The sequence below is a fragment of the Atractosteus spatula genome, chromosome 3 (assembly GCF_055471065.1).
Source record: "Atractosteus spatula isolate fAtrSpa1 chromosome 3, fAtrSpa1.hap1, whole genome shotgun sequence".
Taxonomy (NCBI): domain Eukaryota; kingdom Metazoa; phylum Chordata; class Actinopteri; order Semionotiformes; family Lepisosteidae; genus Atractosteus; species Atractosteus spatula.
In genome coordinates, this window is record NC_142708.1 from 15,382,812 (window position 1) to 15,454,900 (window position 72,089).

General features: G+C 36.5%; 1 protein-coding gene across 3 annotated transcripts; it reads left to right on the forward strand.

Annotated features, from left to right (window-relative positions):
- Nucleotides 1–3,471: 3,471 nt before the first annotated feature.
- Nucleotides 3,472–50,726, forward strand: LOC148837470 (transducin-like enhancer protein 1). Of its 3 annotated transcripts, none has more exons than XM_088910716.1 (20): nucleotides 3,472–4,282; nucleotides 4,807–4,907; nucleotides 6,188–6,251; nucleotides 6,444–6,488; nucleotides 18,026–18,088; nucleotides 21,462–21,566; nucleotides 29,531–29,738; nucleotides 31,014–31,030; nucleotides 36,509–36,625; nucleotides 37,060–37,113; nucleotides 38,161–38,313; nucleotides 39,220–39,361; nucleotides 42,693–42,883; nucleotides 43,967–44,043; nucleotides 44,644–44,893; nucleotides 45,882–46,129; nucleotides 47,232–47,379; nucleotides 48,703–48,853; nucleotides 48,989–49,065; nucleotides 50,023–50,726. In XM_088910716.1, exons 1-20 carry the CDS (start codon nucleotides 4,259–4,261, stop codon nucleotides 50,128–50,130), a joined length of 2,343 nt encoding a protein of 780 aa, XP_088766842.1. In that variant the 5' UTR covers nucleotides 3,472–4,258; the 3' UTR covers nucleotides 50,131–50,726. The 3 variants fall into 3 exon arrangements, with proteins under 3 accessions (XP_088766842.1, XP_088766843.1, XP_088766844.1); XM_088910717.1 differs by having other exon boundaries at nucleotides 29,534–29,738; XM_088910718.1 differs by having other exon boundaries at nucleotides 21,462–21,536.
- Nucleotides 50,727–72,089: the final 21,363 nt, after the last annotated feature.

The following is a 72,089-nucleotide window of genomic DNA, read 5'->3' on the forward strand; positions in this document are numbered from 1 at the left end:
AGCAACTGCCAGATAAGCAGCATTAATTTGACCATGGTTAATGATGACATACGCATCTACCAATGCCTGTCCTGTCCCACAGGTGTTGGATTGTGGCTGCAATGCAGTTGGTCAGTTCATGATATTGATCATTTTGCACATTTTATGATGAAAGAGTGCAGTATTGTCTTGACACTGATATTGCTGTGGTAGAACGCAAGTGTCATGAAATTGTGAACATGAAGTTGTATAGTCAGGTTACAATGGACATCGAGAAGCTGACTACTAAACTCTGCATTAATATCTTCCCACACCATTTGTGCATGCTCACAGACTACAGACTGGGGATCAAGTTGGAAGAAGGCTCTTGGATATTGGCAAAAGGTGATGCTTTCTCTATCCACCCTCACGCCCAAAATGGAAGTCAATGTCAATGTCCTCCTGTGCAGTTTCTGTTTGAAGTGTTGATGTCAGCATTATACTATTAAATTATTTATTCTGAAACAGTTTTGCTGCTGTGAAAAAAAATAAAGGTTGTGTTAAGAGGAAAACAGAGATCACTTGCATTTGAGATATTTTGAGTAAGGATGCAAAAAATGTTGTTTTCAGTAATGAAAGGTGTAGCGTTAGAAGCAAATCGACACACTTAAGCGGATTGGCCAGTGACGTCTGAAAAGGGTTAATCCTAAATCTGTGTCCGATTTGCAGAGGAAAAATCACAAATGGTGTGGGGAGCCATTAATGCAGAATTTAGGAGTCAGCTTCTTGATGTCCATTGTAAACTGGCTGCACAGCTTCTTATTCACAATTTCATGACACATGTGTTTTGCCACTGTAACAGCGATATCAGCGTACTCTTTCAATATGATAGTGTACAAAATTATCAATATCGTGAGCTGACCAACTGCATTGGAGCAACAATACAACACCTGTGGGACAAGATTGGTAAATGCATATGTCATTATTAACCATGGCCAAATTGATGTTGCTCATTTACCGGGCAATTCCCAGATTGAATATAAGAACATGGGTGTAGTCTGTATTCAATATACTGTGTATATCTATGTCAAACATTTTGCATATACGGTATTTGTTAGACATAATGGCACTGTCAATCATTGACCATTTAAATGGGGATACAGCATTTGAAGCCAATATGTAATGCATTCTGTAAGAATTATTTGAACTCTGTCAGAAGAGTGTTTTCAAATGATGAAATGATATCACAACAACCAAATCCTTCTAGTCAATTAAAAATATAAAGAAATGCATTCAAAACAAATATCAGGAGACTCTTCTTTATACAAAAGGCTGTGGGAAGATGGAACAAGCTATCCAGCCATGTTGTTGAGGCTAATATAAGACAGCTAGATGAGATTATCAGATAAATTAGTTACTAAATATCAAATAGGTAAGATCTTTGAATGGCCTCCTCTGACCCATCCTTATTCCTTATGCTCTTTTTGAATAGCAGCAGTCATTATTGTTTAGCTTCAAGATGAGTAAATGATCAGTCTAGCAATGATTAACGTTGCCATATGTTACTGAACACGTTTATATGATAACATTGTAATTCTGAGACTCTTTGTAATTCTTCAGGACCAACAGGACAATAGTATTTTTTTATCATTTCCACTGATAAAATTCTATTCCGCAGGACACAATTAGCAGGTTTCATTACTGATCACTCTGTGATTAGCCTTATTGATGAATCCAATATGTAAAGGAGTTTAAACAAATTACAACACAACATGGTTAAACGGCTCTTCATTATCTGTACTGAGTCATTGTTGTTCTTGCAAAGCTGTGCTGAATCTTCAAAACAAAGCTTAGGTTAAAATCCTCAGCCACAAAATACATAGGTGGCAATCAATAACTTCCAATGTTTCAGTCAACAAATTCATTACGTTAACAAGAGGAATTAATAACAAGTTTCTGGTTAGCAGTGCAGTTTCTGCAATGTTAAGAAGTTTATATGAGATATTCTTTAAATTACAAAACAGCTTGTGAGGGCATAATTCTTACTGCAGTGTTGTCAAGGTGAGTTAGAAATCTGTCCATATACTTTGAATTCTAATGTGAAAGCAATAACCTGCTGTCTTCCATCAGTGTGATCTACAGTCACAAAGAGCATTTGGCATGACCTCTGACCCCACTACATCATGTCAGTTTTACAGGTCAGCTGTTCCTCTACTCCATCTACCTACTATGTTGTCATTTTCTACTTATTTTATTTTTGTTTCACTGCAAAGTATGACTTTGTTCGAGTACTGATCTATATGTAAGAAGCAGCACTTAAAAATGTCTTTGAAGCTGTGTAATGAGGAAACAGAATTATTTTTGTACATTTCTTTTCATTAACTGCAGTTATGCTTATGGTGTGTTATTTAAAAAATTATACATTTTTCCAGTTGATTTTGTAGCAAATTTTATTAAACATATAGATGGTCAGACATGCAGTTTTGTGAAAAATCTTCCTCTAAATACAAAACTCTTTTAGTTGTAAAGCAACTTTTAGGTCAAGATAACCTAAAAAATAATGTCTTACGGGTGACAAAAAATCTGTTTTTGTATGCTTGTTTTGTATGCATGTGCAATAAAAAATAAAAACTTTTAAGGTTGTAGATCACCATGACCTGTTTTTTTTTTTTAAGATATAGTAAAATGTCTGGATGGTTGGACAGAACAGAGTTAAAAATCTGAAATAGAGATTACATAGAATACAAAAATTATAGGTCTGATATGTGTGATCAATTAATAGATTCTTCACTGTTAAGCAATAGGCAAAGTCAACAAAAATACAGTAACTTCATTTCTAACACGTGGGATTTTAGACTCAGAATTATCACATCCAATCAGCTTTTAAAGAATATATTTATTGAAGTGGGATGCTCATTTTCTGTAATGCTGTGTACCAGACGCTTAAACAGTAAACAATTAATGAATATTTGTAGGTGTGCAGATGATAGGTAGGCATCTTTAATAAAGCTTTATTTCTCAAGGTTGATTTTGTCTTTAGAAGTTACCTTTCCAGCTTCACATATATGCTAAGTTACCTTTCAAACCTGATGTTCTTAATTATTTTCTAGAACATTTTAGGTCTTTTTTTTTCCTTGAATGCAAAATCAACGAGGTGTAAACGAAATCGAAATCGCATTGTTTGTACAAGGAGAAAAAAAATCCGATTTTGTCTCTTTAAGGATTTCGCACTCGTCCCACGTTACTTTGACTGACATTTGAGGATTGTCACTCTCCCGCAGACCGACCACCTCATTCTTCATTCTTACATTTAGCACTCTCTCCTCTGCCATTGGTTGCCTTTACCGTATCTCAGCATAATCGACAAGCATGAACTCTTATGTATTGATTCTATTGGCGAGTTAGAGAGGAAACGTCATGATCCCACGTGTACATCTAACCTTGATTGGCTGCCGTGAGTTTTCAGAGGCAGGTCTAGATCTGGTTAGTTCAGGGAGTGTGAAACCGCGTGTTAATGTAAGCAGTGGGGAAGAGTGGGGTTGGGTGGTGTATTGTCATTCTTATTATTAAGATTTCCATTTTTATTGATACTTTTTATGTTTTAATATTCGGCTTTATTCTTGAGATATAGTTTAGGTGTTGTATTATCGAGTACTTTTTAGTTGTTTTTTTTAAATATCAAGTGCATTTCCATGTTTTGCGAAAAAAAACATTTTCATTTTATCCCGGAACAGCACACGCGGGGGATACTTCATCAGTCATTTGGAGGGAGGTGTTATTTTTTTTTTAAATAATCATTATTTTTGAGACTTTTGCGACAAACGTTTCGGTTTGGTCTTTTTGTGTGTGTGTCGCCTGTTCGCTTTGTTTTTGATCTTTCTGGATATCGCTTCGGGGAACCAGCGCTACGTTGTTTCACTGGGGGAAAAAAAAACAGTTCCAAGGTGGACTTTATTTCGCTGTTTGTGAGCAAATGATTTTCTCATTTTTGGGGGGATTTTCGCTTTCTCTATTGGACTAACTCGAAAATCAACGAAGGTCCACTGTGCAACACAAGTTAATTGCAGACCTGCGACGACTAGGAAGCGCTTGTTTTGTTCTGCGAAGGAGACGGTGGAGTGAAATAAAAGGACGGGGCACCGAGGTTTGGTTTGCTTTACGACCCCATTTCTTCGGGGATCCAGGATGAATTTATCCTAATTCAGAGTTTCCTGCTTGTGCTTCTCAATTTCTGCTGAAAGGGGTTAAAAGATAACCGAGAATTGAGGATTCCCGGAGGAGGCGCTTGGCTGAAGGAGCAATGTTTCCTCAAAGCAGACACCCTGTGAGTGTAACAGTACAAAGGAAATGGGGGAAAAAGGAAACTTCGCTGCTTTTGCTTTACTGGCTGAATTCGTCGAGTTTTAATTTGTTCATTTGTATGCAAAAAGCGAACGTTTTACAGTGCACTGAATGCTACGTTGTATAATACGGGTTAATGCTATCCAGTCGCTCATGCGCTAACTCTTCAGTCTTTTTGATGCCAGAGTTTATTCGTTTCGTGGTTTTTCCAGCTTTCCTTTTGTTTCTCATTTGATTAAGTCATACATGCACAGCGCAGTCTTTTTTTTTTAAATGGGTTGCATGTGATACGTTCTTGCCTTACTTAATTGGTAACAGAAATATCTTTGCAGCGTTTAATAGTTTTTTTTCCTACACGACAGCCTAGAACTTGTCTGCCCAGCTTGTGATTTGTTTGAGTTATTGTAGTGTTGTGTGCGTATAAAACTTCCTTTCAAAATTGTGAACTAAAATCCGCAACATGAATCACGGGTTTTTGCTGTCCTTATTTCATTTCTACTTTGACAGACGCCGCACCAGGCTCCTGGGCAGCCCTTTAAATTCACAATTCCCGAGTCTTTGGATCGAATAAAAGAAGAGTTTCAGTTTCTACAAGCCCAATATCACAGGTTAGTGCAATTTCCTATTTACATAACAGTAGCCAGCGCGAATATATCTCAATTCCCGACGAGTTATTTACATTTGACTGTTTTGTGTCCATTCTGCGGTAGGTAAAGTGTGGTAAGGTTGAAGAACCAGAGGGTGGCGTTTGTAGTCAGGTTAAATAACCACTTTCCTTCCGTCTGTGGACACGACTTGTCTAAATGTGCTTGTGATTTAGGGTGTGCATACACTCTACATACATTTACATTGCATTTCAAAAGTTCTAAGGCCGATGTTTTTCATTCTTTATTAACTCTGATCCCGGCTTGTTTTCTTGGTGTCCATGAACAGTTAACTATCGTGTGTTTTGAAATGGTATTGTGAGGAATTTGGCTTAGGAGTGTAATGGCAGCTCCATATACTTTATGGAGCGTATGTGTGCAGTCTGATACGTCAGCCTAACCACTTAAAAATGGAGTTTATCGAAACAATATGTAAGCAGTTAAGCATTTTATTTACTCAAAATTGCAGCAACACTTCAAATATAACCGCCCTTGTATTTTTATATGTAAAGTGATTTAGTTCTGTTATAGTGAACCAAAATGTTTTTTGATTTTTGAAATGGTTATCACTGTAACAGCCAGAATGGAGCATTACTTTGTTTGCCATCTTATTTTTTTAAACACTTACCTGTATGAGTGGTCATTGAGTCATATTACCTTTGGGTTAAAAGAACTCAGAGAAAACAATTTTCATTTATCCTGAACTCAATTTGTAAGACTGGGTGTCTTAGGTAAAGGTGGAATGCTGCCACAGTACTTCTGAGACAATCTTATTGTACACTACTTTAACATTTTGTTCTAGAAAGAAAATTAACTGAACAGAGGTCCTGATGTAAATGTGTCAGTGGTTGAATCTCAGGTCCACATGTATATAAATTACTTTAAAATGGTTTACCTATAGTGCATTAAAAGCACCTTGTTATTATGGGAGCCACAGTCACCAACAGTGCATGTTTGATGTGAAATTACTGGAAAGTTAACAAGGATGACTTGGGATCTGAATTGCTCTCTATAGTAAATGCAATATGCCACTTTTTTAAATTGAAGCTAATTGCATAATTGCTTGATAATTTGCACTTCAGTACAGAACTTTCTTAGGCCCATGTTGATACTAAATATGCAAAATTCAGCACTATTTCATTAAGGTAGGCTTGTTACAGTAATGTCAGTTCTTAATGCGATTTTTGTTAAGTGTATCCTGTTATACATTTTAATTGAACATATAATTTGACCTTTGTTTTTAGTCTCAAACTGGAATGTGAAAAACTTGCAAGTGAAAAAACAGAAATGCAGAGGCACTATGTAATGGTGAGTCACTATTACGCAGGCTTTTTGTGCAAATTGCCAATTTCTTCTTTTAAAATCAACACGTTTTAAAGTAATCTGTGATGTTACATGGTTGTTGACTTTTGTGCATGCGGAAATCTACAACATAAACAGATGTTTGAAAAAGTGTGTGAAGTGTGATCTGAAACTGACAAGATTAACATGTGTTCACAGTACTATGAAATGTCTTACGGGCTCAACATCGAAATGCATAAACAGGTAAGCTCTGTTTTTCTTCTTTCAGTTACAAAAGTTTTCCAAGTTTACATTAGTACAGGTGCTTGCCTTTTAAGTTTCATATCTTTGGACCAATTTAGTTTACATACTAGGGAGGATGGGGTTTGTAAAATGGGAAAGCAGCTGAAGAGATTGTCATCTAAATTATGAAAATGGCTAATGTTGAATGAGGATAAAAGGTCTTCAAAGAGTAAGTTTAAAACACCTTTTTTTCTTGAATCATTATTCTTTTTGGTTTGACTGTTTATAAATGTAGATTTTGACTCTTGATTTGCGATAGTGACTTCAAGAGTGTAAAAGCATGTAATTTATGTTGATGTTTCTCACTTGCAACAGGACTCTAGTAAGCAAGGATATAGCCTGGAAGTGTCTTTTGCATTACAGGACTGCAGATTGGTTTAGATTGATGTGTAACATAGTTAGCTCAGGATGAAGGTGAAAAGAATGTGGTATTAACATAGAGGAAAGGGGAATGGAAGCTAAATGATGGCTAAATCAGCCTGATATGGAATTGAGTAGGCATTGTCTGCCAAAGAATGAATTAAAGGCTGAGTATAAGTACTCTGCTTGTATGCTGACATTCACTTTTTCATCAGGATCTTGGCAACAATGAGTCTTTAAGTAATCGATTGCTTCTTTTAGAAGATTATCATTAGATGAGGTTGCGGTGTTTCAAACGTAGAATGAAATTCTTGCTTGATGCATTTGTGCTGTCTCGAAGCAAACCCTTGTTTCATTAAATTAAAGGGCATGGCTGATGGGCTAAAGGAGAAGAAATTGATCAAGGAAGTCTTCAGGTTTTAACTGTGCTCAAAGATTTTTACTAAGCAAATGTACTTTGAAATTCCCAGTACATTTCTTTCTTTTTCCATAGATATTCGTAGTCAATTCAAAGGTTGATAGCAGCACTGTCTTGACTGTTCATATTAAATGTCAGAAGACGAATAGATGCTGAAAAGGACTTAGTCCATGTCTGTCCTAATTGTTTCTAAAATCCAGTGGAGAGGAAAATTGTAAAAATTGGAAGCAATTGTATTTAAGATGACAGTTTTTTTACATTAAAAGGTTTTGATGAAATGTCCTTATTTTTTTGCATATTTTCAATGAATTGTGGATAAAAATTAAAAATGCTTTTATGGACATTTTTCACTGAACAAGGATAGAACTTTTTTAGAATAACCAAGAACTGAAATCTTTACAGGAATGCCGTTTTATCTTTGCTTGCAGTTTCCTTTTTTCTAAGTGTGCTGTATTACTTTTTTTTTATGTAGTTATTGACGTCAAGTGAGTATTTGGAACCTCAACAGTTCTAAGAATAAAATGATAAAGTATTGAATATTCATGTTCTGTGGACTTGGATAATATCGGAGATGTCTCGTGTGAATGTACAATTTAGTGGTTTTTCATAACTGATAAGTGATGTTTTAGCATAGAGGGGAAAAAATGCTTCAGGGTGGTGTATGTTTTGAAGTGCCTTGGCATCAGGGTTTAAGGTAATGTAAACCTTCTTGGATTGTATATATTCTGGGGGAGACAGTGTCCAAGTTATCTGTAGAGGTTGATTGCTTGATCAACAACTGAAAAACAGACTGGTATGTGCAATAATAACACATTCTCTGAGCTGCACAATCTGAATAAATGTGGTCCAGCCTTTCTGACAGTGCAGACAGTGTCGCAGATCCTGTGGAGGCGTGCAGCATGAAGTAATCATAATTCTTATTAAAACTGGTGACGTCTGGGCCCAAGGGTGTAACCAGGCTCAAATTGATGCCTTTTCTCTGACTGATCACCAGTGCGTCCTAAGTGCTCATTATGTTGTAGAGAAGGCCTCTGCAGCTCTCATTACATTTGACAGGAATTCTCTCCAGAGGGAAACTGGGCATTAGCTAGGCTCCTGGCAGGCTGAAATTATTCTTTTTATTGCTTATAAGCAAATGCTAGCATTCATTGTAAAGGAAATGTCATTTTGACAATGTCTTTGTTATTAGGAAATGCTCTGCTGTGAAAGTCTTTTTTCCCCCCCTGCCTTGTGCTCCAAGGCATGCTTGTCTCCAGGGCTAACTACAGACTCAGTCATTGTGAAGGCCTCCTGTGGGTCTTCTGTATTTTTTTAATTCAGCCATTGCTGCTCAGTCAAGGATGAGTATTTATATATATAAACTTTCCCAATCAGCTGTCCAGTTCAAAGATGTGTATGCCAGCTTAACATTCCTGCTTTAAAAATGTAGGAAATGTGCTTTAATATGGGATGTGTAGCATACATACTGAAGCACACACTTTCAAATTGGACTCTAATTATGGAAATATAAAACCATTATCTTGAAGTATTTTACTCCTCCACGTTCCCGGCATATCCTATAATATTTTAAGTAATATTACTTCTGTTTCTTTCTGACACTTTCCCCTTACAAAAATGTATCATTCAAATTTATCCACTAATTTCAATAGGAAGACAGCGCTGTATAAGACGTTATGGAATAAGTAATGTCGGCTCTTTTGTTTTTAGGGGAAATTCTTTAAATGTCATTACTATACAGTGTTGTGTACTTTTAGATTCATGCTTGCACAGCCAAAATACAAGTATTATTTTCTTCCTTTTCAAGATACATTGATGTTCTGGGGTAATCAACCAGATTTTCCAGTTTTTCTAGTTTTCTTTTATCTGCACGCTCAACTGGCTTGACCATAGGCCTATTCAGCATGTTAGAGACTCGAATTCAAGATTTCCCATGGGGTTTTACCAACACTTGGAATCGGACCACAATAGGGGTGGTTTATGGGTCACTTATAATTTCCCCTCATTCTCATTCCCCACAATGTACTAGTTCAGTTGTTGTGTTAATGAGTGAAACAATGGCTACATTTAAATAAGGAAATGCACAAGAGACATCCAGGATTCTCATATCACATAATTAAAACTGCACATTTATGTATTTGGCATTAGAAGGCTTAGATTAATTATATGTGATATCAGAATGAGCTGTTCTTGACAATTTCAGTATGGCACCTTTATGCGCATCTTTGAATGTTGCAGACCACATAAGCATTTAATATAGTTTAACAATCTCTAGATTACTTTTTTGAATGATCAGACTTGGAACAGTGTTTTTTAATCACACTAAAACCTGATTTGTAACAAGTTTTATTGCCATTTTGAAACTAAATACGGTAAGATAATAGTACCCTTATATGCTTCTTTAATCACTTTTGTAGGTTTTAGTGTTATATTTAACAATGTTAATGGTTATTGGATTTATGTTGCCATAACATTTAAAATTGTGCCGCCTTTGGCAAAACAAGTTTACAGACAGCAATCCAATTTCTTGCTCATTCTCTGTTGCCGGTTCTTGAACCTGTTGACTCAGGTGGCATGTCTGGATACTGTGATTGGAAAGATGGTTTAAAGCCCACAAATGCAGGTGGTGTATGTAGTAAGGGGTAATAATTCTAGGGCTTAGTATGATGGTTCTGTGTATGTAATTAATTGCTGACCTTACTGGACTCTCTTTTGTTTGTAGTACTTGTGCACAGCTTATAAGACCTTCAGACATTAATAGTCTTGCTGTTCTGAAGGGCTGCTGTCATCAGGCATTACAGCAATGCCCTTTTATTTTCATCAGCTGTGACTGCTGTCTGGTGCCTCCTGGCATAATTCAAGAGATAAAGCTTCCTGTGTCTAAAGCCTGGATTGTTTAGGTGTAGGATTAGCTTTTGTTCAGTGGCAAGCAGCCAAAGAAGATTCACTGCTGCTAAAGCCCATTGATAGACCCTCTAAACTACTACTCAGAATGTTTAAATTCTGCCCTTTTCCCTTTAGCAGCTGTGTGGGCTGTCATTCTTCTACTGAACTGTCTTCAGACTAATTTCTTTCCATGAAGACCTTGGGCAAGTAATGATGCATTTAGCCCAGAACTGTTGTCCAGTGTGATCTTAACTGATAGCAAAGATCTGTTTTTGAGATTTTTCACACCCAGTCAGTCTTTGACTATTATTTGCATACTAGTGCAATATAATATTTTTTTTCAGAGTTTTACACTTTATCTTACTGAATAGGACCCGTCTTATCTCTTTGGGTGGGAAGGGAAAAAACTTGTGAATCTTTGCATGATGATCTCAGTTATAATTTTGCACTCAAAATGGAGTGAGATGTATTTCAATTTTCTTGGTGTAGAATAACATTCAGCACCCCAGCCATCTGGAAAGCCATTTTTATTAGTAGTTATATAGTTGCACTGTTTTATGGTACTTAAGAATCTGAATTGGGATTCGTTGTAGAACTCGATATAGTCAATCCATCCCTAAAATTGACATGGACAGAATGTTAGTCACATGGTTAAGCATATTTTAATAATTCTAAGACATGGACATATTTTGTTTGGCAATCCAATTTTTAATATAATTGTTGCTAAGTTTTGAAATTGTATTATTTTTATGCTGTACAGTTAGGTACCAGGATTTAAAGATGGGTAGAAAAAGGACCCTAATGTGTTGTGGAATTCTTTCCTCTGCGATTTTTCAGCACATCTCCAAAAGCTAATACATCTAGGTATACAGCAGACAGATTGTTGAAATCCAAACAAGATCTGGAGTAGTACTATGAAATCATTTTTTCCTCATAAGAAAACTAAATTTATACTTTCTTTGGAAGTGTAACAGGTGGCCAGCTGATAAAAATAGAGGGCTTAATTTGCATGTATTAATTTTCCATATGTGTTGTATGTACTTGGTTAAGCCTGTGTCACTTTGTCAGCTCTTGATAATTAATTGGCATGGGTAATGCAACCACTTAATGTTAGATTGTTTTTGGATTGGTGTATTTAACAAAGAATTACTTGGCAGTAGATGTTTGTAATGCTGTTATATTAAGTATATTTCTGATGGGCTTTATTCTTTTACTAATCTGCATTTGTGGTGGATAAGATTGAGATCAGTTATGTAAAATTACTGGAAATTGAATCTTGCCAGTTTTTAAACAATGGAGTGTTTCAACACTCTGTACTCTCTTCAGTTTCTGTACTTTAGTTATGGGTCCAGTGCCTTTGAATTGCTGAACTGTTTTTTATTTCTCTTTAAATGACAAACTGTTATTGTTGAACTGTTGCCAACAGTTGGAATTAACTCAAACTATTTTATTATGGAAGCAAATTTTATAGGATGGGGAGGACTTTTTTAGAATTTCATGCAGCTGTGAAAAAATAAGGTTGCTACTTCAATGGTCTTTTCAGCCTTGGCCATTACTATTTCCTTATCCTGTTTTCCTAATAATAAAAAAGCTTTTGTTTTTGTAATGGTTATTTGACAGTCTATCTTATCTTTGGACCTGCACACTTATTACATTTCTTTCTCTAGGGTCCTTTGACCCATTCCCCTGGGCCCTTGAGATTGCATGGAATAATTGCTAATCCTGATACTAGAGATTTTGATCTCTTTTCTCATTAGGTACAATAGAATTGCTGGAGTATGCTCTAGGTGACCTGATGTTGTCACAGCTGATACATTGGGATCCTGCAGGAATAGGAATACCTTAGCTTGCAGAATGGAAGAGCTCTGTAACTACTGGTAGTTGTTTTTAAAAGACTGTACCTTACATGAATCGGACTTTGCTTTCTATAAAATTTTAATGACATTTTCATGAAGCATGTAGTTTGCACAGTACCTCCTAGTGTATTGACTGAGTGAAACTGCTTTTTCTTGTACATCTGCTTGCACACTTTTTTGCACGCATCCTCAAGCTTGATCTGTCCTGACATCTATGTGCCTGTAGCTGTGCCTTGCAGTGGCAAGTTTTCTGCTAATTCTGCCATGGAAAGAACATCTGGGAATTGGGCTATATGAACTCTTTGGCCTTAGATAAGTCTGTGTTGGCAGATAAGTTCGCTCTCTAGTCAACTATAATTGTACACCCTTAGGAATCTGAGATCATCTTGTTTTCCCATTAATTGGCCTTGATTAGTTGTACATTTCTTAAAAGCTGCAGAGCTTTAAATATTTTAATCACCTGTTTTTTTCTTTTTTGTATTTTCAATATATTGATAATTAACATTTCCAGTGGTGCAGTTTGATGTAATTGAAACTCAGAATAAGTACAACATTTCTGTACGTTTGTAGTTGAAATCCTCACATAACGCTTTATAGAGCGCAAGCGAATTGCCAATACTGCTTGTTTAGCAGTTTGCCAAGGCACTGACAGTATGGATTTTAAATTAGAAGGGAAGACCTCTGTTTGTCTCCCTGCCTGACTCTTTCCCCTGCCATTTTTCTGTTGAAAAGTACCCCTGCCTGCTGAGGAGAAATCGACTTGAGAACCGAATACTGCTTTTGTCTCTGTGTGACACATGAAAGGCCCCCATGGATTACTGTCAGAACCGCTGAAGGAAGTGGTGGGCAGGGGGGTGGACTGGTGGGCATGGAGACGAGCCTCAGCTCATTAGATGCCGTTAATGTAGCTGTAGCTCGACTGGGCAATCAATCCAGACCTCCTTATCTATCCGAGGTCCATAAAGCCGCCATACCAGGTCAGGATAATGAGAGGGGTATGAACCTATGGTCCAGAAGGTTGTCTTCTTCATTGGCCTAATAGTTGTATGTTCATATATATCTATCATAAGCATATTGAAGAGATATTGATGTCTGTAGTGGCAGATTGGATTTAGAGCCTATGTGGGTTTTCTTATAGCTTTGTCAATAGTGGTGTCACACAAACCAACCTGTAGTGACTGAAATTAATTATTTGTTTTTTGTCTAATTGTGAATCATTTTGTTGCTATATTAATTTAGTAAACCTAATTTAAATGTAAAGTTACTGTCACCGCTAAATGACAGATGTGTATTGGTTTACTTGGTGTAACTAACATTCTCGTTGGCATTTAATTAAACATCATTAAAAGGCTTGTTCTTTTACATATTTTTATTTTTTTTGGGACTAAATTTATAGCCAGTTGTTTGGCTCAGACTCGGGCTTCCTTTTGTCCTTGTGATCTAATGCTGGGAAAGCTCCTATTATTTCTATTTGGCTGTTACAAAACAGAAAATGTACTTCTTAGGGTAGTATAAGTTTTAAACAGTGCAGAATTTGTACCACATGACGCGTAACACTGTTAGAGAGCGAGCCGGGCACAGTTAGAAGCCCACAGCGATGGTCTCTTGTAGTATTTTGCTAAGGAGGTCCCGGACATACTAAAGATGCGAGAGAGACTGACTCATAGTATCTTGACGACAGCTTCTCTCCTGCCAGTTGGCAGAGTTTCAACAGCATTCGCAGCTGTGAGCGGGCAGGGTGATTGTTTACACTGCCTGCTGAATAGCTGCTGATCTGCTGTATTCAGCCCATCTTGCTGGATAATTGGAATTTGGGCAAGCTGAAAGCACATCCTGTATACTGTCTGGCTCAGTTTATAAAGGGCAAGACTGGCGTGGTCCTGTCAGGGCTGTTGTATTTTAAGTAGAGTTTTGAAACTGGTATTTGCTTCATGATCATTTAACCTTAATATGTGGCTAGGAAAATGTTTGATATCTTAATTGAAATGAGGATATCTGAGGATGCAAAAAGAATTGTATTATTTGTCAGGGTGAGTTTATACGAGTTTGAGTAAAAGATATGAGTTAAGTTACAACATCTTAAGTTAAATGCATACTTATTAATTTAAAGGACTTTGCATGTTGATAGGACTCTAGCCTAATTATTTTTTTCCTTTTGTGAGAGGGCTACCAGTATCATTACAGGACTTTACGGGATATATATTCATCTTAAAAATGGTCATCTGCAATGCATTTGGTAAATTTAAGCATTCCAATAATTGTCACCTCCTACTTAATATGGCTGTAAAACTGAGATGGATGTGGCTACTTTTCGACAGCTATTACTCAGGAGGCCAGTAAATTTGATTGGCTGCTGCAATTCAAGCAGAATCATTCGATTTGAGAGTAACAGAAAGATAAGATATCCAATTATCCAAATAATTTGCAGGGTTAGCTACCGTTGCCATGGAGACCTGAGTTGGAACAAATTAAATTTTAAGCAATGAAATAATCTTAAAGTGCGCATGGGAATAGGAAAATTTGGCTGTGGCACTTGGGTAAATTGAATCTAAGCTTGACATGCTATTGTATGACATTGATGTACTACTGGTATAAAGTTTTAATGGCACTACCTTGCCTGATTCATAATAACTGCTGCATTTAGAATATCAATATAAAAGGAGTCCATTGCATTTATTTATCTAAACAAGGACAATGTAATGATTTTGAATCTTATCAATCTGCATTTTCTCATAGACCGATAAACACTGTGGTTCAGAGCTCCCTTTTATCTCCAAAGAAAAACCAAATGCTTTTACTTAACTAATGTATGCATTTGCATAATTTCTATAGAAAATCTGTCCTCGCCATAAGTATGCATTTGAGTATCTATCATATGTTTATTCCATACTGAATTGTGAACTGATAGCATTGCAATAGATGAATGGTGCAGCTTAGTGAATACTGGTATTTTTGTATGCAGTGGTAGGTTTCATTCAGTGCCAGTTTAAATGTTTGCAACACTATTTCAGTTAATATGAAAATAACTTTCCAGAATTCAAATTTCTTAATTTAACGTTTAATCTTAGTGAGACCATATAAATAAATCTGTCCCAGTTACATACTTGTAGGTAGCTGTGTCAGCATGCGTAGGCTGCAAAGGAACAAGTAAAGGTTTATTCTATGCTGAAAAGAGAAGAAAAGACATGCAACGTTTCATCTTGAAGAAGGCTCCACAGCCGAAACCTTGTTTTTCTTCTTTTCAGAATGAAATAAACCTTTTACATGTTCCTTTACGTACTTTTAAGATCTTTAAAGCCTTTTAAAGTGAACCTCAGAGGTTTTAAAGGTTTTAAAGATCCATACTAATTCTAGTTTCATTTGGGAACCAAATTGTCCCATTAAACCACTGCTTGGAGTCACTTTCGCAGCACAAGTAAGGGAACTCTCCCATTTCTCTCCTGATACCTATAATACAGTCTATGACTGCTTTGCCTGGGGTGGGTTATGTGGTATGTGGTTATCTGATCTACAGCAATGGTGTACAGCCAGAACAGGTCACACCCTGAGAAGCTCGTCAGTAGCTTGTCAGTTTGTACATAGCCATTCTTTATTGGTCAAGGACAATCCCCTGACAACCCACATTCTAGGCTTTAATATTTTTTGGAGTAAAATTATTATAAATTATTCTTAATTATTCTAATTAATCATGTTTTTTATAGGATGTAATTTGTTTTAGAAACTGGATATGATTCCGATAGTCCCTGTATCTGACATTGTCCATATTACAGCCCACTAAGAGAGTTCACTGAGTTTAGGTTATTAATCTTCCTGAAAATCTTTTAGCAGTGGGGAAAATGTTGTTTAAAGAGGAAATGTCCCTCTCCAACAGAAATCACAGCAGACTGAACCTTGATATCCATACTACATTGAAGACTGCTCAGAAATATTGCTTGTGTTTTGTCGGCTTGTATATAGGAGATTATGCTGAAAACAGGTATGCTGTAATATGTAAAATGTGTGATGGTAGAACCCATTACCACCAGCTAGCCTTTACTTTTTGTAACCTGCTGAATATTGAGACAACATCCAAATGTTAAAATTGCTGGAATCTGTGCAAAGCAACATTGCTGAATTGTTCTTGAGCCTTATCCATGTTGAGATCTGAAGCTGAGTTCAGTGCCATCACTTAGGAGGAAACCATCCTTTAAATAGTAGATATCCAATCGCTGTAAGTTGCTGGACTTTATTAAGCGCTCATTAATGAATTGTCAGTTGACAGTTTGCAGTAAATGTAAAGAAAGTCTGTGCTGTAGTTATACCTGATGGTTAAGAATGCTTACAGGTGACGATATTTAGGAGTTTTGGGACTGTATGACAAATTTGAGAAACCATGTGCTTTGGCACGAAAGTATGTTTAAAGCACCTTTTTATTAATGTTCTGTTCATTAAAAACATTTCTTGATGTAAAGTGTTATTACCTTTCAATAATGCTGCTGTACATATGTAAACCTTCGAATCTGTCATAGTTTTAGGTCTTTAATAACACATGAAACTTATAACTTTATAACATTTTAGTTTCAGTTTTACTAGAAATATGTATTTGATGAATGTGGAATACAGTGCTGTACTGGAGAAATTGGCTTAAGCTTTGATGTTCCTTTTTAGATAGCAGCGCAGTAGAAACGGGGCACGGATGGAGCCTGGTTCTTTCAATTTGACAGTGAAAACTAGAAATTAATATTTCACAGTTTTATGGTGTTGTTACTTGATCAAAGCATTCAGCCTCTAATTAGTAAAAAATTAAAAAGTGAGCTAAAAAATAAAGAGGTAAGCTTCACGCAGACTACTTAATCATGCAAAATGCAGGAGAATTCCTTCATGTTAATTTTAATGATGCTTCAAAAGGGAGGAAAGCACTTAAGTGAGGGGCCCGCCAAGCTTGTCATTTGCAAATAAATCAAAAGGCCATCATCGCTGTAGCAGGAGCTGATGAATGGAATTGCTTTGTCATTCTTTGATAGGCCCTGCTCTTAAGCCTGCTATTAAAAATGAATGCAAACGTTCAAGAGGCTCTGCATTAGGAACATAAACAATTAAGGGCACTTGAGATGCTCAGCTAAGAGCTGCCAGACAGATACAAGAGCTTTCTCCTGGAGACGTGGCCCACAATCTGCCTTGCCAGAGAGCTAAAGAGAAAGCTCAATTAGTGTAGCCAGGGCTAGCCAAGCAGCTTTCAATGCTAGTTTATCTTTTTTCCTTTCATTGTTTTAAATGCAAAATACTTGAAGTCCATTAATCAGTACACGATGGCTGTTCACACAGATGGAAGCTGCTAGCCTTCAATGCAGATGCTTTTGGAGTGTAACTCTTAGAGGATTTTAATAAGCATCTTGGCAAAGAAAAAATATAGCCGCAAACAATCTGCTTTTTCTTGGATAGGTCAGTTGACTTACTGCTTTTGCCATGGCTATGGGAAAAAAAATGCTTGAGTATTTTTTTTTGTCATGGAGAATAAATTTGAGATTGAATTTGCAAATGTATAGAAAAGTATGATCATGTACTGCTTTAATTCAGCTGACAATATTGATTTAGTATCTGTGGTTTTTAGTGGAGGCCATTCTGTTCATCTAAATTGTTTTATCTAATTGAGATCATAGGGAGCACCTTTCTGTACCTCTTTGACATGGGTGCTGGTACTAATTTCAAAGGTTTTTGGTTTCCAATTAAAAAAAAAAACCTAATTGCAGAAACAACATTTTTACTTGTGTTTTATAATACATAAGTTAGTCTTGTTTTTAATTGTCATTCAAATTTTGAATGGTAAAATGCCTGTAATATTTACCATATAAAGCTATACGGTAGTTGTGAATACGTATGGCAAGTTCACAACAGTTTTTTTTATGCTCTTAAATTTGGATAATTAGATGCAAATGTAATATATTGCATAACTTTTAATCGTTGTTTTATATTTTTAAACCCTGGTGTTTTTTTTTCTACAGACTGAGATCGCTAAGAGGCTGAATACAATTTGTGCACAAGTGATCCCATTTTTGTCTCAGGAAGTAAGTAAACCAGCTCAGCTAAAGTTCACTTGCCTTTTCTGTTTTCAAATTGTCTGCTTTTGAAATGTTATTTTTGGCAAGGCGTGTGTCAGAGAAAGATTTGTTCTTCCCGCAGCTTGAAAACGTCTTGTTGATTAGTCTGGAGGAACGGGTGGTAGATCATAAACACCAAAGATGACAGATGAGCCTCAAATTTAATCTTTGTTTTAAAATGCTTGAACAAATACTATTTTTAAGGAATATTTCACAAACATTTTCTTCAGTGTTTAGTCAGCATTACATAAAACAGCCTGAAAATCCATTCATCTGTAACCCCTAACACATGAGTAATATTGCACGATCATCACATGCTTTATGAAAGTCACCTAATTAACACTATAGTAGTTCAAGTAGGTATTTGCGTCCGCTATAAAGGAAAAAGTAAAAGTTTTTTCCGTGCTGAGAAGAGAAGAAAAGCACAATGTTGCGGCTGTGGAGCCTTCTTCTTCCACCGCCTTCACACCCAAAGAATGTTGTGCTTCTTTCCTTCTCTTTTCAGCATGGAAAAAACTTTTACTTGTTCCTTAATTAACCCTATGTAAAGTTTGGCTTCCTTTTAATTTATAGCAAAATAAAAGGTTGATCAAAGAGGCAAAGGCACAAATACATATTGGACTGTGACGCTTGCATGTCTTTCTGATCATCCTGGTGCCAGTCAAGATTTGCAGGACGGGGATAATCTGAGAGACTAAGAAATGGCTGGATGTTTTTTTGGGTTGCATGTTGGGACAAACAATAATGTATGGATTCCACATTCATTTTCAACATTGCTTTTTGAGAAGTTCACAACTTTACAATTTTTAGATCGTGCAGTACATATCTGAGTCTTTTATTTCATTTCAAGAAACCCAATTGCAATTAAAACCTGAAAATGAATAACACAGAGAATTATGTTAGTCTCTGTCAACACCAATTGCTGTGTTGTATCAGTGGTCATGTGCTCATGTCATTGAGTGCATGGTCATTGATACAGAAATTGGCCAATTATCTGAAAGACTTCCAGGCTGTTGCTTGTCTATGAATGATTTTTTAATTTTTAGTTGATTTATTTAACACCCCTTGGAAAGCAATGATATATTTTACAGTTTTTCTGTCTTGATTTGTGCTGAACTGTATTGGCTGGTTTATTGTATAGGGTTGCTGCAGCCTGTAGCATGCCTCTTATGTTGAGACTGTATTCTGGAGAAGCTCTAAGTGCTCTAAAATCCCAAACAGGCCATTATAACATTGTCTTAATATACATGACTTCCCTATAACAGACTTGTTTGACTTTTTATTAATATATTATATTGAGCATGTCATTGGATTATTGATAATAGTACTAATTCTGATCTACACACCTTTTTAAAGCTCCACTCAATCTCATTAGCTTAGTGCTTTACACAGAAGTGAAAGCCATGATGTGTATGTTCTCTGGTTATTTCAACCATTTTATGGATTTTTTTTTTGTTTTATTTAGATTTCTTTTTTTCTTAAAGAGCACGGTACCAAAAAACAGGTTTCAAAGAGCTATACATGGACTTACTGTGAAATTATGGAAATAATTTAATTTCCCCTAGTCCTTGAAAATCAAACAAATTGGTCAACATCTTAATAATTCCTTGCATTTTATATAGAGCTTTTGATTCTAAAGTACCATAAAGTGCTTTGTGTATAGGAGGGAGTCCACTCTGTATCATTGAAGTGCAGCACCCACCTGGGTGATGTGAATAATGGTTGCTCCATCTGTGGTCCCGCTACAGACCAGAAAGTCTCTCCACCCAGCATTAGCCAGCCCCAGCCTTACTTAGCTTCTGAGATCTAACAGTACATGACCAGATTGGGCTACAAGTTGGTAGCCTTGCTGCCATTAATTCTGGGTGCTGAAAGATTGCTTTTTGTGCACAAAAAGGTGTTTTTGGATAACTGATTCTCCATATGGACTGCAATTCTTTGTGTGCACTGTTTATAATCATGTTACACTTCTGCTAGAAATGCAGATTAGAAGGACATTTCAAATTTTCCAAAAACTGCAAGAAAAAAGTACACAATTATGTCTTGTGATGTCTGGACAAAAAATTACCAAATGCAGAACATTATATGCTATTGTATCTCTATACCCTGTGGAGGTTACTGATTTAAGCAATTACTTAAAAAAATAATTTTCTTGTTTTAATATTTTTATCTACAGCCTTGACTTGTATATACTTGGGCAGGTATTGGCCATTTGCATATACCGTATTTAATGTGTGTATATATATATATGCAGTGCCTTCCGGATGTATTCAGACCCCCAATAAATGAAAACAAAATGATAGTTATAGATGTCTTGCTTACAAAATGTATAAGAAATATCAGGTTCACTTGCCACATTCCTGGTTAGTATTGTACATATACCAATTTTTAAAAAAAACTTATCCCAACCGCAGGTGCAAAATGCTGATGCCGCTAGTCTAACATACAGCACCAGACTATTTCCAAAGTTAGAGGACTCTATGAAAAGTAATTTCTTTGAATTCTGAATTGGTCTTTACACAAAGGCTACAAAAGATAGAAATGTTCATTTTTTTTTTTACAAGTACAATATGAAATGTAAGTACAAGAGAACAGATGTAACCAGGAAGCAGAACTTGTGAGAGGTGCACAAAAACCTTTGATGAATAAGGTTTCACATTCTAACTTGACATAAACTGTAATGTTGATTCCACAGAGAACTGTGCACCATTACCTGAAGATATAGGTAATTCAAGCACATACATGATGTGCAGCTTTATCCCACTGGGACTTGGCCACAACCACTCCCAAGCACATCCTGCTTCAGAGCCACACAGCGAGCACGACATGGCATCTAGAGGGGAAGCCAGCATCTATCTGCAAGCTCAATGCAGAGCATGTGTTGCACAAGTGTAGATGGTATTGCTCCCAGTGGTGGTCACACACGACTACCCTGTGGCTTTTGCAGTTTTTGCAAGAGGCCATCAGTGGACCAGTTCTTAATCAGCATAATGAATTTACCTAAGTCCACTCAATACTTTTATCAGTTTCAAAACCTGCCATGCAGTATAGTCAGTTTCTGGATCATAAAGTTGGAATTTATTAAGTTTTTTTATGCTTACTGTAAAACAAATTATATGTGGATCCATTTGTCTGAATGACCTTATTACTGTTTAAGATTTGTAAAATGTTAAAGTACAACCTCTTTTTACTGTTGGAATGTAATTTTAGCTTCTGCATCTTATTTACGTTTTTTCACTCTACAAAACGCATACGTGGGTGTTTTACTTTGTGTAAATGTTACAAAATATTAGTTTATAGCTCCTCATTCACAATTTTTTTTCTGTTTTTATTCACCTAGCATCAACAGCAGGTTGCACAGGCAGTGGAAAGAGCTAAACAAGTCACCATGGCAGAACTGAATGCTATCATCGGGGTACGTGGCCTTCCAGGTCTCCCTCCTACAGTGTGTATACCTTTCTATTACTTACTGCTTGGGGTTGTGGGTCAGAGGGTGTGGGGGACTGTGAAACTGCCCTGTGAATTCTTCTGAGGACACCTGTGGCACTGTACCTGTTTAAGGTGAAATACGCTGTGAAACAGAGTAACGCATATCTATACCACAGCTGAATACATTTTAGCATTATACAATAATAGTATGCTTCCAAACATCTCCATAAAGCCACACTGCCCATCTCAATAAGTTCTCTCAGTGCTTCCCCCTAAGCCACAAAAGACATCAGGTGCATCCTAATGTATTAACGCCCATTATGATATCTGTAGTGGTACTAAAACGTCTGTGTGCAATCACTTTGAGCTTGAAGCACCACGGTGCAAAACAAGCAGTTTCATGGATTGTTAGGTGACAGTATGTCTCATTTATAAATCCAGTATTGGCTCCTGCATCTTTAAGTGCTGTACAGCCAACTTTTGTGTGTAAGTTTGTAGAAATATGCACAGTAGCTTCCAATTCTTTTCATGTTTTTGATGCTATGTAACTGAAATGCTCCATCATAAAAAAAATCCAGTATGTTCAGGTTTTGTTGCATTCATTAAAAACACAAAAAGGTGCAAGACTATCAGTTTTGCAAAAAATGAATTTATCCCAAATAATTACATCTGAATGCCCAAACTTCAAAGTTATTAACAGCTTAACTCTTCAATCAGCTGCTTCTTCTGTGGCTTTGATAATGTAGAGATGGCTTTCCCTGGAACTTGTGCTTGTACGGTGCTTTCCTTAGTTCATGTCATGTTCTTTCGGACTGTTGGTTTGGAGATTGTGATGACCAGTCTTGAACATTCAGACACATCTCACGGTCTCATTTGACATGGGAGGTAGTTGCAGTTTTGGAATAATTCATGACTCATGTTGCCATAAACTCTGCTTCAGACCTCAAATTCATTAGCTGAACCTTGTATTGCAGTTTTGAAAAAACACTCTAATGGCCAGAGTTTTTTTTGAAGATTCACAGTTGAAGCCCTTAGGTGCAAGTTAGTCTTCCCAACCAGTATTCTGACCATACATATGGATAAAACTTTCCTACATCTTGTTCCTTGTGGGATAACCTGTTAACCTTGAACTAAGTAATGGGCATCAAAGTCAAAACTGGGATGTCTTATGGATTTTTTAATAAGCCATTAATAGACTTTAAATCTCTGGATATTATCTGACATGGTACTGTTTTTAGTCTCAGTGTCTCGTACCCTTTAAACCTTATTGTTAGTTAAGGTTATATCCAGAATTTTATATAAGTGTTGTGAAGCTACCAGATGACCAACATCATTAGGATTATACACATTGTCATTATATGAACAATATTCTTTTTAATGCATGTTTGGGCTGAGTCTCAATTTTCAGAGAAGTGAATCTTCTTAATAAGCAATTACAAAAACAAAAAGGGAAGTGTCCATATGAAATCTTAATCAGTAGATGTTAAGTTGGCAAACCGATCTCTATTGTGGATCAGGTGAAGAAGTGAGAAATTGCATCAGTGCTTGGAAAGACTCTGCAAAGGGTTTTGTGCGTGAAAGACCTGCTCTGTCAACTCTACTATACCTGTCAGAGGTTGGCCAGATACGGGTGGTTGTCCATAATAGTATTGAAAGGGTTCTTAGTTTCTGTTAAAGGAATTATTTTGTTTTTAATTTCAGTGTAATTGGCAATAGTATCTTCACTTGGTATAAAATACACTACTTTTAGGTATGGAGTCTTTAAAATGTTGTTTCACTTAATGATTCAGGAACTTTTTTTATTTTGCTAAAGTTAACATTATGCTGTTACGAAATTACATTTTTGAAAAATTTTAAGCCGCAACAATCATACTTTTTATTATGCCATCTAAATGAGCTCCTATGGTCTTATTTATTAATCCTGTTTACTCATATTATAAGCACCTGTTCCCTAAAGATTGTTATACAACCTACAGTAACATTGAGATTATAATTTATGAAAGTTCTTCTTTGTGGGGTATGCTGTTGACCAAAGACATGAGTGGGCAGTAGGCACGATACTAAGTGCAATGTATTATTCTTCGGTTCTGGAGAAAGGCGTCTTTTATGCTTCGGGAGGCTACACTGAAAAGGCTGGTTTTTGAGGTTGGCAGCATGGTATTGGAGATGTTCCAGAACACATTTTTATCATGTAATTTACATTACATGTATAGTTTAATTTCCTCTTTGAGTTGAAGACACAAAAACAATTTGCTGGGCACAAGATATGGTGTGAAAAAATAACATTATAAGGAGTCCTTTATGTAAATTGATCTTTTTTTCCCAAAATAGCGTTCACTTTGAACAACTATTCAAAGAGAATATGTGTGTGTTTTTCTTTGGGGGGGGAGGGGGGGAAGGTCTCTGGTCATGAAATGTAAGTAGCCTCGTTTCTTGGTCGACAGTATAATTCTTGATTTATTAAATCATGTTTAATGCTCTGAAATGTTTTCTGAAATTGCATTCTCTTTGCAGAAAGCTTGGGAGGGGGCTATTTACATTTTACTCAAAAGAGGATGCCTCCTAATTGCCTCTTTTCACTCCTTTTAACCATTTTGCTGCTAAATGCAGGAGATTGTTTGCTTCCTCGTTGAACTGACTAGCCATCAGTCACCCTATTTTTGCATTTCAAATGAGTTTAATGAAGCGTGCAGACCTGCCAACCAATAGCCTGCTGTTTGTCTTCAGAATCGGAAAAATTCCCAACGTTTTCGGTTGCTCAAGGTTGGAAAGAGAATTAGCTGGGACACGAGAAATAGACATTAAAAATATTCCAGCATTAGCAGCTTGAGCAGATTCAAATTACTCATTTATCAATTTATGTTAATTGCTTGTGAGAAGATGCCCTGCTGGTCTTTATAGTTTTCTCAGACACTTTGTGATGATAATTAGACATGCTGCTGTACGGATTAATGCTGGCACAGACCAGTGACGTGCATAGACAATGGAACCAGTTAATCCATCTGTGCTTAAAACTACATCCCTACTGGAGATGGGTTTTATTTTATTTTTTTTTCTTATTCTTTTGGGTGAAGGGGGAGGAGGAATAAGTGCAGGGGATTAGTGCTGATAAAAGAATTGGCCTCAGCTTGAAAACTTTCCTTTCATCAGTTTCTCAATTGCAGCTCTGCAGTCAATTTGCCTGTGGTAAGCTATTGGCAGTCAATTAGGTGAAATAAACTGGGAGGGTGACCTTCACTTCCTTTTAATAGCTTTTTCTCCCTGAACCGGTGAGCTTCAGTGGATTTTCAGCTTAAATTTTATTCATGCCGCTTTATAATACTTGACAGCTTAGCCTTGCATAAACATACAGCCCTTTTGTGTGCTTCCCTTCTCAAATTGTGCCCCCACCCCCCTTGTCTATCAGATTTGTATTGCTACTCTTTGGGTTCATTGAAATTTTTTGGAAAAAAAAATTTGGGTTCAAGTGCTGGTAAAAGGTTCTGGTATGAAAGGATCAGTCAACGGTAACTACGGCCATTCTCATGCAAAAAACAGCGAATACAAATGATGGGCCATTTTGTTTTAAGGATAAGGGAAAAACGGGCAATGGACTTTTCATGTGCTTTTTATTATTTCTGTGCCTAAAGGTTAATGCAGATTGTTGAAGTACCTTTACAGGCAAAATGGTGCCTCCCACTTAATCTTAAATTCAGACTGCTCAATTACTTTCCTTAAAATCCCAGTTCATTTTATCCTATTTGAAAATTAGCTTTGAATTATGAACATGAATGGGTGATGTACAATCACCTAAATATGCTTTCATTTGCTTTCTCACCAAAAGCAGATAATGAATCATGAAAATGTTGATTTACGTTTATGCACATTAGGTTGTGGAACATGTAAATCCTTGAAGCTGATTTTGCTTGATACCCAATTGATACTAAGGGAGTCTAACTTTTTATTTTCAATCTCTCCAACCATGCACTTCCAGGCTTAAGTGCTCCATAATTATGTTTTAGAGTACAATGGGTTTCATGCTCTGGCACATGCTTGATTTTACTTGAAAGGGATTGTGTGCATCCTGACAAAATGAAGCGGTGTAAAATCGGGTTGACAATTCACTAGACCTTTAGTCTCCCTCATTGCACATGCAATGTGTCAACCTGTCTCCCCAGGGGAGGAGGCTGCAGGAGCCTGTCTGCTCCTCCTAGCAGCAGCCAGGGCTGCAGTAAACTCTGCCCAGTTTGATAGCAGCTGTCAGTATTGTTCTGGGATCTGACCCAGTGGTAAGAACAATGAGGGGGCATGCTCTTAAACCACAGCAGCATTTAAGCCAAGAGCAGACGTAGATGTTTGATGGTTTAGACAGCTATTTGCAGCATGAAAGATCTCCTAAGTAGGGGAAAAGTCTTGTCAGTGTATGTGTCAGAAAGGTATGATCAATTGTTTCCATATGCTTGTGATTGAACAACCTCAACTGACCTGTACCTCTGTGGAGTTTCCACACGTGTAAGCTTGTGTATACAAATGTAATGTATAGGTCCTGGAGTTTCTTGATCATGTGCTCTTCAGGGCTTCTCACTGTAGGTCAGTCATTAATCCTTCATGCATCCCTAGACATGCAGTCATTACTTAGATGTCCAGCATAATTTCTAATCTGATGATATGAAGATATTGATGCAAATCAGTAAACTTATGCAATTAAAAAGCATAAAGAAAAATTAAAAACTTTTAATTTATTGAATGAGTGCATCTATTCACCTGGTGCACAGCACATCAACAGACAGGACTTAATTTGACATAACCTGAATCACAAGATAAAAAGGAAGTCATGGAAAGCGTCAAGGAAAACTCCAGCCAAATGTATACAGTACACGCACATAACTAATAACAAAATTGCTTTTCTTATCTGTTATAGTTGGGGAAATCCAGTGCTGGCTTTTGTAACTTGGGGAATCTCATGCATCATGTACTATACGATACGTGAGTTACTGTGGCTCAGAATCTGCAGAGCATTTTGGAAAGGAGCTGGCAAGACAAAATCCATGTCTTAAATTCAGGAGCACAGACCAGGTTCAAATTGATGAAAAAATTACTAAAACATTGATTTTTGAAAACAAGAATATTGTTTTCAGGTCTGATCCCTCTATGAGGAGCCCTGAACATCCCATCTGGTTGCCTCATGAGAAGTGTCCCCTTATCTCTACCTTTGTTGGTAATATCAGTGCCTTTACCAGACGTGAACATGAGACGCAGAATGTCAGTGAAAGCCGAAGGAAAATTGTCTGCTTTCAGCTGCAAGAATCAAATGATTTAAATGAAAGTATTTCTTGAATATAAAGTGTTTTTTTTTCTTTGCCACAGTGGATATGCTTTTAGTTTGGCAAAAAGTGAATGTGAATGTTTCTAATAGACTGTTTTCATTTTTGCTGCATTACTACTAAAAGTAAAGATAAGGATTAGCAAGATTTCTTTCCCATCATACCTACATCACAGTATTGATATACAATATAAAATGTAAAGCATTGCAAGAAAACTGATAAAATCATTTTGAAGTTCTGCTTAAAATATACAATCGATTTTACCTCCGCACTGTATATGATATTATCCAGTATATCAGTGCTGAAGTATTTTACAGGCTCCTCCGACAATGCTTGGTAATTTAAATACTTTTATAATGGTAGGTTGTCTTTCTTAAGTACCCCCAGAAGTATGTTAGCTGAAAAACAAGTGCCTGGTCTTTGCCTATGCTGAGCATCTCTTGTTATAAACAGCTCTGCCCACTTGGAACTATTTTTATCAGAGCTGTGGTTAATTGCTGCCATAGAGCAGGCTTTGCTTTATGCATTGCTGGGTTTTTAAAAGAAACCGGACACAGCTCTTGATCTTTGAGCGATGATAGTAATTGCTCGTGGGGCAGACCTGTTACTTGGTTTGTTCCACACTGTTCTTATGGCAGGTGTCTCGTTTTTAATTAAGGACCAATGGACATGCTCAGTTGACCAAAGCATTATTACAGTTCTCTTAAAATATAAAAAGACCTTGGATAGAGGTGTTCCATGAAGGTTAATAGAGCTGGAGAGTGACCCAAGTACCCTCAAGTCTGATTTTCTTACACCTCTAGCTCAGTAGCTGTCTTGGGAAATCTTGAAATGTTTTAAAATGACTGACTATTTTTGTAAATGTATGGTTTAAAGTGAATAGTTTAACACTTTTTCCTCTTTATCTTAGTTTTATTCCTCAAAGAAACATGGCTCTAGCATACCAGTGTCACAAAGGTGTTGCTTTTCTGATAAGTAGGGCCTCTTGGTTCTTTTTTGTTCTTTCTTGTCAAGCCTTGAGAAAATCCCTAAACAGGTTATATCGCCACCTATGTCTAGTCCTTGCATTCTACCGAGAGTCACTTCAGTCATTGAGTTTGTTTGTGATCAGTCATTACGACAACTGATCAAAATACCACAAATATTAAATCAATATCCAGCATCCTTGTGTGTTTTTTCTAAAAAACGTACATGAGTAGAGTGCCAGTCTGTTTTGATTCCCAATGTGTATATATATAAGGAGTTGCAACTACCCTTAAGTGATTTGTTCATGCTAGGGGGTAGACCTGTGTACTGTAATAAGTAGTACCTGAAGTATCAGAATATAATCCAGCCTGTTGCATGCCATTAGGTGATGTGTGCAATAGCCAAAGGTGTGCCTTAATTCAGACTGTCAGAGCACTCTGTTGGTTTTAAACCTAGGACTATAAAGACAACCTTGTTGACAAAAGCCTTTGATCAAAGCTGGCAATTTAACATTTTAATGGGTTTGTGTCTTAGTGATATCCATTGGTGTCAAACATTTTGAAGGGAAAACTTTTATAAATACTGAAAAAAAGTTTTAAAGGAAAAGTGATGAGTACACCACAATTAAATTGAGTCCGATTTCGGCAAAATGGAAATACTTTGTTTAGAACATTAAAGGGCTGTAGTTGCAGTTCCTGACAATCTTGGTCTGACAGGAAAATAATAAAACTACTACATTACTTAACACTTTTATGATATTGGTCTAATTGGCTTAATCTTTAGCGTAGGAGATTTCATCAAGTTTAGACCAGATTATACACTGAGCAAGTGCTTTGTGCTTCCAGTTTTCAAGTGCTTTTGTATTTCATCTCTGAACAAATTTAAATCTTGAATACCTAAGTATTTGTAGAATTTTTTTTACCAGCTCTAAATAATTATTTCCAAAGATTTTCATTCTTGTTTGTACAACACCTTAGCAAAGTTTATAAGAGAATTTGCTCATATGATTTCAGTTTCTCACTATGTCAAACAGGTACTTAAATGGTACTGTTAGATGCTTGGTTTCTTTGCTTTTTGGTAGGTGGTATTTGGCTGTGACCAGCATGAAGAGGGAAAAATATAGGGAGTTAAAAATATTCCTTTATATATTCTGTACACTTTTGTTTTCTAAGTAATTCCACAGCTAGCTAGAATGTAATCGCAAGTCTATCCATTGTAAATTTGTTTTTGCTGTGAACAAGCACACAGCCATGCCTGCTTGATTAGTTATGACTGAAATTCAAGTAGTGATAGGCTCTGGGTTTAGTATAAAAGCTAAATGAATTATGAAGTGAAACGATGTAAAATCTTATAATATCTTGTTTTGTGTAATATTTCAGGAAATGTAATTTAAAGTGCATTTTAATTTTGAATCAGTATGAATTACTTGCCTATTTTAGTGAATTGTATATCTTGCATAAAAAACTGATAACATACCACTTTATAGTAGAACCTGTTGCATTTGGGAAATATATAAAGTCAACTCTTATGTTATTAACATTGTTAAAGTGTCTTCACATGCATTACAGTGTTCATACCCTAAGCATTAATGTGCTAGAGGGGATGGTAGTATATCGGATTGATTACTTGTTTTCTTCATACACTTATTGTTTTTTCTTTCTTTTTTTTCCCCTTCCTCCTGTCTCTGCCTGATCGGTGTGCATCCTCACAGCAGCAGCAGCTCCAGGCCCAGCACTTGTCTCATGGACATGGCCCCCCAGTGCCCCTCACCCCCCACCCCTCAGGCCTACATCCGCCAGGCCTGCCACACTTGGGCGGCAGTGCGGGTCTGCTGGCTCTCTCCAGTGCCCTCGGTGGGCAGCCTCACCTAACAGTCAAGGAAGACAAGAAAAACAGTCATGACCCGGAGCACCACAGAGGTGAGAGGCCAGGCAAGCTCGATTAGGACCATTTCAGTATGAACAACCACACTTGTTTTCTAATCTGCTTTGTGCTGGCTTTTTTGGGTTAAGATGCAAGAAAAAAAACACCCAGTTTTTCTGAGACATTTTTGATTGGGGGGAGGGTTGTGATTGGGTACATTGTGTGAGTGCATAAGTGGGACATTCAGTCGAGCGATGGTGAGTGATAATGTTTTGTTATAAGTTAAAGTGCAAGTTTTGTTTGCATTGAAGAGCTGAGGTCCCATTTTTAATATTTTTTAAATGTTTGTAAATTCCCTATTTCAGAAGAATTAGTTTTTCTTGAAGCGGTCTTCAGCTACTGTATTTTACCAAATGTTTGGAATTTGTCAGTCTTGAAAGTGATCAAGTTTATTAAGTTTGTCCTTAGTGTCTGCGGTCTATGCTAGAATCCTTATCTTAAGCCTTATTTCCAAAAGTTAAAACTGGGTTTTGAAGGCAATGGATTATTTGTCAATAACCTAAACCACTGATTAGGTTTTAGAATTACAAAGACTGAATCATATGTGGTTTATGCTATGTATTTGAAGTTTTTGTGAAAGGGCAGGCTGCTAAAGTTTTAAATGTTTTTTTTACAAATGATTAAATTGTATTTTTTCATATGCATTAACCAAACAACTGTATCATAGAACAATATATACACCAATGGTAATGTTACTAGTGGAAGGCTATTGTAATCTATTTCTCATAGACGTATGGTGGGTAGTGTTTCTGAAAGGGACAGGGCCTCACTTGTAACCTGTCGTTAATTACCTTTACATCCTTTCTGCTTCATACTTTGGCTGTGGTCTATGTACAAGTGGTAATAATGGAAAGATTGCTAAATATGTCGCAGTAGTATACAAACATCTGTGTATAATGCCAACAGGTTATGCGATCCATGCCAAGTGCCCAGTTATCCTACATCATGAACGTCTTTCCTGCAATAATTGACATGCTGTTGCACTTACTTTATTTTGAAACAGATTAAACAATAATTTATTCAGCTATTGCTGCAAAGGGGCAAGGGTTAGTTTGAGAGACTGTAACTATATTGTTACTAAATAAGTGTAAAAAATTTTCAGGAAATTGCTGTATTAGGAATGTGCAATGATTTCTGTTAATAAAATCTGCTTAAAAACTTGAATTCGCCTGTGTTTTTCTAATTTCTTTTTTTCTTTGTTTTCATTTCTGTTTTTGCACCTTGTTACTGATCGGCCATGTTTGTGCATTTCTTGGTAACTGCGGAAACAGAGAGAGAACCAAGCACAGTAAGTACATTTGCTTTACTGCTAACTAATTTTAATGAACCTATTTGGCAACAGCAAGCAGTTTCTTTAAGAAACCTCAAAAAGATGTTTTTGTTTTTAATGAAATCGAAATGTGCATGATGGCATCGCTTAGTTTTCTCACTTGGAAAGGAAAAGGTTTCGTCTAGCATTTTACTGCTAGATTAAAATTCTTGCAAATTGTATATTGTCCAGATACTCTTGCGCATATATATCGTCCAGATGTTAAAGCACACAGTGGAAAAGAAGTTTTGATTTGTAATAGGTAAATGGGGATGTTAATGAAAACTGGTAAGTGTTCTACACTAAACCACTATGAACAGTGCTTTTGTTTACATCAATCTAGACCTGAACATTAATAATTGCGCCTGTGTGAACGATCCTAATCAGAATTTCCAGTATTGGGATGTTCTACTAGTTCAGGTGTTCCAGTAACATGTTGCCTTATGTTTGTATCTTAGTGGTTTAGGTAGCAGTGTTATATGAAAAATAAACTGGTTACAGTTAACAGCTGCTAGTTCTTGATTTTGCTCTTTTGTGTTGATTTTTAACTTCCTTTTGACATAGGCAAGTTAATATGTGATGCATTTTTAATTTAAATATAGTGTTGATGGGTTTTTTACATTTTCTGTGGAATCTTTCTCTTCCTGATCTGGTTTGTACTCCGATTAGGCAAAACATTGATGTCTCTTGCAACAATACAGAATCATTATTTAATCTCCTTCCTTGAAGTTACTGTAACTTTGTGTACAGTCATCTACCCTCTTTCAGGCTCCATGTTAAACAGTAGTAGGTCCAAGACTTTCACAAAACTATAGTCATGGTTCAAAATTCTGAAAGCTGCAGCTTTCAATTGAAAGGAAATGTCCACTTGGTTCAAGTGGTAGTAGTTCTTTAGGCTGAACTGAGAAAAATACAGGTAAGGTGTATCTGCTTTAAAAAAATGAAATTTTCTGATAGTCAAAAATAAAGGGTACATTATTATATTAGGTGCCTGTGAGTACAATTGCCCTTCATGGTGTAATATTTAGCGGTACAGCTGCTCTGTATTTAGCTTAAAAATGTTTCGAGAACACATTTCATCAAGTTAAACAGAACAGCAAGCACAAGATTTCGAAAATGGCAAGCAGTCATTAAAGATCACTAAGTTGGTCTCTAGGTAAAACTGAGTAGTATTTTTGTATCTATGTAAGTAAATCTCTAAAGTTGTAAAATCAAGTTGCACACCCCTTACATATTGATTTTAAAATAAAGAAAAAAAATCCTCTTTTTTTTGCTTCTTTAAGTAGGGGATAGTTTACAATAGTCTTGATGCCCATGTTTATCTCCAGAGGGTTTAGTGACAACATCTGTCACCTATTCATTTGTCTCACCTACTGTTTTCATAGCAAACAGATCTTTGAAATGCAAATGCCCTCAACCATGTTACGCTTATCATAAACATTTGTGGGTTAATGTGGAGTTCAGCTCTATTGTGTCGTAAAATCGGGGCAAAGGGGGGAAAAAAGTGAACAGTGAAAGGTCATGTCTTGGAGGAAAAGGACAGCCAGCCAGGATTTGCAAGTATTTAGCAGCTAAATGCTGATAACACTTTGTTTCTGAAGCCATTTAATTTGCTTATTTCAAAGCAGATGTATTTATTTTAACAACCCCCTCACTTTGCTTGTCCCCACCCACCAAAGGCACTTAGTTTTGAAACGCACTGTTGGAGAGATGTACTTTAAAGGAGCTCTTCACATGGAATTCCCAAAGCAACCTCTGAAGTTTACATGGTAGTGTTCAAGAAATCGCACTGGATATTGATGTCAGAAGTTGCAGTGATTTTTATTCTTGCTTAGTGACTGTGGAACCATTTGTTTGTTAGTTTTACTATAGCATGTTAACATTAAATGGGAGCTCCTTGTTCACCTCTTACTGAACCCCCTTGTGTACATGTGGGGTAAATGAAGGCCTTCCTCTGTAGCTCAAAAGAGATGTAGCATATGCAGTATATTAGCAATTCATTACTCCACACATCTTCAAAGACTTGCACGTCAAAATTCTCAGAACATTGATGACAGTGTCAATTCAATTTTTTAATGTGGTTTGATCCACCAATTTGTTAAATCTGCAGTAAATATCTATATCCTGCTAAGACATTCCTCATATACCAGTGGAAACTGCTTGTAATGTAATAATAAGCAATGTAAAATATATTGGTCACTAAAGAAAACAAAATCATAATCAAATGTATGTGACCTAAAAAATCCCCAGTCAAGTGCTGTACATGAGTATCTTAATTTGCAACAGGTGCAGTGTTAAATCAACACATTGTTACAAGGGCTTAATGATTATCTAATTGTTTAAATGTGCAGTGTTCCACATTATTAGTCAACAGTGCAAGTTCACTGGAGCAGAAAGTGCATTATGCCTGGATCTAGCTATTCAAGATAAATGAGGTCTGAGGATCTCCCAGTGTTTTTCCCAGACAAGCATGCATCGCTTCCTAAGAAATATTGCTCTCCAAGGGACACCTGGAAACAAAGCTTAGGACACCTATCTGACTAACAGTCATTATATCTACATGAAGTACTTCAGTTCACATGCTCTGTAGTCATGAATGTTTTGCTCATTTGTGGCACTGGTTTATTTTATTTTTAAAAACCTGTTGACTCAGTCAGAGTAATAGTGCAGTATATACATATTTCATTCTTTGAGAGAGGTTTTCCCCAACTTTAAATTTAATGTTTTTTTCTCTTTTGTAGGTGTTCAGATCTGCAGATTTTAGTTTTTAGCATATGCTCAAATGTGTTCACTGTGAAACAGTAAATCACTGCAGTTTGTAAATAGACCAACAGACCTCATACTAGTGTTGTTAACTTAACATCCCCTTGTGTATTTCTTAAAAGCATACTGGCATGATTACAAAATAATGCAGCTAATAAGAAAATCCGTAAAATAGTGGTTAGGAACATAAGGTACAGGTTCGTTCTTCAACCTGTTTGCAGAGGCTTTACATTATAGAACAAGGTTTGTAAAGCACTACAGTAATTGTCAAAACACTTCCTAATTACATTGCTGAATGTGATGTAAGAAAAGGATATTTGATTAATATGCTTTGTTGCTCCCTTTCCAAAGACTTTTTGGTCAATAATATTATATTTACTTATACCAATCTAGAGTATTATACCATAGTACCTGAAAAGGTTGGAAAATGTATTCACAGGGATATAAACAATCTAATTGAAATTCAGTTTGCTCTGAATTTAAACTATTTGTTACATGTAGCCAGTTCACCTCCCTGTAAGACTGACATCAAATCCAATTTTTTTGTCTTTTGAAAAAAGAGGAATCATTTTATGAAGCCATGCTTGTTATGATAAAAAAACAATTCTCTGTTGTCGGCAACATAGAGAAAAGGGTAGCCATGATTAAAAATGAATCAGTTGGCAGCCAGTGGAAATGTCATTGACGATAATCGCCTTAATTGAACTACTACAAGATAACATGATGTTCAGTAAAAGTTTTTAAAGTGCACTGAAGTACAAGTTAACCTGAATATCATTCAAGTGCAGAAAAAAATTAAATTTGGCTTTCACTTTTCAGGAAGAAAGTGCTTTCAAAATCCTAAAAAAATGTTTTCTTACTGAGTATTGTATTCAAGCCCTGTAAATAAAACAGTTAATGTGAAATGTTGTGTCCTGGGTTGATGTGCCTCCGGCATCAACCAGTTGTAAAGGTTATGCTGTGAGTTACTTTAGATTAAATTTCATTGGGGTCTTGTCCGTTTGCTTGCAAGAGCCCCCTGGCACTTTCTTCAGCTTGACTGGCTGTAAATGAAAGACAGCTTAGTATTTGGCTGCAAGGGCTGTCCCTGAAGTAGACAGGAGCTGACAGGAGAAAATTTGAAGTGCTTGTGCTTGATGTGTTTTTATTTTACTCCACAGGAACTGAACATCGTCCTTCTTTAAGACCAGTGAAAAAGATTACCCTTGCTCTCCATGTCTCTTGAAAACCCTTAATTTCCCCAGGATGAGTGTTGCATTTGTAGTCTGGGAAGATCAGATAGCTCTGAAAATGTCTGTCTTTCCCCACTTTCCTTAAAGTGAATGGTAAAGCGTTTACCTCTTGTCAGCTAGCTATAGCAGTAAACAAAATGGCAGCAGCACTGTAAAAACATGGTGTAGGCATATTCTGGTACTCTGATTTATCTTTTGTTTTGAACAATTTTCTTTTTCCAAATGAGGGTTTAGCCGAGCCTTGTGAAAGGGTTTTTTTTCACAGAAATTATTCAGCATTGTTCCTAGTATTTAACACATCACTGAACAAATTGCCCCCTTGGATATGCTAATCCTGTGTTTAAAAGAACTCATTGTAACATGTTTTAATACTTTAGCTGGAGGGGAGATGGGAATCTAAGACGCGTAAAATTATCATGTGACCTGAAAAACATCAAAATTGCTTGTATTTTGCGGGTCAGTGGTTTATTTTGTGAGATCTTTTAAATAATTTACCCTGTGTGGCTTGACATGAAAGCACTGCCTGAGACAGCCCTTTACTTCATCCCTCGATTTGCTTGTTTATTAATGTCTTTGTGGATATTGATGCACATTTCATTGTCAAACATTTTAAAATCTATTTTACATAATGATTTGATGCTAATCCCCACAGAAAGAATTAATTCAAAAGCCTTGAACAATAAATCTGATTCCATTAACTAATACTCTTTCTACAATGATACAGTGAATGTCCTGATGAGTTACTGTTCTATAGGGAATTAGTGGTTCTGATTTTTGCTGTTTTTTTAAATGATTTATCTGAAAAACAAATCCCTTCGGTAAACACAAGCAGACCAGTTTGTATTTTTCACACTTATTTTTATGAACCTTTAGAAAATACCGAGGAAATACATGACAGGATATACAGTTCCAATGAGAAAAAAAAACACTTTTGTTTGCCATAACACTTTATAATGTGTCTTACCTCACATTAATAGTTTTATGCTATTAAATATAATCTCATAATTAAAATCCTTTGTGTTGTAGTGTTCGGAGGTTTGAATTTATATGCTTATAGTATAATAAAAATCCTTACATGAAGAATATGGCAAAACTATGCAAAGAATGTTCATGAATATTGTATGAAATCTGTTGTTCCCCAAGCGCATTGATTGTTTGAATAGAAGACAAGTGAATGGTGACTGATGATGGACTTTGAACCCTGTTGGCTTCACAGTGAATAACACAGACCCCCTGATTAAAATGCATGGAGTGCTATCAGTGTTTCTCTTTGAAGTCTTTGATGATGGGTTGAATTATAGAGGAATGAAAGGCTAGGCCTGATGATGGGCTGAATTATAGGGGAATGAAAAGAAATGTTGGTGTCGTGTTTCGCTGAAGCTTATTGCATCCTCTTTAAAAAAAGAAAGAGTTAATGTACAAATTGTTTTCAAACAACACTGACCTTTATCTTCTCTTCTAGAGTAACTCCTTGCTGGTTCCCGAGAGCCTGCGGGGCTCAGACAAACGTCGAAATGGACCAGAGTTTTCTAATGATATGAAGAAAAGGAAAGTTGATGACAAGGATTCCAGCCATTATGTAAGAAATGAGTAATTTTCAATATAAAATATACTGTATCCAATAAGCTCAGTTCATTGAACAACTTACTAAAAAAAGATCATTTTGTGTGCTGCTGTTTTTTAACTGACATTTTATCAGCTGTGTGTAGTGCCAAGGCATGTAATAAAATACATCGACTGCAATGTTTTCCAGGATAAAAAAAGGATTAATAAAGTTTTGGATCTCAAATACAATCACATTCATAGCTTATAGTTAGTGTAAAATTTTAAATATTTGAATTGTAAATATTACATTGCAATGTAGTAAAATACTGATGATGATCTTGATATAGATGTACTGACAAAAAGGACTTTCTTTAGCTTTAAGTGCTATAAAGCACTACAGATAGTAAAGCTTTGCCAACTGTTAGTGTTGCTGGCTCGTCTGTGCATAACAAAATCCTCTATTTACAGGACAGTGATGGAGACAAAAGTGATGACAACTTGGTAGTTGATGTTTCCAATGAGGTTTGTTGCTTAATTTTAGAGGAATTTATTTCTAACTTTGCTTAGAAGGCTGTTATGCTTTTCCTTCAACATGAGATCCCCTCTGGGGCACTTGAGTTTGGTATTTAAACACCTTTCACTGCCAGCTCCTGGTTAGCAGCCAGGCTTTGCTACTGGCAGCAAAAAATTGTTAATTTACTCTAACACTTGCCCCTTTAGAACATAGAGAATTGCCCTGTATGAGAGGAAAGTGACCTCTGAGATAGGGGGCATCAGTGTGGATTGCTGTTAAATCTCTTGCTTCACTCCCAGTCTGGTAGCTGAATTGGGAATGTGAACTCATGACCTGTCAGTGCTAAGGAAACCATAAAGTCATCACAGTGACTGCTTTGTTTGGTAATTGTTTTTGTCAAAAACGTCAGTTTAGCTGTTATTCCAAAGTTGCATTAAATTTTACTATGTCATCTGGGTTATTTTAACAGCTGTCTTCACATAACTTTTTTGAGAATAATTTATAATTGAAATGGAAAGTAACAAAAGCTAAATATTGTAATGTATGACATTTTAAAAGAAACCCATTTACAGAATGTAATGCCTATATAAGTTTTTGCAGATGAGCTTGCAGATGGTTAGATGTAAAATAGATGAGGTTTACTGGGAAATTCATTGCTGCTTATATGTACCATAACTAATTTGAACACTGATTAAACCATAAGCACTTCACTGAGCTCTGCCCTAGTTGAACTCTGAAAAATGTGAAAGTCTATACCTTTTTGCAAAGAGTTTGTGTATATGTGAAATAGCAGCTGTATTGACAGTTTGAAGAAGTATTTAAATTGTTTCAACTTCTCTAAATACAAATGTTCTTTGCATCTGTTTCTTTAGTAATTGGCGACTTGAAAACAAAATTATGGCTGGAAAAGCAAGGTGGAAAGGGCTTATATGCAGTAGTTTACCACTGAAATTGTTTTCAGAAGTCTATAAACATTTTTGTTTGGGTCAAGCTGAACTGTTGGAAGTGACATTTCCCCTATGTGTAAACTTGTGTTTAACGCTTTGTCCCTCTAGGACCCTGCTTCACCACGTGGCACTCCTGCTCACTCCCCGCGTGAGAATGGATTAGAAAAAACTCGCCTGCTGAAGAAAGATGCCTCCAGTAGCCCAGCCTCTACTGCATCCTCTGGCAGTTCCTCTTCTCTCAAGTCTAAAGAGATGAGCATGGTACGTAGTGACAAGTCCATAGGACTCTGCAGTGGGATCTGAGAGCTTTGCAGCTCCTGCTCATTGGTCATATGGTTGGTCCAGGTCATTGGTCTGGTTCATGGCCCGGGGTACATACATGTTATACTGTACATGCACCCATTATAAAGGCTTCAGGTCTTGATATCTCTTCCATTTCTCCATCTTAACTCAATACCAATGTGATGAAAAATTAGCTTGACAGCAAATTACTGGAGCTTTGGGGGATTTTTGCATTTGAAATAGTGTCACATTTCACATTTGTATTGTCTACTATTTGTCTTAAGATCATTCTTTAATCTGTTTGTAATAACTTGCGCATTGCATCAACTATGCATTTAAATGGAAAAGTCACGCGATGTTGGAGAAATCCAGCAATTGTTTCCCACTTTACAGTTAGAGAGAAAGAAGTTTACATGTAATATATGCTTGAAAATCAGCATTAAGTCATATATGGGATATTTAGGATATTTAATGATTTCAGATTTAAGAGCACAATTTTCAATGTCAGTTTTTAGTGTGACCAACAGTAATATACATTTCTGCATTTTTAAATGTGCTGCTTGACACTTTGGACGTTAACCCTTTGAAAGTTGCAATCAAGTGGAATCCTGATAATGCCTAACACATAAAGAATACTTTTAAGATTTAGATGCATGGTAATTACATTATTACATTACTATTTTGTCCTTGTTAGAAGTTTAGCAATAAAACAAATATCTGCCTTTTTTCTCCCTAAGCCTTCAAGTTAATGCTATTAGCAATGTGTGGTTTTGTGAGGATTTGGCAGTATTTATTGTATCCCATGCCCAGCAGCCAAGCTGCTGATATGATGAATTGTATAATATGGATAAAGACCAACTATTTTTACTTGTTCAATGATAACAGCACGAAAAGGCCAGCACGCCTGTGCTGAAATCCAGTACACCAACTCCTCGTGCAGACATGCCAACTCCAGGAACCAGTGCCACTCCTGGCCTGCGACCCAGTCTTTCCAAGCCTCCCTCTATGGAACTGGCCAACCAATCTGGTAAGCCATAAAGTGCTTTTCAATATGTTGCACACAGTGATGGTATTTTCACCATTGAATTAATAATGATTGTTAGCATTTGTATAACATTTCTCATCCCAAATGATCCCAGAGAGCTTCTTGTATGGGAGTGGACCCACGTAAGTGCAGCACCTACCTGCATGACTGCCATTGTGTGCCAGAAAACCCACTACACAGCAGAGGAGAAGGAAAATGACAAATTAATTAAGACAGAAATGTAGAAATTCTACAGTTCCAAAGTGGACTTCAGTCAGAACTGAACTTACCCACAGGTAACATCTCTGCTCTCACGGATAGTGCCTGGGGACATTTACTGACCAAATAGTTACTACATTGGTTTAGTATCTGAAGGACAGCACATCCTACAGCACCTTGTCCCTTGGCACTGTGCTGGGTTGTTGGGTTGGAAATTTTTTGTCTGGATAGAAGACTTACTAATTGTCCAAAAGCTGTATGTTGAAGTCCTGCAGCACCAGAAGACCTGAAAGTTGATGTATAGATCAAATTTAGTCAAGAATAATTTAGGTCATTAGGAGCTCAGTTCGAATGAAATATTGCAGACACACCTGTCTAAAATTACAATTGAACTGCAGTGGTTTACAAAAATCAGTCTGTCTGTACATGGGGTGGCCGTTCCTGTCCTTGCCATAGACAGAGCAAAAATCGAACAAATGTTAAAGACAACCTTAAACTCATCAATTTGTAAAGACCAAGAACAGTTTTGATCAATTTAGTAGGTCAGTTGGTTCACTTAAATTAGCAATCGCAAGCTGTAGTTCCTACGAGCTCAGGCTGTTGGCATTTTCTTGATCTAAATTGGTAGATTTAATTTACTCTTTGAATTGCCTTGAAATTTGAACGCATTCACCTGCTTATGTGGTCCAAGTTTCAAATTGGAAGATTTAAAATGACCCATAAACCAGACTGTGGCTCCCCAGGACCAGATTTGACCATCTCAGTGGTCATGAATCAAACTCTCATGATAAGAATTGATCATTTTAAATTGTCAGTACTACATCAATAAGTAAATGTAGTTAGGTAACACACTTTCTAATCTCAATGGAACTTTCTAGTCTGAGATCACTTGGGTTATAACTGCCAGTCCTCCATGTTATTTCACAAATTGATACTGAGAGGTTTTATCTATGCAATTATATAGTCACCATCACTGAATGATTAAGTTAATTAAATCTCAGTGTGCAGCCAGTGTTTGGCTTCTCCTGAGATAATGTGGGACTATTTCTATATATGTGTTTAGCGATTTTAAATGGGTAGAGTTATGTCCCATGTTAACAGCCACTTAGCTTACAATGGTGTTCTTGAGGGGACTTGTGGTAAACCAATGAGCTTGGAGAGGAAATTTCAGTCGTGAAGAATTTTCCACTTAAGGTAAGGAATGTTTTTATGTGCGCATGTTTACAAGGTTTACTTCAAACCCTTATTGGGACATTTGTGAATGAGAGAGCTTATCTCGATTTGCAATTTATTTATTCTCAAGGGAGAAAATCTGAATGCTGACCATTTCCTCCTTATGTTGCAGCTTTTCTCTGTACTTTGATAGTTGAAAATGATATATATTGTGATAATATGATATGGACGTTTGTGAGTTACTCAGTAAAAAATTAAAAAAATATTTAGGATATATTGTTCTACTACAGGTGAAATGTATAATCCCGTATAGTACATTTATTGGTATAGGCATACTCCCCATTTACATTGGGATAGGTTTTGGTGCCCAAGGTATCAATCATGATGTAATTTATGGGACTCACCTGTCTATACAGGCGTGTGGAATGTAAGAAGACCTCTACAGAGCCCTGAATGTTGAAATGGTTTGCTAGTTTGATAGTTATACCCATATATATAATATAATAAACTTATATATCTCTATATGACTTTTAATTGGTCCCTTATTGAGAGATGAAGAAATACAGAAACCACTTAAGCAAGTTCTGGAGAGATTGGATGGACTTGTGTAAAAGAAATGTGGCACACACATTAACAGCAAGGGATTTTGGAAACCAAAGCCTGCAGGTTAACAGATCTCATAAAGCAAGAATTCAGTTAAATCAATCAATTAGTAAGAGCTCCTTTGGAACAATATATGAAGGACACAGGGGTCATCCTGGATCACGGTTAAAAGCCACTACAGTAGACCACACTCCCATCCTGCATGGAATTGTCATTCAAGTTGTAATTACTGCCTCTTCTGTGCCTTCCCAGACTATCCGCTGGCTATTGTGTCAGAGGAATGGCCGCAAACATTATTAAAGCATCCAGTTAGAATTGATTTTTTTAGAAAAAATTTAGAATATATTTTAATCTGTTTTTTTTTCTTTTAAAAATTTAGAGCTTGAATATTGGATTTGTATCCACTCATCATTTTACCTCCTACCTCTGGTTGTTTAATAAAAAAAAACTGAGGACAGTATATACCACTAATTATGCTGAGTTTAATGATGTAATATTGAATTCTAACCAAAGATAATCCGTATCTGAGTGATTGTCCAATCCCAACTTTGAGCTCAAAGTCGATTTTCACAGTTCGTTTCCTGTTTTTAATAAGATACAGGAAATAATGCCTAAGAGGACAAGTGCTGTTTACTACATATGCACAGAATGATAGCAAGCTTAGGGGCCTGATCCAACACACTTACAGTCTTGCATATATTTTGTAATATTAACATGGTGAAAAAGGGCATTGTAAGCCCTAAATCAACACCTAGAGGCTGTAATTATTTTTGAACCACTGCCTTAAGGCCGTATATGTTTAGTAAATATAAATGTTACAAAAATACTATGTAGTATATTAAGACACTTCAAATATGATACAGATTTTCTTTATACAATTGTGAGTGTAGTATTGAGGGACTTGGATAGCTTTAATGTAACAAATGCAATTTTTCCTGTTGTGACATAGTACGGCTCTTTTCTTTAAATTCAAGGAAAGAAACTAACCATTTTGAAATACCATTGAGGTACCATTTTGAAATTGATGCACATTTTCTCTTGTTTGCTATAGTACATTTACTTTAAGTCCTTAATACTTAACTTAATGCCTTGTTATACTTCTGAGTTTTAAGCATTATGGTTGTGCAAATAAAATCCATTTAGCCACTACTCTAAATACCACAGTAGTACTGTGCATTATGCACATAAGTCAACACTCCTTCTCTTATGGTGCAGTTCTATCTTTGTACTCCAGGGTTTGGCACAGTGCCTTGTATACACACCCATGAACCTGTCTTTTAGACCATGGAGCTTTTGTGTTTTGTTAATATGTTCGTCACCAGTTTTGAATTGCTTTCAGCTGCTGGTCTGCGAACTCCCCTGGCAGTGCCAGGTCCTTATCCGGGCCCCTTTGGGATGATGCCCCATTCTGGGATGAACGGGGAGCTGACCAGTCCCGGAGCTGCTTACGCCAGCCTCCACAACATGTCACCTCAGATGAGCGCTGCTGCCGCTGCTGCTGCGGTCGTGGCCTACGGACGTTCCCCCATGGTAAATCACTTTGTCAGGAGAACGTCTGTGTCGCAACAAAGTTCTTGTGGACTTGATATGCACCATTTTAGTATTAAGCTGCTTCCGATTTATACATCTTTTTTTCTTTTCCTGCAACAACATCACTTCTTTTTTTTTTTTTTACACGTTAGATTGATAAAAGGTGATTCACTGCCATAGTTCTGCTATAGACTATATTGGCAAAAGTAAAGATGAAACAATAGTGAACATTTTTCTAGAGCTCAGCAGTATACAGTAATACTTATGCATATAACACTGCAAAGAATAGCCACCTACAATGTAGATCTTTTTTTTATGAGATACATCTAGAAATGAATGCTTTTGGCCTGCAGAACATATCATTTAAAGGTTTTGTAACATTATACAAATTATAGAAAAATATTTAAATGTACCCTTAACTCCTGTTGGAAGAACAAATACCTTTATGATTAACAGCAGTTGTAGTACAATTTACTAAGCTGAAGAAATAATATGTGTACTAGTTTACCCTAGCTAATTTTTTCTTCATTTATTCATTTTTGTAGTTTGTCTATGAAATATATTAATGCACTAATTGAAAATGATTTGCAATTGAACAGTATTCAGTATACCAAGTCATTTTTATGTCAACCAGAATCATCTAGTAGATTTTTATTAAGTGTCTAAAAACTGGAAACAAAATCAAGTCCTATAAATTTAAACAACGTGTAAGGTTTGGGATACCTAAGTTTCCTGTTGCAGATTTGTAACTTGTACAGTTTTATTTTGCATATTAAACTGGTTTCCTTAACAACAGCAACAACAAAAAAAAAACACATTTGTGAAACTTCCATATTTAAATATGACGTGTAAAATTACAGTTTTGCCTATAGCATGTTAGTTTTAGAATACATGAATTATTCATCACTGGAAATGACTAAGTAGGATAAAAGCTTTATACAAATAATTATTTCCCACTTTATTTTACTTGGCTTAAAAAATACATGCACAAAAGGAAAAAAATAATAGTCCACAATATTTCCTATTAGCTGTTTAAAACAGGGATATTGTACGTGTCATAACCTAGCTTTGTTTTGATTGTAGGTTGGGTTTGACCCACATCCTCCTATGCGAGTACCAGGAATGCCTCCCAATTTGGCAGGAATCCCTGGAGGAAAACCGTGAGTGATCTTCGTTATCACAAAACAAACACCGGCTGTATTTTTAGGTCTTTGTTTACAACTGTACTGTGGTTTAATGAAGACCTGCAGGTAAAGCACCTGTATATCCGGGCTTTCCAAGTTGATTGCAACCAATCTCAATGATGTCTGGGTTTGTCCAGGATATTAAAACAAACTGGATCTGGTACAGTGTAAAAGTGAAATCAGGAGCAGCTAAATACCAAGTATCCTTCATACATGGGTTTTCTAATAATTTAAGCACTTTTTTTGTATTGAGTTGAAGGAAAAAAGGCCCTCTTCTAAATTTTTTCTCATGCTTATCAAATATTGCTACTGCATTTGAAAAAGTGGAAAGCTATGATTCCTACATCTTGAACATAAATGCTTTTGTTGATTTGTTGATTGTTGTTTTCTCTGGGGTGCTTTGTTTGCCTGTTTACTTTTTATTTCTTGGTTTTGTACTAATTGAACTGCTGAAGAAACAAAACACCTTTTTTTTTGCTGAGGTGAAGTTCTAAAAGGAAAATGTAGAAAAGAAAATCTCTTGCATAACTCTGACCGACCTCTGTAGCTCATATTCCTAACGGACATTTTCCTCAGTGCGTACTCCTTCCACGTCACTGCTGACGGCCAGATGCAGCCCGTCCCCTTCCCTCCCGACGCTCTGATTGGCCCAGGGATCCCGCGGCATGCCCGACAGATCAACACCCTGAGTCACGGAGAGGTGGTGTGCGCCGTTACCATCAGCAACCCCACCAGACACGTGTACACCGGCGGCAAGGGCTGTGTGAAGGTCTGGGACATCAGCCAGCCGGGCAACAAGAGCCCAGTGTCTCAGCTGGACTGTTTGGTAAGTGAAAGGGACCTTCTGTTCTGGGCCAGTCACTTTGTGAAGACTTAACCAGGAAACGGCAATCACAGCCTGGGTGGTACAGCACATCATTCAAAAAAAAGGAAGTGCGACTGAAGGCCATTTCCTTTGTTAGCACAAATGGCTGCCATTCTCACTTTGCTCTGTCTTTATGTGGGTATGTTTGTAATAAAAATAGGCACTGTAGAAATAGTTTCCTCTGATTGACTTTCCGAGGTTAAATTTAAAATGCCGTATAGCAGTGTTGGCATCTGTCACTATGAATATTCCTAGAGATGTAAATCTCTCTAGTTAGTATTGCTTAGTGTCCTTGTTGAGTCTTAGCGGTATACCACAATGGTTTTAGCTCTGACTGTTATTTGTATAAGTGATTAGAGCTTGTCCTTTATAATCCTTAGCCTGTTTGCGGCATTGTATTGTAAAATGCACTTAAACTTTTGTTATATTTATTAATTGTAGCTCTCCACTTGTTTGCATTTATACAGGCAAGTACAACAACACAAGAAAGCTTGCTCTGTAAAGATCACATGGATGGAAATTTCAGGACAATAATCTTGGGAAGAAGCAGATTTTCTGCCTAGAAATAGTGGTTTTCAGAATTTTGAGAACTTTAGTTCAAGTATCTGCTCTTTAGAGCAATGCTCCAGATAGCTAGCAACAATTGACCTGTCTTAGCAGGTTAAAAACAAATACAGTGCCATATATTGTATGCTTTTTGAAAAAGCCTATTTAAATGCCATTCTTTTTTTCATAGCCAAAATATAAATTTTGGTAGTGTTTATACATGTATATTTTCAGTATTACTGGCAATGATGGGGATGGATGATTTCAGGCTAGAAAGAGTTCTCCAGGAAAAGGAGCACTAGGCGAGTTTCTCATAGTGAGATTTCTGTATATGCCCCCCTCAATATCCCGTTGTCCCCTATTTTATATTTTCTTTTTTCCTTTTGGGGGGGTTACCATGCAGAACAGGGACAACTACATCCGCTCCTGTAAATTATTGCCAGATGGCTGCACCCTGATTGTTGGTGGGGAGGCCAGTACATTATCCATCTGGGATCTGGCAGCTCCTACCCCGCGCATTAAGGCTGAGCTGACGTCCTCGGCTCCCGCCTGCTATGCACTGGCCATCAGTCCCGACTCAAAGGTCTGCTTCTCCTGCTGCAGTGATGGCAACATCGCAGTGTGGGACCTGCACAACCAGACTCTGGTCAGGTGAGGCCTGCTCCCTCATAATACATAGATCTCCCTCAGAAACACATATACAGTAATCATTCGTTATATGCAATTCCAGCTCTATCCAGTATTCTGAATTTTTTCTAGGATGCTTATTAATTTTAACAACTCTTGTTTTATTACCTGCTGAATAGCGTTAAAATTACTAATTTATTTTAACAATCTGGAAATCTCAACCCAAGGATTAACAAATTAAATTGTTAATTATATAAAGACGAAATGATTGGTCTCCAGTGGAATATTCAGCTCAAGTAGCAATTTGTCTGATGAGCCGAGTGTCTGAGACAGTCCCCAGTTAAGAGTCCCAGTTGTAATGAGTTGCCAACCTCAGCTGGAGATCTACAGGAGTGAGAAATTGACATCTTGCTTCCTAGTGCTGAGGGAGCAAATGTCATGAGTTTGAATCTCATCTCGTTGTGCCTATACTATACACAAGCCCCGAGGGGGGAGAGGCAACTTGGATGGATCTGAATTCTCCAATGCTCCATAAATTAGCATGGGTGGGTTGAAACGGAAACTGAGTAATCAGTGAGATAGGGTGATATTCTTATTGTGTGTATGTGTGGGTTGAACTCCAAGATAAATTCAACATTCTCAGTGTGTTGTGAAAAAAACTGGTAGAGACAAAGGAGGTGTGTGTTTAGGAGGAGGAGGAGGTACTTAACTAAATTGTTAAAGGTTTAAAGGTGTTTATCATCCTGATGCATGCCGAAAGACTATTTTTAGATTTCTCATCCTGTCCAAAGATGATCATCCTTGTTGTTAATTAGTCAGAGATCTTGAAGGGTTTTAATGTTGAACCTTGAGGTTTACAAACAATAACTTTAAAACAAACTGGAATCAGTGAGATGTTTTATTTTGCCAGCTGCATCCTGGTTTGCTTTCTTTCCACCTGGGAAATGTTTACATAATATAAGCAGACTTCACGTTACACCAAAATTTGTTTATCCAAATGCTTCACCAGACATTGGAAAAAAAAATAAAAAGATGCGTTTATATGGGGTCCAAAACTAACAAAATTATTGTGTTTGCTTTCGGCTTGGTCAGGAAATCTTTATTCATCTCTTATTTATTTTATCAGGCAATTCCAGGGCCACACGGATGGAGCCAGCTGTATTGATATTTCCAATGACGGCACCAAGCTGTGGACGGGAGGCCTGGACAACACAGTGAGGTCCTGGGACCTGAGAGAAGGCAGACAGCTACAGCAGCACGATTTCACTTCACAGGTGAGCTGGAGAATACAGACCGGTATTGAGTCAGAGCAATATTCTGATAAGTAAAACCGCTTCCCTGAAACTTTTAAGTATTTATCTTTGTGTATCCTATTAGACTGTTGGTTTTATTTTTTTAAAAAGCTCAGTTTTATTAAAATGCATTTCTAGATTTAGTCTTTCCCATTGTTCTCACATTATAAATACAACAAATGTTGTGCTACTTTCCTGAGCTGAAAAACATCTTTTTGTTAATTGTAAATTATCCATACACACAGTTAAAAATGATTCAAGAGATCTGTTGGGAGCATTCCATGTTTTACATAAGACACAAAAAATGTTGTACTTATTGTAAGCATACTGTATATAATTTTCAAATCATTACCTTACATTAAAAATGCATTCAAATATATTTTTCTAAAAAATGGTACATTTAAATAGATGTATAACCAATTAAACAGCTAGAAACTCACTTCAATTCAAAGTTCTGACTACTGTAAAAGAAAATGCAGAGGAGACTCAAAGTAAGTTGTTAGAAACTGGTTTCAGAAAGTGTTCAAGGGAATTTATCAAAATATAATCTCTTAAGTAATTCATCCAAACCAGCACCAGTGACTAATCTACTAATTAATTAGAACTGCAGTTTTATGTTGACAATCTTGTATAGCTGGGTCACTTAGCTACTTGTGAAAAGTGAAGCAGTTTAAATGGCAGTGCATAAGGTATTCCAGGCTTTACATCATATACCATGAAACCTGATAAAATTGATTTTTAAAAATGGAAATAAAGAAACTCACATCAAATGACAGTAACAATCTGCTTGGTGTGGAATCAGCATGAATGTCTTTGTCCCTAAGCATAAAAAGGTTACAAAAACAGGAAGGCATACAGCCCACTTAACCTGTTTGTTTTCTAGTTGCTAATTGATCCAAGTATCTCATCTATACAGTTCTTGAAAGAAGTGGTATCGCCTACAACAGCATTGAAGCTTTAAGCCACGTCACTTAGTGGTCAGCTGCACTTTATGAAAACCACAAGACCAGAAAATGTTCTACACCTCTTTGCCTTGACTTCATGTGGTTCAGGCATGGCTTCAACTGACTTAGTTTCCTAACCAAATGATTAGTCACTGAATGTAGGCTAATAAGAATGCAAACGACTTTTCCAGAATCCGAAAGGGTGAATTATCTGGCTCCCTGAAAATGTTGTATACAAGGTCCCTTCTGCTGTACTGCAGGTATACTGCCAGCGCTTTACTGTAATGTAATGGAAGACATTCTGCAGTTTGTGAGGATTTATACGGATTCGAAATTAGTGACCTTTCCTGTGTGTTTCCAGATCTTTTCCCTTGGTTACTGTCCCACCGGAGAGTGGTTGGCAGTAGGAATGGAGAGCAGCAATGTTGAAGTCCTACATGTGAACAAACCAGACAAATACCAGCTACACCTTCATGAAAGCTGTGTGCTCTCTCTACAGTTTGCCTATTGTGGTAAGAACCGGCAAGACAGTAATCATTATCTTAAACTTTTTATAGGTTGTGTACTTGGGGGGAAAAATGATGGAATGAACAATCTTTACAAAATCAAATAAGTTTTGTTACAATTAAGTTCTCTTGTATTACTAGGCAAGTGGTTTGTGAGCACTGGAAAAGATAATCTCCTGAATGCCTGGAGGACGCCCTATGGAGCCAGCATATTCCAAGTACAGTTGAATTATCTTTATTTTTAATTTGTTTCGTTATATATGAGGTTTGTTTTGTGGTCTATTTAACTAATGAAATGTTACTTTTTTTTCTTGTTGAGACAATAAGTAAAACATTGCAGCAGTGAAAGTCGGTAATGTCGATAAAGAGTCTCCAAAGCTTGTCCTATTGCAGTTAGGCTTATGGCTCGCCTTGAATCACCTGTTTTTTTTAAGATTAGAAACCCCTATAAATTGCTTAATTGATCAATAACTTAAGTTTTGAAATGCAGTATCCCTAATGATCTTTTTTAAAAATTCTTTGACTGTTCACAGTGTAAATGTTGCGAGTTTTCAAAATTGCTGGCTTTAATATATTACCTCTAATACCTGCTGGAAATGGGCTTTCTAGTAGAAGGGTTGGATACCTCAGGTCAAAGCAATAGACTATCCAAACATTATTTGGGCTCATCGTGTTGCGTCATAAAGTCCGTCACAGACATCTAAAGTAGAGCACATGCATAATACTTGTAACAGATTTCAAAAGATTACACTTTATGTTGCTAAGTGAAAGTTAGCAGTTTTAATTTATATTACAGCTTTAAAGACAAATCATAAACATGTAGAACTGTTTTGCAGTATTTTTACCAACTTTTTTGCTTATTGCTATAAAGACGTATGCTATAGATTGGCTGCATTGCATACTGTAACAGTCCATCAGGGACTGAAGAAGAGGTGGATTACTAGCTGATGGGAAAGTTTAAGGTTCTAAGAAAAGAGAAGGATGCAGGTCTCAGAATAAAGCTGACAATTCTGAACCATAATAAGAATGATACATTCTGTAGGGTCTACTGTCAAGTATAAACTAAACCACTATTGAGTCAATTAATTTGCTAACTAGTAATATTTTACTTGACCATTAAAAAAATAAATTACTCTTTATTCACTACATATCTCTGTTCTCTCTCTCTCTCCTAGTCTAAGGAGTCCTCCTCAGTACTTAGCTGTGACATCTCTGTGGATGATAAATATATTGTCACAGGATCTGGGGACAAGAAGGCCACAGTTTATGAAGTTATCTACTGAATACCAAAGGCTTTTTTGTACCTTATACATCTGAAGAGGGCCAAAGCCTCAATGTTCCTAAGAGTATAACGCTCACCAGATTTTCTGGATGTTTTAACTTCTCCCTGTGATTTGAGATTACAATCCTGAAGCACACTGACATTTTACCTGAATGTGTAAAGTGACAGGTGAACTGAGTGGACTACAGGAGCTCCTGAGAAATACCGGGAAAACTGGGATTTGGACTTGTTTTACTAGACCTTCGTCTTCAGAAGAATGTCATACACCTTTGTGACCTCAACTAGCTTTATTGCCTGACTGTGTGGCATTGCCTCTTTCAACAACCATTCATTCTTCTAAATGTACGACAGTGGCGTTTCAGAAGAACTTGTTCCTCTTTTGGCATCTTGTGATACGTTTTTGTATTTTTGTTTTAGGTCAAGAATTTGTACAAACTGTAAATATTTGGTTTATTACAGTAAAGGCTTTAGTAACAGAAATGTTTGGTATGTCTTTTTATATAAAATAACATAGCAAAGATAACACTTCGTCTAAATTCTATCTAATATAATTTGATGGTTTCATCTACACAATAAATGTTTTTTTTCCTAACAAAATGAAACTTCTCATTTTATGGATGATTTTGTTCTTTTAAGAAAAATCTCTGCATTATAAATGTCAAAGAGCTGTATAATAACTGGGCTTAATCCAGGCAATTCATAAATGTAATTGAAGTGATTGTTTCATGAAATATTTTACATTTTGTTTCCATTCAACAACAAATCTCAGGTATGCACATGCATATATAAACTATTTAAAATCTACTGTCACATGCAGGACACATGGAATTTTTTTTCTTAAATGGGCATGAGCAACCAATTTGCCCTCATATATAGCTACTGATTTCTATAGAACAAAACAAACCCTGTAATGTTTTGAATTTTCAGGAATATATAGGTGGTCTTCTCTAGTTTTACTGAGGTCTTAGCATTTGTTGATGTTATAGTTGTGATAATTTAGTGGACTTTAAATTAAAGAGGTTTCAGTAGCACAGAAATGACAACCTTTATTTTCATTGGTGGTTACTTCATAACTTAGAGATCTGCACTTCATGATATCCTGAACAAGTAATTTTTGAATTACTGCTGCTTAGTCAAGTTTGAACTAAGGCCATCCTTGAATAAACACTGCCTTAAAAATGAATTGCTTGGCTCAGGTAATCATTCATGTTTTTTCTGTTATCAACTGCTAATTAAAACATTAAATAACAAGGAAACATTACAACCATATGATAAAAATATATACTGATCACTATCTTACCACTCTGCCTGTATGTTTTTAGAAAGTATGACTGCTAATGATGCTATGCACTGAATTGACCTTGTTACATCACTCATTAGTGAGGCAGTTGATTGGGATGAGGTAATTTAAACTATTGAAAGCCAAACCAAAAGGAATTATTTACTTATCAAGGTATTATGTAGGCTACCTTGCCAAGTGTTGCATAGACATGCAGAACAATAAACTAATAGTTGCATACAACAGACCAATTGAAGAGGTCAAAGTGTGCAGGTGTCTTAAAATTCAACAAGTCATAACAGAACACTTACGATGATTAGTTGCAACTTGGCTGCACAATGTTACATCAACCAAATCCTGCAACTTCATTTGTTGCCCCTCATCCAGACTCATTGTGACAAAACAAAATTCCAGTGTGACAAGATACATCTTCATGCTATTTGTATAACAAAGGATTTCTTAAAAGGTGAGAATGTGATATTTACACTGTGGATGTCCTGCTCGCCAGACATTAAGGGGAGCTGCAACATTAAGTTTGTAGGTTATAATGAATCGGGAATAATGTGTGCATTTCAAACCACAATGAAACTACCAAGTGCACTGTAATGTGTACAACCTCAAATTTACATCCCAAAAGAGACTAAATTTCAATGTATGTGTAGTGCCATATTGCCATTATTGTCTGTGGTTCTGAACCACACCAAAACGTCCGGTGACGTGAAAGCAACCCTATTGCATTGTAAACATGCTTTGAGCCAGTGTTGCACTACAGGACTCGACACGACTTCTAGTCTGAAAGCATGTCAAATTTAACGACTGGAGTTGCTGAATTTCGCTGCCTTTTCTGTCCTAGAGGGTGTCAGATTATATGACTAGGAATCGCAGGGGGTGACTACACAATTCCGTCACGACTTTTCATCACGGTTCCAAATCTCATATTGTGCAGCGAAAGTACCGCGAGGTCGCCTCATTTTGGCAGCAAATCAACATGGAGCACAGCACGAAAGTAAACAAACGACAAATACGAAACATCGAACAGACATCTATGCTCATCTCGCTTTCCTTCTTTCCTTTCATCTGCATTGTATGCATTGTACTTCCGGTTGAGCGCTCATTGGCTATGACTGTTGCAGACAAAAGAGCCCACCCCTACGACTCGCGACTGTCTACGAGAAAATCAAACCTGTTTAGCAGGGGCTATTAAGAGGGCTTTGACTGAGTTGCTGGGGGTATCACACTACACAACTGACGGTAACGGGCGCATACTGCGACTCTCTCCAACTCGCTGTGATTTTCTTACGATTATGTAAATGAAGGCTACAACTGAAAATCCTAGGAAAAGTCGTGTAGTGTGACGCTGACTTTAGACCAAGCAAATTTTACTACCGTATAAATAAATATTTTCATGAAACAAACACATAAAGGCAATATGTTTTTACATATACTTTTAAGTATTTTTTAAAAAAGAGCAACCTGCCAAACAAATACATTACACTCATTAATTAATGTTGTTAGGAGACCAAGTTTTTCATTTGTTTACAATGACTAGTGAGCAGGAAGGGCTGCTTTCTCATCACAATTTTCTCAAACTCTCAGTCTCGCCATTGGGGAGACCATTGGTTTATGTCAACATGAACACCATACAGTGCTTTCAGAAAGTTCGCAATTTCACAATTCAAAAAATGGTTAAATCTTGCGGTAGAGTCAATTTGTTTTGTTATTGAGATTTAATAACTGGCCTGAGAAATTGGGACTGCAGTTCCCCTTTAAGATCAATTGAAAATCTGTGAGGTGAGCTAAAGGGCAGCTTTCATCTAGGGTTCAGAGAACGGTGAACAACCTGCTTGCTGAGGCTCTATGGGAGGAATGGAACAGGACTGCAGGACTCTACAACCTTGTGCAAAGTGTGTGACACAGATTTATTACTTCTAACAGTGGCTACATGTTACAAGTCTGTGCCTTTACTGAAAAGTCTTGGCTGATAAAGCTTATTGATGACCAATGTCAATTTCAACAGTTAATTTACACAGTAAATTGGTACAGTATGTTTGTTTAATAAAACGTCAGTACTGTGTTTATGAAGTCCTGTTTATTGTATTTGAACTCAACCTGGACTAAAAAGAACAGTGTTTAAAGCTGTATACCTATACACTTACCACTCAACACACAGGCAGCTAGCCTAGACCATACTTAACAGTAGCCTTATTGCACTTCACTCAGGAACTCAGCCATTGTATGTAAGAGACATAAGTTGAAATTTAAGCGCTTGAGTCAAGGCTGACAGGTCTAAAATATTATCTAGGTAAAGTGTTTATTGTGAGAAATACATATCACCACACTTTCCCAATATTGATTCAAACTAATATCCTTCACTGTGAATATGGTCTGCTTGCTAACACATTAATGTACTTTCTTATTATTATTCATACAGTAGTTAAAATTGGAACAAAATGGTAGGCATATTTTGCAATGTTTTCCTTTCCCTTTAATAGTGCTAGAAATTACTTACGTATTTAAATATACGCAAGTACACACGCAAACCAGGGCTGGTCTGTGGACTGGAGCACCCAGAGAAAATCGACACAAAATCATCGACAACTTTATGGATTTTTTAGGCAATCTTGTTATATTGTTTGTTGCCAGGGTATTAGGATGATTTTGTAAAACCAGAAAATGCAAGCGAGTCTCACAAGGATCTAAAGGCTATAGTGTGGCATAGGGCAATACAAACCTTTACTATCCATACAAATACAGAGAAGTCATGCCTTTGTATTTGAGAGCATGCATTTGAAGATTCATAACTGTTTACCAAGTAAGGAAAAAAAATGCTTACAAAGGATCTGTTCTATTAAGATTTTTTCTATTGCATTAAACTGCATTAGTAATTTAATTTAATTGAATTTAATCTTTTATTTAATCAGTTTACTGAGAACAAATTCTAATTTATAATGACGACCCGGAGAGTACCCATTTATTCATCAGGGCATGTTCTTTAGCAATGTGAGTGAAGTACTTTGCTCAAGGGCACAACTACCGAAATGGTACAATGTGGAAAATGAAAAAAAGATTAATGAGTTGCAATAGTTTGAATTTTGTTTGAAATTAATTCGTGCAAACAAGTACTTTATGTAATAATATGTAATAATAATATTTAAAAGGCTTGAAATTATTCATACTTTGGATTTCCATAAATTATGATCATTTTTCTAGCGTTCACTCTGCTTTGCTTCTTGGTCTCTAAAAAATAATTTCTAAGCAAGAGAAATTTGAGAGCAGCACTAATCCCCTTAGAATTATTTTTTGTTGTCCTAGGGCTCTCTAATAATATTCTTAAGATTGAATGTACCAAGATCAAATATTGAAACTAGTCAAGACATTGGGTGCCATACATATTTATAAAATAAAAGTTAATGACACTGCAGTGAAAACGTATTTTATTCATCTGTTTTGAATTTCTATCTTTTTGTGGCAAGCATGATAAAATGCTTTGAATCTGTATTTGAAACCAATATTTTTGAAACATTTAAAATAGCAATGATCTGTCAATGTAAAAGGTTTTGCGCAGAGTTTTTGGGTATATTTAGTATATGAAATTCAAAATATTTCCCTAACCTGTGAGTGTTTTGTTAAACAACTGCTGTCATACAGTTTAATTCATTGCCCATGTCATTTTGATGTACCTTTGGTTATATATGCAGTTGAAGTGAGAAGAATGTGTGCTGTGGTAGGATTACTGAATCAGCAACTCATAATGGTATATGCTTTCATGTAAACAGCTACTGGTGCATTCATCCTTAGTGATGAATTAATTATGTGTATGACTAAACTAAAGGATAAAGTACAGAGAGGTGTATGCTTTTCTATAAGGGGGAGTTCATCGTGCATTTTTCCATGACAGCAGATTGAACAGTATGCGGATAATGGATGTTAAATCAATAAAACATGAACTCCACATTTCTTGAGGTGGTCTAACATTCCTGGAATGCTGCTTACTGTGTTTTCAGCTGATATTATTACATATTGGCCTCTGAATTATCATGAATTGTTATTACTGCAGTATTATTTTCAATATCTTAATGTTATTAAAATGCCTGCACTTTGTTTGAAAAGAAAATGATGAAGCCAAACGCTTACATTCATTATGCTTCACCCAAAGCGGTATCATAATGAAGTGATATGCTATAACATTAATTCATTTAAATCTAGTAAAATGCTTTGTTTTAGTAACACTTAATTGCACCCTATATTTGTCATAATCTTTCAATGAAGCCTTCAGTTCATTTACTTCACTTCCAACTTTCATTTAATGTAGAGCAGTTAAGATCTTTAAGAAACAGTTTTACATTAAAATTTAATTACACTCATTTGGATCATTAAGAAACTTATATGAAGTTAGACTAATTTAAAGAGGTTTGGCATCTCTTTTCAAATATAACCTTATGAAATACATACGAAAATTTGTATTTTAATTTGGTTTTGTATCTGATTTTTACTCAAATCATTTGGTTTCTGTGTGTTAGGCCGTGCAACCCATGTTGCTGACCTTATTCAGAAGGCACAGTTTTTGTTTTTGAGTAAGAGAGACATTTCTTGGATGATTACATAGACCTTTACACAAGGGAACACTGTTTCTCTGTGATGGCTGTTGGTCAAAAAGGCCATTAGTTTTCTGCTGTCTTGTTTACAATGAGGTTTCGGGAAGAATGTTGAACAGGGAATAAGGGGTTATGACTTCTTGCATTAGAAGCACAGACCACACTTGTATACAAAGGGAGTTTCTCATTTTTCAAGGTCAAATTTAAGGTCTTTCCATAAAAAAGAACAAAATGGAGGGAAAATATCAAAGTAAAAATGGCTGCTGTTTGTACTCAGTTGAGATTTATAGATATTCATAAACAAAGTATTTATTTTGAAGACAATACAGGGATGCAAATTATTTCCAGTATATTTACGTAAAGAAAGGAAAATTAATAAATTCAGTTAATGAATATACTTATCATACAGATATCATGTAAATACATACTCTTATACCATATTATATGCTGTTATCCATTTCTAGTTATTTGTCAAAACATTCCAATAAGTTACTAAAGCATGACCAACATTTTAAATCCACATTGACTATCCCTTAGTTTATGACTACCATAATACAGATAATTCTCTACTTTTACTTCTAATTATTGTCTCCATAACCTTACATGCAAAGGAATTCAGACTTATTCATACTGATCAACGTATACTTGGTTTTACCTCACATTTTGAAACGAACTAGTAACAGGCATTGCCAATGACAGTTGAAAGAACTTTCTTAAAGTTCTGTAAATAACAATCCTCATTCCCTTAATTACAATTTGTTGAATACCAGCAGGACCTAGACATTTGCTCATTCCATGTTTCTCGTATCAGTATCTTCTGTGCAAATACTAATATACAACTTCGGCATTTCCTCAGCCTGAGTCGATGGCCTTCCTTGATCGTTGAATTGATTATTAATTTTATACATTAGCTATCTCACTTACATCTTCTAAAAGTTTTCCCTGTTTTTCTTAATCTTTTATTGTTCCTTTCTTGTTTGTTGTATCATCAAAAAACTTTATTTTAGCTATAACCTTTACTGCAATGTACTTTTCTCTATCTCTGTTGGACTTTCTCGTATCTTTTTTAAATAGTGAATTCATTGCACTACTTGTCATCCAATGAATGCCGTGGCATGGCAGAGTTCCCAATGCAATATGGGTGTGACACCTTCTGAGTAAAGATTGGCCCTGCCATGTTATATTTGTGGGTTTTCTGGTTTGCTTCAATTGCCTCCAAATATCTACCATTTTACTTTCAGCGTCTGATGTCCCTGATTTTGTTTTGATTTTGCTAAAAATTGCACAGTCACTACATACTGTATGGCACAATGAACAAACTGGGTCTACACTTCACTCATGCATAGCTTGAACATTTCTTTGGGTCTCCATTTTTCAGGTGAAAATGTGCTTACATCACTACAGTACATAAATGTGTGGATCCAACTATAACCTGTATGACATTTTTTTCTAGGGAAGTATATATATATAATATACCTGGGTTGCACCATAGCATAGTGGTTAGTGGTTCGGGTCTGCTTCACAGGTCTTGGAAGTTGGGCTCATTTCTAGACTAGGATGCCTTCTGTGTGAAGATGTACATACTGTATGAGACTTCTCCATATGCTCTGGTTTCCTTCAAGACGTGCTGGGCAACTGAACTGGTGTCTCTAAGTTGCCACCATGTGTACGCATGTATGTTTGCGCCCTGCAAATGGTTAGGCATGTCAGGTACAGTATGTAGTCCTACATTTTGAACTGTGCCTTCAGGGTTAGGCTGCAACTTACTTTGACTTGCTAAAGACAGAAGCTGTTATTGAATACTGATAGATATACAGTATCTAATATACAGTAAATAAGTCATTTTTAAATTTAAATAACAGACACTCTAAATGAGTTAGAAGCATGGTGCTGGTTCTTACAAGGCAGGTGTTAATCTGTGTTTATATAGTTTGAAAAGAGATGAGCCATTTGTGATCAGGGAAAATATTAGTATCTGACACTTTTGACATTTGAATAATTGTGACATGAGAGATATCTTAAAGACTGCACAGAGAATTCAAACTATATTACTGCTCAAACCAAAATCATATTTCTCTTTCAATATTTGTTAGTTTTACTTTATAAATTGTATAACTGCATTAGTACTTAACAAATAATATGTAATACAATACAAGTAATAGGTTTATTCCATGCTGAAAAAAAGAAGAAAGAGAACACAACGTTTCGGCCGTGGAGCCTTCTTCAGGTGTGAGAGAGACAGGGCAGTAGGCAAAGGTAAAGTAGCGGGAGAACAAAGGTTGGGAGGGAGGAGGAGTGAGAGGCGGGAGCAGGGGACAGAAAGAGAGGCCAATCAAGAGGTGTGAAGTCAGAATGGGTGCAGAGAGGTGTGAAATGAAACTTCCAATGAATGGAGAAAATTTAAAAGAACAGTAGTCTGTCGTTAAGGGAAGGGAGAAGGTGTGATCCTAGCTGCAGAATAATTTTAGTTTCGGTGGTCTTTCTGATGTATGAGTTTGGAAAACCGTCTTTGAGAACACAAAGACGGTTACCCACCTGTAATACAATACATTGCCTGTAGCCATAAAAAACAACAACACTGAAAAGGCTTACTTTCAAACAGAAACTGCATGCCATTCCTCTTCACAAAGAGATATGTATGAATGTTGAATCAAATAGTGGTATAAAATAAAAAAGTAGTTCAAGTGGGTAGCTGCGTCAGCATGCGTAGGCTGCAAAGAAACAATAGGTTTATTCCATGCTGAAAAAAAAGAAGAAAGAGAACACAACGTTTCGGCTGTGGAGCCTTCTTCAGGTGTGAGCACCTTCTTCACCTGCTCACACCTGAAGAAGGCTCCACGGCCGAAACGTTGTGTTCTCTTTCTTCTTTTTTTCAGCATGGAATAAACCTATTACTTGTTCATTTAAAATAAAAAAGAACACTTTAGATTTAAAAACATTCCAAATAGGTTATTTCACAATGTTTTTTTATTTAATAATTTCATAGATTTTATATGATGCAGTTTATAGGAAAGATTCAATTATTTTACTCAAACCAATATTTTAACACTTCCATTGCTCGAAACAATATTAATGAGAACCTTTAGATTATAACAGGGAAATATAAATATGATATTTTCTCAGGTCACATCTATAAAGAAAAGGAAAATAAACTTGGAGTTTCCAATTAACAACCTGTAGTTGTAATAATTTGAAGATCATTTCTAGTCACAAAGCAATGGTAATTATACTAAATTAAGGTTTAATTAAAAGTTAAAAAGGTATAAGATTAACTATATATAGTATGTTTAGTGAAAAATATTTCTAAGTCTTACATTGAGAAATTTTGGACTGTGTACTGTTTTTCATAGACTTTGCATGTGTACTATACATGCACATGCATACAACATCATATAACATGTGCACTTCCAACTTGTTTATTAGATGTGTTCTTCAAGAAAACCCTGTCCAGATAGATTATTTTGTTCCACATACTAATAATTATTTATTTGTTCTTGTAGACATGATCTTATAATTCCTACAAATGTTTTATTTACACTAGTGGATGGGTAGATATTGCTGAAATAGATTATGTCCATCTTCAAAGACCCATGTCTGATTTTATGGAGAAAATGTACACCAAGGAATTAAATGGAAAAAAATAAATTGGGGATTCATGATTCCTGAAACAGTCACCTAAAATGATCAGAACAGATACTGTGCTAAATGGTTATTTTGAAAAAATAATGAAAAAGTCCTTTGAGCATCAGTTTCAGGTTGTATATTTAATAACCATGGCAAATAACAGTGTATGGAGTCTGTATTAGGGATTCCAATTAAATAAATAGACTAGGATTATAAGAAAAATATTTAAATAACTGGAACACTTTTATAAACACTATACACATCATGTAACTACAGTAATTCACACCATATTTTTACTTTTATACACTGTTAGTCACAAATTTTAGTGAGTGATGACTGGGTAATTTCTGTGTTTTTGTAATTAAGAAAAAAGTTTATGTTTAAATCTTGTAATTTTCAGTAAACATATTTTTCTATCTTTCCTCAGTGGAAAAATAAAATACTCTGAGAATGTTTCAAAGTAAAGTAAGTCAGCTAACTTAGTAGAGTTACAAATTGAATTGTATCTTATCTGCATTAGTAAATTTGTTATATTTTTGCAATCTGAGAAGCAGAAAGTCACTAAATGTTTTTGTAGCAGTGCACTGGAAAATGGTGAATCCTAGAGGTCACTAGAGGACAACAAAGATGAAAGAAAAAAGAAAAAAATCAAAAAGACACTGCCATAGACTTAACTGCCTTAAACTAATTTATTTAAATTTTTTTTGTGCTGTTAATTTGCCAGCTATAAAGCATTCAAATTTAGTCTCATAAATACAAATCTAAAATGTGTGTGTATAACAGTTAAAAAAAAAACAATTATATTATTGTTAAATTATACATTGGGACTCTCATCAGGAAATGTGTACTGAAAATCAGGACCTAAATATCATAATATATATGGTAGTAGTTCAGGTGGGTAGCTGCGTCAGCATGCGTAGGCTGCAAAGGAACAAGTAATAGGTTTATTCCATGCTGAAAAAAAGAAGAAAGAGAACACAACGTTTCGGCCGTGGAGCCTTCTTCAGGTGTGTAATATAAAGATATAATATATATATATATCCAGTATATATACATAGATACAGTATATCTACAGTACTCTGTGGCTGAACAGACTTGAGATCCTTTGAGAACAGCACTTTCTAAATGCAAAGCCTATTATTATTATTAAAATAGTTTTATACAAATAAGAATATTGGCCCAGTATATTTCGGAGTGTTTCAGAGTTTCATCTATGTAAAATACTAGCATATGACATAACTAAACTGCTCAACCAACCAACCAATCAATCAATTAATCAACCAATCAATCAATCAATCAATCAATCAATCAAATGAAAAATGGTCTAAATAATGCAAGGTTTTAAACATACATTTTATCTGGTGTTCAATAAAGTCTCTGACACAATCTTCAATGTCATGTCTTCTCCCAGCCATTCCAGATTGATTTCAATCTCACATGGCGTTTGAGCTGTTTTGCAGAATTAAAGAGTGTATTTGTTACAAGATGATATGCAGTTATGGCAAATGAAGTAGAAAAACTGAAATAAAAGCTAGATACCTGACCATGAACAACAGACTGCCTTAGATTGCTGCATGATTTTCCACTGGTATGGGGTCAAATAGCACTACAAGTCTGGAAATGCTGTCTTACGCAGATTACCAGTTAGGTGGCAGAGAAGCAATTTTTTTCCCCCTGGCCACCCGCTGCCTGCCAGCTCCAGCTCCTGTCACAGCCTATTAGCTTCCTGAGAAAACTGGTGGGAAATTGCCTGCAGATTGCAGGAAATTGCATCTCCAGGCCCAGAAAAAATGTAGAATAGCACGACATCGGCACTCCCAGAGCTGCTATTAATTCCATACAGAAAAAAATGACCTTTGGCTCAGTGGGAAATGACTTTGCTGTTTGTTGTATAAAGGCAGCACGATGAGAGGAGTGTACATTATTATCCAGTCCAGGTCTGCAGCCAGTTCTGCTGGAGGTGAGGAGATAAAGTAGTTGTAAATTGTTAGAACAAACTAAAGTGTAGAAAATACCTTTTGCATGTTAAAATAGTTGAAAATCTATAGTGATAAATGATAGTCAAAACTGGCTTGTTTTTTTTTCTTCAGTACATAGAATTCACACATTTTTGTGTGTTTAGATTATTTGAACTGATTGTATTTTGTCATTTGCTACATACTGTATATATAGCTGCTTATATATTTAGTACTTATAAAATAGATATATAAATATATCACAGCCCCTGTTAGTAATGAAGCACAGTGTCTCCTCATACATTCTCTTTTCATTTGCACTGACTTACTGCAGTAAATCACTGATGACCAAGATCTCTGGTCCATTTTATGAACAAGAAATAAATATGTTGCAATTGACTTTTTTACTGGACAGTACATCTTAAATCACAATATTCATACTCAAAGTTTTTGGTAATGAATCAGCTACACAGGATAATTTTGTTTGGAACTCAAACTGCAATCAAATCAATGGAAGATATAAAGACATTAATATTATTGGAAATATACATTTTTTACTTTATCTGTGTACTTTGCATTGCATTTAATCATTTCCATTTATAGTTGTTCTCAGTTACTTTGAAATGGTAAAATTCATTATATGACAATTCCCTATAAAAAACAGTATAAAAGCTTTGGCAATTATCACGTTTTTGTTACAGATTGACAGTCCAGTCTTCAAAATTGCTCTAGCCAAAGCAAAATCTCTCTCCAGCCTTCTCTCATAACAATCACAATCTGGATCTGCCAGATAATTTGTAATTTATTTTTCCATCCATCCATTTTCTAACTGCTGCATCCAATTCAGGGTTGCAGAGGCAATGGGTGCAAGGAAGATACTTCCCGGACAGGACTCCATTTTATTATTTTTGAGAGAAGAATATTAAAGTTACTGTTTCTGTTAGAATACAAAAGAAATGTCAAGTGATTATTCACACAAAAATTATTTCTGTACTTGATTGGTCATTGATACGTTCTGGACTAAGCTGAGGAAAGTTTTTTTTTTTCATGTAGAAAGTGATAGCATTCACTTAAATATGTATTTCTTGTAGAACTTCACCAATGGAAAAACGTGTGTTTAATAAATCAGCAGGTAATGATGGTTTGATGGGTTGTTTTACTTAGCCTTAATGTACTGAAAATGAAAAGGAAGTATTTTAAATCTTTAAGTCCATAGTATAGTTCTAGCAACTATAATGCTGTGGACGAGTAAAATATAATTGTATTCTGTGCTTGCACCACTACATTTTCAATAGCCACAATGAGCACAAGCTTGTGTGGAAATGATGTAGGCTTCTGAGCCTTGTCGTCACCCTGAGAAGTGTGATTAAACATAACATCTGGAGACAGTAAGCATTATGGTGCAAACAAGATTAAAACAAATAAAAATCATCCAGCTGTTTTCCTTTTTAATTTTTTTTCATCTGTTGTTTACATTCAATAACTTATACCAACAATATCAGAAAAAGTAGACAGTATCAACAGGGCTTCCTGGTGTAGGGAAGTTGCAAAATATTCAGATTCAAATTAATTTATAATGTTTATCTTTTTAAATTTTATTATGGTGTTTATTAAAAGTTACATGTTCAAGAAGCCCTCCTATTACCTTCCTGTAGTTCAGAAAAATCAGGATTACGTTAATTTCTTCTCTTTTCCCTTTCAGAAGGATTCAGAAAGAAAGATTGAAAGAAATGCTGGATTTCATTTAAAAGGCTGTATTTCACTTCTGTTGACAGAAATTGGAAGAACTGATTCATAAACCTACCAGTGTTTTCAAAGACCCCAATTAGCACAAATCTTGGATTCTGTAATCCTTGTAACAGCAGCCCTGTAAATTAAAATTAGTATCACCATATTGTATCTTCACCATTACTAAAAGGCCTGAAATCCATGTGGGGTGATTATTAAAACCAACGTGTAGACAGATTCCATGTAGTCACAGGAACACACTTGTTTAATCTATTAATTATGAAATGCTTAAGAATAATTTAAAAGTGCACACTACATTTTTGTCACAACACTAAAAGAAGGACAACTGAAATGTATAATCCCAAATACATATTTTAATTCCCAACGGTATCACCTATACTCATTTAAACAATTGCATTTAATGGCTGAAAGACAAATTATTAAGAGAAAAATGAAAAGGCTAAGGTCAGTGAAGTAGCACATTCTATAAGAGGCAGTGAAATGAATGATGCCAAAATAAGGATGATAGATTGACCCACCTCAGAGGCCTATGTGCTGATAACTTCATGCCACATGAGAGAAGGTGATTTAATTTTTTTCTTTCCAAATCCCTAAGCTGCAAGTCAAGCTGAAAATTAGTCTGCTATACATTCCTAGCATTGAATGGCAGCAAAATAAATCCCTCAGCCTAATCTTTCAACATATATTTATTCAGTGGATCAACAGATTATGTAAACTCCATGACGTTTGTGTTTTAAAAAAATCGTCTCCCTGTTTGGTCTGTACTGAAGCGTTGATCAGTTTGTTTGTAAACCTATCATAAATGATCTCTCTGCATTTCTAACATGTGTGTAAAAGAGAGAAAGACACTTCTTTACACTACAGGGAGCAATGTTCCACACAGCTGTCAGTTCATAGTAGAGGTAAATATCTGTAATGTTAAGTAGCTTGTTTTAAAATGTTCTTTCTGGGTCAGCTCTTCACACAAATTAAATGTCATTGTCACAGTACTGTTCAGAAAAAAGCAAATGCTCATAGAAACTATGAAGTGGTTGTGAATACCCACACTCCAATGAACCATTTGAAAACTCATCACTGGAGTAAAAATTCAAACCAATAACAGTGGTGTATTATTATGCTAGTATAATAGTTTATATTGTGTATTTTGTATATTTAATATTCCAATCTCTACATTGCCAGTTGAATTTAAACTCCAGGTCTTAATCACAGATTGCCAGGATAAAACATTCCACTGGACCGATGTCTGCTTTTAATATGTAGAGAGGGATCTATCTTCAGGACTGGGCAAACTCCGTGGATAATATGCAAAAGCATGACATTCACCTTTCTTACTCTTTTCACATACAGATGAAAGTCATTAGTTATAAAATGCACTCATTTTATAATATTATTTATAGACCCTGGTATGAACATGGAAAGATTTTGTTTTTAGCTGTAAAAATCTAAAGTAAATCTCAATTTGATTTTAAAAAACAATTTATAGTGTATCACAATTATATGAAAGCAAACTTCACATGTTCTTGGCTGCACCATGGTAAACATGATGACTGGATCTAATTAATGTTGCTTATTTATAATGGTTTATCAACTCATAATTTCAGCAGGATATTGTGGCTATGGTATGTCCCATAGCATTGTGAATATTTAATAAATACAGTACACGTTTTGTGTCTGTCTTCATCTGTGCTGTACTTAAGGAAGCACTTAACTTGAATTTCTAATAGAATTTTAGAATTCTTGCAAGAAAAAGAAAGAGCAGGGGTGCTCTAATGCCAATTAGAATGTTATCACAGGTCCATTAATCCCATCATGCCTCAGTGCCTTGACACATGTTGGAGGAGGTCAGAATCAGTGAAATTGTCTTCTTTCCTAATGACCCCTTCAGTAAACAATGCAAACATAAGTGTCACCAAATACTGTGCAGAGATCATTAACTTTTTAATGGGATTTTCATTTTCTCTACATTTTCAAATTATTGCGCATGAGATACTCGAAAAAAAGGAATAAATAACTTTTTTAGCAATACCTTAATGTTTAAGAATCACTGTAACATTACTACTACATTATATATAATATATACTTTAATAAAATGTCAAAGTGTTCCAAACACAAAACCAATAATTTATTTTTTCCATGTTCTGTGCTATTTACTCTCATTACCTGACAATGTATAGAGAAGCTTATGATTATTCAGGATAGGCCAAATTGTTCTGTGTATTACTTAGACTATAAGAAGGAAAAGCTACAAACATTAATACTGTATGTGTGTAAAAAACCCATGTACCCATTGTTTTTCATAGTTGATAACAGTGATGGATTGTGGCAAAAGATCCTTAAAGGTGAAAAGAAAAACAGTTGCCACCATTAAATTGTATAAGCTATCCATATAGGGCAGTGACACTAACATAATGACAGAGGGGAACAAACAAACAGCTTTATTCTTTAAGAACATAAATAATTTAATCAGATTAATAACATTTTAGCCTACCTGAGGGGGTTACATAATTAACAGATTATTGATGTTTGTGTGCAAGCTATCTAGCATAGGCACCTGGAGGAATTCCTTTCGCAATGTGTTCTGGAGCTGTGAGATATGAATATTCCTGTCATGAAAACAGTAAAAATAATCAGCCTATGGCATTTTGTAAGCTATATTAATCCACAGATTTTGCATTAAATATTTAAACTGCGGGAGTGTTATTTGTTACAATGCTGATAAAGAGCATCTGAGCTGTTGCTGTCCCCCCAGCTCTTTTCTGTGTAAGATTAAAAATAAGGCTTTTGTTTTACGATTTATTGAAGAACCCTATCACCTCACTTTCTCCAGTTCTCTGTTGTGGATAAGCTCTGTCAGATATACAGTACACTTTCAGGAATTGTTCACTGCTTTCCTGTCATCCTGTCATAGTCTCTGCCCTATTTTGGGTCAACATTGCTTTATCTTATTTGGTTGATAGTTCTAGCTGTGAGGCTTTAAACTAATTTGAACCAACTCTGAGTCCTTAAGCAAGAGAATACAGTTGTGATGCATTCTTAGTGTTTGTTTCTCCATTTTGTAAGAGTGAAGGTGACCATGTCAATTGGTGCAATAAAAGTATTGATTTTGTAGTTGCAATATCTATGGTAGTTTCATGCAAATATGCAATATACAGTAACATAAAATCAGTCAAGCAGCCGTGTTGTATACTTGACAGAATGCCATCATGCCTTGCCAATGCCTAGAATTAATATTCTGTCCCTTAATAATATTATAATATTAATATTCTTTAATTCTTTTTTAATTTGGTGTTAAAATAACTATATAATTTTTCATGTCTGATTTAGTGGATGCTAATTCAGTTAACGTGTAAAAAGTGAGTAGTACTCAGTTAACTTCATGTTTTACCGGACCATTCAAAGCAAAACTGAAATTATTTTATAAATCCAAAATTCTCACTCAACTCACATTTAAATAACATTTGCTATATGTGATCATTTAAAAGAGTATTACTGATATTAAAAAGTAATACACAAAAAATATTTTACATGGTCATTGCCGTAGGCAGTATAAAAAACAAAAGGAAATTACACATTGACATTCTTTATAACTTTCCCAAAGGAAGCAAATGTAAGAGGTAAATTTTCAGGCAGCATTCTAAATCTTGTAACATCTGAAACTTAAATTGAGGGAAGATATTTTATTTTATTTTCCTATTCCTTCTACTACTAATAAATCTGGTAATGTATTATTATTTTTGTTGTTATTTTTTTATGATAAGTAATTTCAAGAAACTTTTCAGTCTTATGACCACTGTCCTGCGGCGTCGCTCAGCCAGCGGTTACCTTGGGAGACCCTTACATTCTTATGACAGTTTATGGTTTTCAAGGGCTTGCTGCTCTGACCAAATCTACCTTAATTAGTAATTATAAAATCTATTATTCAATTGCTATTTCTCCACTTTGATGGTTGCTCTACAACTTCAACTCTCTCCTCATATTTCCAGTGTTGTGGGCTGTAGCTCCAACAGCTTGTAGTGACCTTCTGCTCCTGGGAGCTCGGTAGCAGGAATCCACTCCCCACAGACTAGTGAGTGACACCCCAAGAGCCAAGGCTTCCCAGTCCTGGTCAACGGGCTTTGCGTCCAGGGTTCTGTTCCTCTGGGCTCAATACAAACTACCCTCGCCCTTCTCCTCTTAATCAGCCTGCACTTTTAGCTCCCACTCTGCTACTCCACCTGTGGTGCAGCTTCAGCTTCAAGTCTTCACCCTGCTCTGCCCTGAACTGCAGCTCCAGTTCCAGTTCTAGATCCAGTCTGCACTCTTCTCCTGGCCTTTGCCCTGGACTCTTTTCTGTGGGCCGCCTCTTCTCTTGGGGTTCTGACTCACTTTAGGAGGCAGCTTGCGTCATCCAGGACCCCCGGGCTCTCTCCATGCAGTCATCCTTCCCTCAGTCTAGCAGCCTTCTCATTTCCGCTGCCTTTCTGGGTTCTGTTTGAGGCAGCTTTTTTCTCCAGACCTTTAGGAATATTTTTCTCTCACCTTTTTGTTTCTCAGGCTGTCTGAGTCACCTTTTCCTTCTTCTGTTTTGTTTAATTCCTTGCCACCTTCCAGTGTCCCAGCAGAGCCGTCCCCTTCCGTTCCTAGTTAGCCAGGCATCCTGTTCCCGTTCCGATGCCTGGTGAGCATCACTCACTTAGCCTGAGCTCCTTGAGTGTTCCTTTGTTCCTCGGCCCTGACTGTGACTGTTCCCTGCAGCTGTGCTATCCAGGTTTACACTTTAAAAATTTAAGAAGCAGAAAAAAGTGGTACAAGTAGGCAGCTGCATCAGCATGTGTAGGCTGCAAAGGAACAAGTAAAGGTTTATTCAAGGCTGAAAAGAGAAGAAGGCCTGAAGACTCCACAGTCGAAACATGTCTCTTTTCAGCATGGAATAAACCTTTACTTGTTCTGCAAAAAAAGTGGCTCAGTAAGTTATCAGTGACATGCTAGAAAATGCTTCTTTGTCATTTAATGCATTTAATATAGTGATCTTTAAGAAAGAATAAGTACATTTCAGGCTTACGTGCAGTTTTTCTCCTGTCACTTTTAAACAGAAATCAATTCTTAGAGTGTCAGCATTTTCAATGGATGATCTGAGAGAAATATAATAGGTTGAAGCTGCTGAGGAAAAAAAGTAGAAGAAAGTGGATGAAAGAAAATAGCATAGCAGGTGAAACATCAGATTGAGAAAGGAAGGGTAAAGACACTGTGATAAGCTTAGAGAAACAGACACAGCTGTAGGATGATGTAAGAGATGTCAAGATCGGTGTGAAGGTCAGGTAGCAAACGAGTAGCGAACGAGTCCAGTAGGCAAGGCAAAGACGTAGTCGGGTATGCAGGCAGGGTAGTATCCAAGAGGCAGTAAAGAGAGTACGGCAAATGGCAAGATGAAGACGTAGTCTTGTATGAAATCCGTGTAGTTTCCAGGAAGCTTAAAGAATAAAGGGAATCGCAAGGTTTCAAAGGTAGGAGCTAGGAAAACAGAAGACTGTTTAATACCACGCGGTGAAGTGAAGGTTGAGGAGGTTTAAATAGCAGGTGCGGTGGGAAGCGAGAGATGTGATAAGACAATTAGCTTGTGCGTTGTCATTTTTGGGAATTGGAACAGGCTGATGTTTGACTGACAGGGGTCATGGGAATGCGCCGGCGTTTATCCGAATTATGCAGTTGATTATGTGTGAGTGTGACAAGAGACACCTTGGAATGGGATAATACAATATGAATATTAAACTCTCTAATATGTTTTCTGAGCCCTGGAGGCTATTTTCTATCTACTCTGCAACATCTTACTGACATTTTAGAGTATTAGAAACACTCTGAATTCTTTAATAATGTTTTAAGTGTTAGCGTCTTACAGAGCAAAATATTTATCTTGTACAATAATTCTATTCTTAATCGTGGTTCCAAAACAATTTCAATTTGGCAATAGAACTACAGTACATTAATAAAAAAATACAATTAGCATTACACTGAAATAACTAAAGAAAAACAAGAATAAGCAGATGATTTCATCTCATCTTGGAGAATCAAAGACCTACATCATATGAAATACAGGTTCTCAGCTGGTTGCTTCACTTAACAATGTGAATCAAAAAAAAAGTTTCAACTTCAAATCAAAGAATTCAGGAGGAAAACTCATTGAAATGGGTACACAGCAGGCCTTATAATGGCATGATTGGCTTTTGGCACTGACCTTCAAAGTATTCCTGTGCAACACTTTAAAGCTTATATTGCCTGACCATCAGCAAGTGGTATGCTGTCACCCCCCCTCAGTGAACGTGGAGGCTTGAGATAAGGGGGTAAATCCCAATGTACTGCAATGTTTCTTCCTTAATATAAATTGGCTATGTTTATTTATTAATGTATGAATACCATTTGCTCTTCTGGTGGTCTGATGACTGTCAGAGAGGGACCGGAAGGACAGCAGACCGGAAACCAGGGACAGGACAGAGAAGGAGCGCCCTCTGGCTGCAGAGGGCGTGACAGTACCCCCCACTTCATGGGCGGCTCCTGACGCCCATACAATTAAATGAGCTGCCCAGCACTGGGGGCAGGAAAAACCTCATTTAACTGAAAGGAAACCTCCGGGAGTCCACGGCTGAGAGCTACCCCCTCCTCCGGGGTATAAACCTTTATTGGGTGGAGGAAGGGGGGGTCGAGTAGAGCTCCGGAGACTAAAACAAAAAAGTACACAAGCACAAACACAACAGACAAAAACCTGGGAAAGACCAGGGAGACAAACCACACGAAACAAAAACAGGTAGGAACCAAAGTTCCGAGACACAGAGCAGGGGGGACCACAAAGGAGGGGAAACCAGGAAGAAAAAAAAATCAAAACAAAAGGCAAAAAACAAGAAAAAAAAACTACAAAAACCCCGGGGAAAAATACCGCAGACTGGGCAATGGGCACGTTCACATTCTAATGCTGATATCGAAGTGGACAACCTGAGGAAAGCCAGACCGAAGTCCGCTCACAGACACAGATGCCCGGAGTGATATCCAGCGAAAAGAATGGAGGAACGGCAGAAAGCTTACCATTCTATCACTGATATCAGAGAGAGCAAGACCAGGAAGAGCCAGGCACGAAAACCCGCTCCAGACACAGAAGCTCGGAGTGATATCCAGTAATAAGAATAGGAAAGCCAGCTCAACATTCAATCACTGATATCGGAGTGATCTACCCGAGGAAAGCCAGGTGCAGGACCTGCTCACAGGCACGGAAGATCAGAGTGATATCCAGTGATTAGAATAGAGGAACTGAAAAAAAAACAGCCCAGAGAACAAGAAAAAACTGCGGCAAGACAAAAAGCGCCGCTCGCGGGGTCAGTAAGCGGCTCAGCATTCTGTCACGGACGTCCAAAGGGACTAACCGTGGGGAGCAGGAGAGGGGAAAAAGACCCATATGCGTAGCGGCGAGACGGGAAAAAGGCCTGGGCTCATTAGTACAAAGAGTTCAGGAATGCCGTATAGAAACCTATGCCCTCAGGGAGCGGACGTGGGGCGCCCTGGTGCTAGGCGGGTCTCAGGACATCCAAACGTCAATGCTGAGTGAGGACAGAGTGCAAGACCCGGAAATATATAGCCCAAGGGAAAGAGAGGGACCGGAAGGACAGCAGACCGGAAACCAGGGACAGGACAGAGAAGGAGCGCCCTCTGGCTGCAGAGGGCGTGACAATGACACCATTTAAAGGTATGCATATGCACGCTTTGCTGTTCTATACTGTATGGATGAATGAGCTTCCTGCCTGTGCTATTGCTTTGCTCCATTGATATCTAGCTCCACAGGCACCCAGCTAATGTTGTTTTGCTTCTAGCCCAATATTGTGATGTTCATGGTCATTGTTTAATAGCGTGGTGAAACTGGTCTTGCGAAGGTGTGATGGGGTATAATGAGCTGGAAGAAATTCTTTCAGGCTCGTGATGACAGCTTTATAACCTTTAAGATTACAGTGGGTGAGTTAGTCACCAGGGAAAGTAGCTAAGGCCTGAGAGAGAGAAGATAGAAAGACAGGTGCATCAGCTAAGACAGACATGAGGCAGATAGACAGAAAGTTGATCTCTCCCTGTTTTTACAGAGGAAAAGGCAGAAAAGGGTGAGCCTATCATGGGGGGGGAGTAAGGATTGTTGGATCAACCCACTATGGAATGAAAACTACAACAACATTTATTCCCAGAAGGAGAAAACATGGTAAACAAATAATCCCAGAGGGGATTACACTCTAAAGAGATTTGGTTCCACCCAGAGAAAACACCTGATAGGTTAAGGAAATATTGATGTACATGTCTATGGTTTGGGTTTTATATACTGTAGATCTGGTTGTAAAGTTACAGATGATAGTTAGGGTTTCTGGTATGGATATGTTTTCAGGGTTATATATGTGTGATCACATAAAGGTTTAAGATTACAAGGTTCACAGTTTAGGTTAATGGTTATAGGTTACAGTACTCTGGTCTCTGGGTGTATATTTGGTTATGGTTATTGAAATTACTCCCCATAGGACACTTTGATGGTTGGAGTGAAACCGAAGGTCAGGTTTCGGATCATGGAGTGTGCATGCTCTAGGTATTGTCTTCAAACAGTTCAGTTTACAGTCTCCCCAGAGCAAAGACAGCATCATAAAAAAGAACTCAGTTGCAGGTCAGCTAAAATGCTATAAACAAATTCAAGTACAGTAGCTGCAAGACTTTGAGTCACTGGCTAGGTATGGTGAAAAATAGCATTGTCATGGTGCTCACTCTG

Excerpts from the sequence above, each read along its gene's own strand:
- LOC148837470 (XM_088910716.1), top strand. The coding sequence starts at position 4,259 with ATGTTTCCTCAAAGCAGACACCCT. Across the intron at positions 44,894-45,881 it reads TGTCTCAGCTGGACTGTTTG|AACAGGGACAACTACATCCG; the intron begins GTAAGTGAAAGG and ends GTTACCATGCAG. Across the intron at positions 46,130-47,231 it reads CACAACCAGACTCTGGTCAG|GCAATTCCAGGGCCACACGG; the intron begins GTGAGGCCTGCT and ends TTATTTTATCAG.